At 38.2% G+C, this 72,089-nt stretch overlaps 1 long non-coding RNA gene across 1 annotated transcript; it reads left to right on the top strand.

Annotated features, from left to right (window-relative positions):
- Nucleotides 1-23,812: 23,812 nt before the first annotated feature.
- Nucleotides 23,813-64,304, top strand: LOC103106451 (uncharacterized). The gene is made up of 3 exons (XR_464834.2): nt 23,813-23,894; nt 31,590-31,693; nt 63,472-64,304. It is a non-coding gene; the product is annotated as an uncharacterized LOC103106451 (long non-coding RNA).
- The last annotated feature ends 7,785 nt before the right edge of the window (nt 64,305-72,089 follow it).

Raw genomic sequence — 72,089 nt, 5'->3', positions numbered from 1 at the left:
TATTCATCCATATCACTTAGATTGCCATATTTATTGCCATATAATTGGGCAAAATAGTTTTTAATGATTGCCTTATTTTCCTCTTCATTAGAGGTGAGGCCTCCCTTTTCATCTTGGATACTGTCAATTTGGTTTTCTTCTTTCCTTTTTTAATTAGATTGACCAGTACTTTGTCTATTTTATATATTTTTCAAAGTACTAGCTTCTAATATTATTTTTTAATTCAATGGTTTGTTCACTTTTGATTTTATTAATTTCGCCTTTAATTTTTAGGATCTCTAATTTAGTTTTCTTCTGGGGATTTTTAATTTGTTCACTTTCAAGTTTTTGATTTGCATGTCCAATTTATTGACCTCTGCCCTCCGTAATTTGTTAATATATGAACTCAAGGATATAAATTTCCTTCTCAGAACTACTTTGGCTATATCCCATAGATTTTGAAAGGATTTCTCATCATTGTCATTTTCTTCAATGAAATTATTAAGTGTTTCTATGATTTGTTCTTTAACTAAACAGTTTTGGAAAATCATGTCACTTAATTTCCAATTAATTTTTGATTTGGCTCTTCATGTACCCTTACTAATTACTATTTTTTATTGCATTATGATCTGAAAGGGTTGCACTTATTATTTCTACTTTTTTGCACTTGTTTGCCATGTTTTTATGCCCTAGTATATGGTCAGTCTTTGTGAATGTACCATATACTGCTGAAAAGAAGGTGTCCCTATTTATTTTTCTCCATATATCTATTAACTCTAATTTTTCTAAGATTTCATTCACATCTCTTACCTCTTTCTTATTTATTTTTTGGTTTGATTTTTTTTCTAGATTTGATATAGGAAAGTCCAGGTGTTCCACTGGTATAGTTTTACTAGCCATTTCTTCCTTCAACTCCACTAGTTTCTCCTTTAGAAATTTGGATGCTATACCATTTGGTCTATACACATTAAGTACTGATATTTCCTCATTGTCTATATTGCCTTTTATCAAGATGTATCCCTATCTCTTTTAATCAGATCTCTTTTTTCTTTGACTTTGTCAGATATCATGATTGCAACTCCTGCCTTCTTTTTCTCAGTTGAGGCCCAATAGATTTTGCTCCAACCTTTAATTTTAGCTCTGTGAGTGTGTCTACCCACCTCAGATGTGTTTCTTGTTGATAACATATGGTAGGATTTTGATTTCTAATCCACTCTGCTATTTGCTTTCATTTTATGGGTGGGTTCATCCCATTTATGTTCAAAGTTATGATGACCACTTGTGTATTCTCCAACATTTTGATATCCTCTCCTAGTTCTGCCCTTTCTTCTTTTGCTATATTCTCTTAAACCAGTGGTTTGCTTTTAATCAGTCCCCCTGATCCCCACCCTTATTATGCTTCCCTTTCTGCCCCCTCCCTTTTTGTTTCCTTCTTATTTTTTAGGTTCTGTTTAGTTCCCTCTCCCCTCCCTCCCTTTTTATACTCCCCATCCCACTCCCCTTCTTGGTTTTCCCTTCTCACTTTCCTTGTAGGGTAAGATAAATTTCAATACCCCAATGGATCTAGATGCTCTTCTCTCTCAGAATTTATTTCCCTAAGAATAAGGATTAAGTATTACCTATTAGCCCTCTCTTCCTCTCCTTCTTATAATAACATTCTTCCCCTCCTCTTCCCATGTGCCTCTTTGTGTGATATCAATTATCCTATTTATCTTATTCCTTCAAGTTTCTCTTGGGGTCATCTTCTATTCCCCCCTCCCTTTTTCTTTTTTTGCATATCATTGTATACCACTCATTACCCCAGTCTCTACCTGTGAATGATTCTTCTAATTACTATAATAGTGAATATAATTTTTGAGATTTACAAATAACACTTTCCATATATTAATATAAACAATTTCATCTTATTGAAGCCCTTAAAGAAGAAAATTTAAGTGAAAAACATTTTTCCCTTTCCCTTCTCCTTCTTATTTACTTTTTCATGTTTCTCTAGATTTTTGTGTTTGGATATCAAACTTGCCACTTAGTTCTGGTCTTTTCTTTACAAGTACTTGGAAAACTTCTATTTCATTGAATGTCTATACTTTCCCCTGGAAGTATATAGTCACTTTTGATGGGTAGGTGATCCTTGATTGAAGACACAATTCTCTTGCCTTTCTCAAGATCATAGTCCAAGACTGGAGGTCCTTTAGTGTGGAAGCTGCCAGATCTTGTGTAATCTTGATTGGTGCTCCTTGATATCTGAATTGTCTCTTTTTGGCTATTTGTAAAATTTTCTCCTTAGCTTAGAAGCTCTTGAATTTGGCAATTACATTCCTGGGAGTTACCTTTTGAGGATTTAGTGTAGAGGGTATTCTATGAACTCTTTCAATATCTATTTTGCCTCCTTGTTCAAGAACATCAGGGCAGTTTTCTTGGATAACTTCTTGTAGTATGATGTCAAGATTTCTGTTTATTTCTGGATTTTCAGGTAGATCAATGATTCTCAGATTGTCTCTTTGAGACTGATTTTCCTGATCTATCATCTTGTCAGTGAGATATTTTATGTTTTCTTGTATTTTGTCAGTCTTTTGATTTTGCTTTATTAATTCTTGCTGTTTTGCAAGATCATTGGCTTCCAATTGCCTGATTCTTGTCTTTAAGGACTGGTTTTCTGCTATAATCTTTTGATTTTCATTTTTGGTTTGGTCTATCTTGCTTTTTGTGGCTTCCAGCTGTTTCTCCAATTGGGAGTTCCTGTCCTTAAAACTGTTATTTTCTTTTTGAATTTTTTCCAACTTTTCTTGCTAAAACCCTTCCATATTTTCTAAAAGCTCAGATTTAAATTCTTTAAGAGCTTGAGCCCAATTTCCATTTTTTGGGGAAAGTTTGGGTGCATTTATTTGTATGTCCTCTTCTGCTATTTCCTCTGTAATCTGAACTTTTCCTCCATAAAAATTATCAATGGTCAATGCCTTCTTCTTGTTTTTCTTGGTGTTGGGAAGTTGTTTTTGCTGAGTGTTGTTTGCTATCACTATGGTGTTTTTTTCCTTTCCTTTCCAGTCAGAAGTCTGAGTAAGGAGGGCAGGTTCTCTGTGTATGGAGCTAAGGAACAAAGTTTTTGCCTGTGGCCATCTCTTCAATCTCTGCAACTTCTAATGTTTATTGCCCTTCTCTGTGCTATCTCCCCATGGACACCCAAGGTCTGTGCTCTTCAACCTGCTGGGGTCTCAGGTCTAGCTGTTCTCTTTGGTGGTCTTAGTCAGCTGCCAAGGACCTAGAAGTGCCCTTTGCTCGCTCTAGAGGTGCCCCTCACTCACTCACCGATTTTAGCATGTGCTGGCTTTGACTCTGGCTCTGTGGGGTGTGTGGGATGGTTGATCAGTTTGTATTTTGGTGGAATCCATTTCACCCCCTTATCATGTGGAAATGCCCAAATTCCATGTACCTTCAATGCTGTACCCTACTGTAGAGTCCCTTCATTCATATGAATTTGGGTTTTTTTTTTTTGCCTTTTGAGGTAGTCTATATTGCTAGGTGGTGAGAAGAGGAAGAGTCCTAGGTCTACACTGCTGCCATGTTTACCTGGAAGTCCCCTCACATTGCTTTCTGATTATGGAAAAGCTCAGACTCAAAGGGATGAATTATTCTGGAGGTAGAGCTGTGAGACTTTTCCTTGAAAGCTTTCTACTCCATGGACATTTCCTCCAATATTTCTGAAGATTGACATGATGTTTCCTTTGAGAGCAAAGGAGTATTTTGGAAGGAAGAAACTTTGGGAGGATTAGTTTCTCTCTCCACTGTATTCTGTAGTTCATAATTATTTCCTGACAAATTGGAGCAGCTACAGAATGGTATGATTGAGTGAAGGGAATGTTCTGTTATAGGAGAGAAGTGAGAAAAATAAGCTTTCTTTGAAAAGAGGACCAGATAACTTCCTAGGATTCCTTCATGGAATTAACTTAAGAGACTCCACAGTCTGGGTAATGACCCAGAAGTCTGTGAATCCTTGAATTGTAGGACTTGTCTTTGCTGATTATCAATTCAGGTCAAGAAAGAGTATTTTGCCCTAGGGTGGAGTATTATACAATAGACTTGGAGCATCTTAGATCTTTTTACCTTCTCTTATAAACATATGGAAGAAGCTTGTCAAAATCAGGCAGTGGCTCATCAGTATTTCATGTTTTTGTGTCCTTGGAACCCACCTAGTCCTCTAGATTTTAAGAATCATAAGAATTATCAGGTTTTTAGAGTGGGAAAGGACCCCAGATGTTATCTAGGCCAGTGATTCTTATTGTTTTTTGCTGTTCTGGGTCCCTTTGGGAATTTGGTAGGTGAATCAGTGGATAGAATGTCAGGCCTGGAGTCAGGAAGATCTGAATTGAAATATGATCTCAAACACTAGCTGTGTGACTCTGGGCAAGTCTCTTAACCCTGTTTGCCTCAGTTCCTCATCTATAAAAGGAACTGGAGAAAGAAATAGCAAACCACTCCTGTATCTTTGCTGAGAAAGCCCCACATGAAGTCACAAAGAGTTAGGTACAACTGAAATGACTGAACAATAGCAATGCCTCCTTACTTAGAATAATGTTTTTAAATGCATAAAAGAAAACACAAAGGACTAGAAAGCAAAAGTTAGGAAAAATAAAAATATATTAAAAAATCCAAATTCAGAGACCCCTGAATCTTTCCATAGATCTTGTGTTAAAAACCTCTGATTTAGTCTAACTTCCTCTTTTTACAAAGGAGGCTCAGAGAGGGAAAATTACTTGTCCAGAGTCACAGAGATGGTGAATGAATGGCAGAATCAGGAAAGGTTACATTTATTTTACAAACAATATCTATTTGATCCTTGTGGATACCCTTTGAGTCATGTAGGGAAGACACCATCGCCCCCATTTTATGTGCCCAAAATCTTATGGTTAGTAAGAAGAAGAACCAGAGATTATGGGTTTGGAGTCCTGAATCCTGTGACACTAGATTCAGTGCTCTGGGAAAGGAATACTTTGTGCCCAAAGTCAAACTAAGCCAGGAATATGACAACATGCCATGGAAAATTATAGCTAGATGTTTTTATTGCACTTTCCAAAGATTATCTCATTTGATCCTCAAAACATCCTACAGATGAGGAAACTAAAGCAAAATTAAAATGACTTACCCAGGGTCACTAGTAAGTGTCTGAGGCTAGATTTGAACAAACGTCCATCCAAGATGCCAGGTCTACTGTTCTATTTTCTGTGCCAGTTACACAAAGTTTTATATTGTTTTAGATTAGGTTGGATTTCAGTTTGAATCTCCTCTTGTTTGTTAAGGGTGAAATTAGGGTTGTTGTTGACTGAATATATTATATTAGTGGTTGCCAGGGATTTAAATTCAATCCCAATAAAATACTCAAGTCAGTTTGGGATTTTTATGGTGGTTTAATTACAATAGAAGGAAGAAATTAAGAAGGAGAAGAGGGTAAGGGTAGGAGATTTTCTCTGGCCTGGAGTAAGTCAAAGGGAGTTCAGAGGCCTTAGCCAGGGGTCTTCTCAGAAGATTAAATCTAGCTTGACTTCCAGCCAGGAGGCCTTCTCTGAGATGAGTGGCCCCCTAGGAGGATAGTGCTTTTCAGGAGGTCAAGGAAAGGAAGAATCAGCCTTACCACTCACCAAGGTTGCTCAGGGAAGATGCCTCACCTAAATGCTCCTCCAGAGCCCAAAACCCTCAAGCATGCCAAATGCTGCCCAGAGTTTCCAAAGCTGCAGAGAGCTCCCAATGCTGTTAAGAGGTCCCAGTACCACTGAGAGAGTGATCACAGGAAGTGCCGCGAAATATATAGGCAGTTCTTTACATCACTTCCTGCATCTCACATGTACCAATGGTAGCTTAAGCTTGGCTTAGTACAGCCCAGGGAGTCAGTCATTTGTTTCTGATTTGTCACTTGCTAGCACATGCTAGTCATAGGACATCCTCTTATACAGTTAATCCTTGAGTGGGGGTGTATACATTACTTGGTTGCTAGAATTCTAAAGACTAAGCAGGGTGGAGTAAATCTAAAATTCACAGGTTCTAAGATCTAGGATTCCTTACATTAAAAAAAAAAAGAAATTAGAGTAAAAATTAGAGTAATCCTTCACTGCTCAGAGGAAGATTTAGTACTAATAAGAATTTTTTTTTTAAGTTTCAGGTTTAAGGGAATCAAGCCATTCTTTGCCAGATCTATGGCCACCCCCTTCTGTAACACAAATTCCTGAATATTGTGAAGAGAACAGGCCATTTCCTTTTTTTAACACTTTCTGAAGTAAACCAAAAAGGAGGTGGTTTAAAACAGAGACATGTTGTTGTCCAGCTTAGCAGAGTGCACATTCAAGGAGATAATAAAATAACGCTAAACATCAGCTAACCAATGTGTTTTAAGATCACTCACATGCTGTTCTAATCTCATCCTTTGGCCTTCACAGAGCTTTATTTTTAGAAGCTTTTCCCGAAGCAGAAATTTACAAATATTACATTTCAATCTTTGATGGGCTTTGTTGAGTTTGTCCTTCACCTCATTAGTGCAAGGTCAGAAATGGCGCCTGGGACAGATGTCCAAGGTTTTTGTTGCTGCCCTGTGACAGCTTGTTGTAAACATAGCAGAACATTCCTTAACAATAACTTTGGGGAGGGGGGAGGAAGGAGGGACACCATGGGATTGGAGCTTATATTTTCATTGTCAAGACTCATATTTTAAACCCTTTTTTGTAACCATATCCTGCTGTATGATGTCATCTTTAAAACAAAGGAAAATTATTCTTTTGAATTAAGTTAAGGACCACGCGTGGCCCTAATGTTGGAGTAAATGGTTAGCTTCCCCAAATTCTTCAGGATTCTCAAGATTGGGTTGCCCAGCAACATTTGATAAATAGTGCCTTTTTTTCCTCTCTCCAATTCACTTCCATGGAAAATATATAAATAAAAAGTTAACGTCCTGCTCTTATTTCTTTATTGCTAAGTGTACTGACTACTTTGAAATTCCTAGCACTGGAAAATTAAGATTTCAGAAGAATCCTTAGATTCTGAAGACACAACTTGGAAATTTAATTTGAAGACAGGGGAAATGGTGAAGATGCTTATCAACTATTTAAGAGAATTCCAGGTATAAAGAGATTTGCTATCCACATGGCTTCAGGTCTTATAATTTAACTTTATAACAGCCACTCTTTTGCCATGCTATAGGTACACTAATAACCACCTCACACAAGTATAACCCAGCAACTGAAGCATTATTAAGAAGAGCAAGGAGTGATAAAGTAACATAGCTAGAGGATTTTGACTCCATTGCTGACTTGTTTTGTTATTGATGGGAATGGGCTGACTTGGTCAGATAATTTTTGTGGTCTATCTCAGGTTCTTTACCTATAAGATGAATATTTAATTTTCAAATTATTTTTATTATTTATTTATGTATTCATAATTTACAATTTTATCAATTTTTTGCTTTATTTTATTATTTTAATTATTAATAACCACATGCCTGTCACTTTATCGTTATTCACATCAATAAAAAGTTAAAAGTATTGTCTAATTAGGCCTATAGATCTTTTAAAACCAGGAGAACCCATTTAACTTCTTTTAAGGTCAAAGATTTAGAACTGGAAGGGATCATCTAGTCTAAGCTCCTCATTTTACAGATGAAAAAGGAGGATAAGAGAGGTTAAGTAATTTATAGGTCATAGATATACAGTTGATATAGAGAGTTTAGAGGTCAGAGTCTAACTCCTCGTTTTACAAATAGAAACTGAATTCTGGAGAGATTAAACTACTTGACCAAGGACACAAATTCATAAGTGGCAGAGCTCAGATTCGATAGGTCATCTGAATCTAAATCCAAATCTGGTTCTACTCTACGATGCTACCTGTCTCTTCTTTCTTATTCCAAAAGGTCAACCCTCTCAGTAGAACACCTCCATGTGAGATCTCTTACACCATTCCTAAACATTAATATTCTGCTTAAGTCTCTGAGATTACCTTTGAGAGGCAGAATGGCATTATGTGCCTCAGCTTCCTCATCTGTAAAATCATAGTGTTGGACTAGATGGTCTCTAAAGTCCCTACCAGGTTGAAATTTATGATTCTATAACACAGTGTCTAATTAAATGAAATCCCTTTGTCCCACTGCCAATGCCACATCAGATTCTTAAAAGAAATTAAATTAATTTGTTTGTTACATTACAGTTTCCAGGTATTTTCCCCCTCCCCTCCCCTTTATTCACTAGAGAAGACATCGTTTGACAAAAGATATAAATATGTATAAAACTAGGTCTTGCTGGTTTCTATTTATCAGTTCTTTCTCTGGAGGTGGATATATACAAGTTATTATTCAAATGATATTTTTGTTGCTGTATATGTTTTCTTGGTTCTTTTCTAAAATATATTTGCTCTCCACTATAGCTGTGAAGACTTGCTATCATAGAGATAGGTTGCATGCATTTTTCTCTCTGAACCCCTGTTCCCATTTATGTAAGTCCTATTTTTTTTCCCTCAGCCTTTTTCTAGTCCAGTCCTCCCTTCCCTAAACTCATAACTTGGTACCTTTTTGAATTCCTTTGTTATTAATAAAATCCTTTTCCTCTTTATTCCTCTTTCTTTATAGCACTATTGACTCATTTTAACTGAAACTGATCTTTTTCCCTGAGGTCATCACATCACTGTGAGTTCTTCCTATTGTATGCCATTCCTCCTTGATATTATTTACTATATTAAAGAAAGGTTAATTTATTTTTATGCTTTTAATTTTTCTTCTAACAGCAGTGGGCACTGTTTTGTCAAAAGTTTTTTGTCTTCTATTGAAATAATTATGTAATTTTTATTGTTAATATCATTTATAGGACTAATTATGTTTAACATTTTCCTAATATTGAAATAAACCTGCATTTCGGGTATAAATACAACCTCCTCAGAATGGAAAATCTTTCAAATATCTTACTATAGTATTTTGCTAGTATTTTATTTATCACATCTATATTGGTATTCATTAGGGATATTAGTCTATAGTTTTCTTTCTCTGATTTATTTTTCCCTAGCTTAAGTACACAACCTTATTTGTATCAAAACAAAAGGATTTTGGTAGGGCCTTTTTCAATTTCTTACAATCAATTAATATAATATTGACAATGTTTATTGAATATTTGATAGAATTCAAATAGAATATCTGGCAGAATAGAGTTCTTTAATATTTGATAGAAATCTAGTTTTGGACTTTTTTCTTTTGAAGTTCATTTATGTCTTGTTTAATTTCATTTTCCCCTTAAATTGGATTATTTAAATGGTCTTTTTCTTGTTCAATGAATCTGGATATTCATATACTTAGATGGACCAATAATCTCATCAATTTCAGTTTCCTTCAATGGTGCAAACCACAAGTTGTCATTAACTGTCCATTTCAGACAGTTCTCATGTCCTTCCAAAAAGGTCTAACAGTCTGAAGAAGGCCTTTCTCACTTTGTTACAACATTGCAAAGGTACTAGTGGACCATTCTGGCTGTTTATCAAAAGCCATTTGATCAGACTATCTTCTTTGTCTGCCATAATATTCCTCAATGACATCTTTGTTTTTTGGAGATTTGTTGACTCCATGTTAGAGCTTGTTCACATTTGTAATATTTATTGGGAAAAGATGGGGAGGATGTGAAAAATGGGGGATAATGTGAGGTTTGTAGCAGGGTATGGAGGAGTTGGAGGGAGAGAGGGAATATTGCTTGGTGAGGCAAAGGAGAAAGATGTCCCCTGCCGAGAGGAAGCAGCAGGGGTCCGATAAGGACTGTTTGTCATTGAATGACTGAACTGATGTTCAGCTCCCTCTATGCCCCAGAAAAGATAGTCCACTTTTCTGACTGCGAATTCAAATAATATAAAGTTTAATAACCAGTTTGGATTGGAGAGGTATTAGGAAAGAGGCGAGGGATGACCCTTAATAAGGTTGGAGTTTTTCTCCAGCTTCAGAGTTGAGGCCAGGCCCCACTGGCTGGTGGAGGGTTTCACCCCCTCCTGTCTACTCTATATCTGTGCTAGCTTTGTCAAATTCAGAATCTTAGCAGTAGACAGAAAACAAACAAGAACAGTTCTAACTTTCAGAAGTGATTCGGCCTGACTTTTTGGGCTGAACCAAGAAGAGGTACACCACTCCAGCCTGGGCTGAACAAGCTCCTCCCTCCTCCAACACCAGGAAGGAAGTGATAGTCACAAGACCAACTGCTACTCCCAGTTGCCCCTTCTCCCACCAACTATCAGTCTTGTTTCCTTTTCACACACTCCACCATACACCTTTCTATTGCCCTCCCTGTAATGCTGTTTTTGGAGGCATTTTGTGAGTCTTAGTGCCATATGATGGATGAATATTTAGTCAGTTCAGCTGAATATTTTATAATTTCAAAAATACTTACCCATTTTAATAAAATTATCAGTTTTGTTGACATATAATTGTGCAAATAGTTCCTAACATTTTCTCTTCAATTGTTTTGAATTTTTCTTTTTCATTTTTAATGTTGACAATTTGGTTTTTCTTTTCTTTTTAAATATATTAGCCAATAGTTTATCTATTTTATTAGCTTCTCCCAAAAAACTTGCTACTAGTTTTATTTATAAATTCAATGGTTTCTTTTTTTTTTGGTTTTAAATTTTGTTGATCTCTTCTTTAATTTTTACAATGCCCATTTTTGTGTTTAGTTGGGATTATTTCATTTGTTGCTTTCCCCCTACTTAGTTGCATGCATCTCAAAAATATTTTGTTATGTTGTGTCCTTATTGTCACTTTCTTGATGAAATTATCTATTTCTTTGATTTCTTCCTTGATGCATCAGTTTCTTTATTTTTCTTAAACACAGAACATTTTAACTTACAAAATAAAGGACACAGAAGCATTTGCATCTGAGGGCTAACATTCTTTCCCTCCTTTCTTTGGTAGGCCATTCTCCCTTTGGAATTTATGACATATGGTACTTTCCTGTATTTGTTTCCAGTAAGGGAGTAAACCAGCATTTGTTCCTTCACATTCCAGTACTCCATTGGTCTTTTGCCTGTAGCTTTCCTTGGTATTTGTTTCCTGCCAGGACCTCACCATCTCTAGGTCTGGCTCTCAAACCACTGAGCCACTCAGCTGCCCCTCATGATTGTAAATATTTGACAAGAATTTGGTAGCAAAACCTTTAGTTCTTGGATCTTCATTAATTGTAGCTGCTAAGGAAGCAGGGGCTACAGGATTTATAGAACATGTAGAAGTAATTGCTAAGCCATATGTCCACAAGGAATGGCTTTCTGTGTGGTGTCATCTAGGATTGGAAGCAGGATCATTGGTCTAGTAGACATCACTATTACAAATGCCCAGGGCTCAGAATCCTGGACTATCCCCACAGTCAGTTGAGGGAGAAGTGCTAGTTAAGGTAGTGGCAATGGTTTGACTCACTTGATGCACTTCTATTTCCTTCAAGGTCCCTTGTCCCTTCAGATAGGTTGGCTTGCCTTTCCTGTAGGTGATGGTAGTTTGGTAATTGATAGGGAGAGCTGAATTCTACACAAGAGAAGTACATTGGTGTGCTTGTTTTACCAGGAAGGATTGTATTCAGTCTTGTAGGGTAACTTTTTCTTGGTTATAAGACTTAATTTTTCACCTCTGGGGATAGGATCTTCCAAGATTTTCCCTCCTTTAAAGTAGTTGCTATCAAGACTTGTGTGATACTGTCTGTTTTTCTTTATACTATAAAAATCTTTCTTTCTGTCTCCTACAGTATTTGAGCTAGAAGCTCTAGGTTTTGATTGTGATTTTCTGGGAATTTTCATTTTGGAGTTTCTTTTGGCAGGTGACTGATGGATTCTTTCAATTTTTACTTTGCTCTCTGGTTCTGCTATATCTTGGTAGGTTTTATTTAGGTTCCACAGAATACATTTTCCAGATATTTTGGTGGTCATGATTGAGAGGGAGTAGAGTGATTCTTAAAAATATCTCCCTTTGGCACAATGCAATGTCCCTGAACAATCTGCAGGGATCTAGGAGAAAAAACACTATCCACAAGCAGAGGACAAACTGTGGGAGTAAAAACACCAAGGAAAAGCAACTGCTTGACTACAGGGGTTGAGGGGATATGACTGAGAAGAGACTCCAAATGAACACTCTAATGCAAATACCAACAACATGGAATTGGATTCGAATCAAGAATACTTGTGATACCCAGTGGAATCGCGCATCAGCTATGGGATAGGTGCACAGGGTGGGGTTGGGGGGGTAGGAGGGGTGGAGAAAATGATCTTTGTCTCCAATGAATAATGCTCGGAAATGACCAAATAAAATAATGTTATAAAAAAAATCTCCCTTTGACCTGTTTTCCAAGTTAGGTATTTTTGCTGATAGATACTTTACATTTTCTTCTCCTTTAAACATCTTTCAATTGAGTTCTAATATACCTTATCTCAGTGGAGTAACTGATTTCTGTTTGGTCCATTTTATTTTCAGGGATTCTTTACTGTACAGTTTCTTATATTTTCCTAAGCTATTTATGCTTCTAAATCATTCCTTCTTAGCTTTTATTTAATTTATAGTTTTTAATAAAAATTTCTTGCTTTATTTCTTTCAAGTATGCTCATAATTCTTGTGGCCAAGTCATTCCCCCTCTGCCCGTCTTTAAGACTCTGTTTAAGGTCTTGTGGCATCAATTCTCTTCTTTGGGGTTTAAGGAAGGATGCCATTCTCTGTGGTATCTTAACCTATGATTTTTTTTCACATTATTCAGTTTCTTCTTATATTACCTCATTTCTCCAGCCTTGATTCTTGATTTGATACTTTGTGCCAGGGATAGTCTACTCTTTCCTATACTTTTTTGATGGGATGGTAGGCATTATTTGGTTTTGAATTTGATTTCCTGGGCTCCTACTCCTGAATTCTACTTCCTTTGATGTATCTGCACTTAGATCAAAGGCATATTTCATAGACTAGAGGGGGGAAGAGACTGAAGAAATCATTTAGTCAACTCATTTTATTCTACATATTAGGACATCAAGTCTCAGAGAAGTAAAGGAACTTGACCAAAGTTCCATGGTGAATTAATGGTACTAGAATAGGACTAGAATCCAGGGCTCCTGTTTACTAGCCGAGTCCTTCTTTATTACATTGATAGGGACATGAAGTCCTTATCTGATTAGCAATGCTTCTCCAGAGTCTTCTGGAAAGGTTTGGGGATATCTTTCAATCTCATATACTTGTGACTGGCAGAATACATGCCACTGAATCTATCTCTGACTTCCTGCTGAAAGCACAAAACCAGTATTGTAAGATTTAAATTAATGTCCAACACTCCAATTATTAATTTTATAAGGTTTATTAATAATCACTTGAAGTAGAAGAAAAAAAAAGGAAATAGAAGTATAAAAACTTAATTATCTAACAAAAATAAACCCACATGATTAAGTTCTCCTGGCTCTCAAAAAGCCCGTGTCCATAGCTGCCTGCAATCACAAGAAGAGAGAGCGAGAGGTAATGCTACACAAAATTTATATCCCGCCTACATCAGCCTATCAACCAAGAGAAGGAGAGTGGGGTTCTGGGAATTATAATTCTGGGGTTCAGATTCCAATTACCAACCCCAACTGTGATTCCCTTGGAAAATAAGCATGTAGAAATCTCCCAGATTTATATGCCTAGTTTCCCAATGGAATCAGCATGCTTAAACAATTTACATCTCTAAAGATCTTCAACTAGAGGTACATACAATATTGTACTTTCTAAGGGGAAATTGCAATCATTTGGGGATAAGAGGCAAATAAAAGAAAGAGAACAAAACCAATGATTGCTAGGCACATTGACAAAAAGCCAATTAGGGGGCCATCCTCTTTGGCATAAGAGTTTACATTCAGAGTGAATGTGTTCAATCCCCACAGTTCAATTTCACCACATCCCAAAGTTCATTCTGGATATTTTGGTGTAGTGTGTGGTTTCTGTAGGCTTTTTTATGGCTCCTTCTCCAAACAGTTCACTTTCCTGATTCAGGGCAGTAGCACGTTTTTATCCTAAAATTACTCTCAAACAAGAAATTTTTTTATAAATCTAGAATTACATTCTGATCATACAGTATAAAAAAGCAACAATGACTTGCTAGAAGTTTAGAAGAAACTTCTGAGCTTTATCGCTTTCTCTTTATATCTCTTAGGACATTCTGCATTTCAGTGTTTGGTATGGGGAAGGGAACTTCTGAGTGAAAAATGGTGGTGGTGGGTGAGTGAGGGACAAACACATTTTCAAATGCATCAGCATTTCAACCTGGCAACTTGCCAGGTGCCAAACAAATACTGGTTTTCTCCAGGGGTCTGTTTGACATGTAGCTTCTCACATGTTTACCCCTTAAGGTGAGAGCTAATATTAAGCTGATTATTTTTTGCCCTTTGTAATTTTCTGGAAGCAGATGGCAAACATTTATTATGAGAACAAAGAAGGACATTCCATACTGTCAAAGGGTATATAATACTGTAGGACAAATAATCTGACTCCCTATCTTCTATTGAAAAGCATTTAATATGTCCTCACAGTCTGTGGAATTAAGTCCAAACTCTTTAGCCTGGAATTTAAGGACTTCCGTGATCCAGTTCCAGCTTGCTTTCCCTTGCCTCCAACCACTTCCTTATATGAATTACAAAATCCAGAAAGACTGATCAATTCACTATTATTTCTGGGTCTTTGTTTATACAATTCCTGATCTCTAGACTATACTTCCTTCTTCTGCCCATTTAAAAAAATCTTATAGTAGGCAGCAAGGTGTTGGTCTTGGGGTCTTAGAGAGTGTCAATCTGGCCTTAAACATATACTTGCTGTGTGATCCTGGGCAAACCACTTAGTTTCCTTAACTGTAAATGAAGGTAATAAAAGTTCCTTCCTCTCAGTGTTGTCATGACAATCAAAAGATAATATTTGTAAAGTACTTAGCACACTGATTAGCACATAGTATGTGCTTTAATGAATGCTTCTTTCCTTCCTTCCCCTTTCCTCCTTCCTTCTTTTCCTCCTTCCTTCCTTCTTTTCCTCCTTCTTTTCCTCCTTCCTCTCTTCCTCCCTCCCTCCCTTCCTCTCTCCTTCCCTCCTTCCCTCCCTCCTTTCCTTAGGAAGAACTTGAATCCAGGTCTTCTTGGCCCTTTACCATTTTGCAATGCTTCCTTCCTTCCTTCCTTCCTTCCTTCCTTCCTTCCTTCCTTCCTTCCTTCCTTCCTTCCTTCCTTCCTTCCTTCCTTCCTTCCTTCCTTCCTTCCTTCCTTCCTTCCTTCCTTCCTTCCTTCCTTCCTTCCTTCCTTCCTTCCTTCCTTCCTTCCTTCCTTCCTCAGCAATGGTAGTAGTCTTGTTTTAGGAAACTAGACCTGCTAATTTGGAGAAAGGTTGAAATGAATGACCCAGCCCATAGAGTATATGTCCATCCATGTGAGAGCTATGAGGCATTACAATATAGATATGTCTACCCTAAGAGAGAGGCTTTACATATACAGGTAAGAATGGCATAATGGTAAAGGACCAAGAAGACCTGGATTCAAGTTCTTCCTAAGAAGAAAGATGGGTTGTTTAATTCTGGTCAAATTACTTGAACTCTGTGAATTCAATAACTTTCTAAGACTATACCAACTTCACTGATAGAGTTTCCTTATCCAGAAGTTTTCTATACCGATGAAACCATATGCCCAGGACCTATCTCTAGCCTATATACATACATATAGATATATAAACATATGTATATTTATACATATGCATACATACATATAGATATAGATAGATAGATAGATAGGTAGGTAGGTGATAGATAGTCTGTATTGAGGTGCCTCTACTTATTTTTTCACTTATGTGGAAATCTCAGAGTCCTAGAACATGATGTTCTGGGAGAGCTAAAACATTAATTTTGAGACTTTCTATAGGAAGTCAGATTGGCTTTCCATCTCCATGATTGAGAGGACATTGAAAGTAGCCCTTCTTTTCTCCTATGCTATTTCACTTGTTAATCTTGTCAGTTCCCATGGATTTAAATGACATCTGTATGCTGATGATTCTCATGTCTATCTATTCTTCCCTAACCTCTCTGCTGACATTCAGTCTTGCATCTCCAGTTGCCTTTCAGACATCTCAAATTGGTTGTCCATTAGACATCTTAAACTCAACATGTCCAAAACTCAGTTTATCCTTTATTGTAAACTGCTCTTCCCCTACAACCTTTTCTATTATTGTCAAGAGCACCATGATTCTTCCAGTCCTCCAGAATTCTAACCTAGATATCATCCGTGATTCCTCATTATCTCTCAACACCCACAACCAATTTGTTGCCAAGGTCTCATGATTTCCTTTGCAATATTTCTTGATTAAACTCCCTTCTTTCTCTGATTTTGCTATGACCCTCGTGAAGGCCCTCATCATCATCATCAACATGCTTAGGCTATTGCAATAACTGCCTGTTGTCTTTCCCCATTTCAATCCATTCTCTATTCAACCACCAAAATGATTTTCCTAAAGCTCAGGATTGACTGTGTTATCCTTATCCCTACCCCCAACTCCTGGAGCTCCTTATCACCTCCAGGATCAAATAGAAAATCCTGTTTGTTATTCAAAGCCCTCCATAAACTACACTCTCTTTCCCCTTTACTTTTGCATTCTTCTTAGATCTTATTCCCTGACATACACTCTTTGATCCAGTGACACTAGCTTTCCGGCTGTCTCACAAAGAACACATTCCATCCCTTACCTCCAGGCACTTGCACTGACTGTTTGTAAAGTCCTCTTCCTCATCTCTGCCTTTTGATTTCCTTGGCTTCCTCCAAGTGCCAACTAAAATCCCTCCTTCTATATGAAGCCTTTCCCCAATCCCTCTTAATTCTAGAACCTCCCCTCTGTTAATTATTTCCTGTTTATCCTGCGTTTAGCTTGTTTGTACATATTTGTTTGATGGTTGTCTTTCCATTAGACAGTGGCATCCTTGGAGGATCACTTTGGGTTGCAAAAATGGCCAGAATTACATATCAGATGTTTCTATCTTTCATGGAATGACAGATGACAAATTCTCCATATTCCAAGTACAGACTTCACAATATCCTGGAGAATTCAATTAGTAAATTCCCTTGGGACCAGCACATTATATAAATCAAAACAATAACTATAAGCTCCTAAGTATAACACAAGTCTACAGAAGCTTAAAAACAATATTTAAAAAAAATAGATGCTTTTCTACCACATATTCATAATTTTCAAGTTGCATGAACTGAAATGCCTTCAAAATAAAGAGCAAGCAGAAGAAGTCAAGATTATGTGGGAAGGAGACGAGGTACATGTCATCCCTATTGTGCTGTCTGCTACTAGAGACGTACCAAGGATTCTTGTAGTGAGCCTCAACATCCTAATACTTTTTATTCAAATACAAAAATCAATTATTTCATGCATCTGTGCAAATGTCTGTAGAACATTATATATGAGGGAGTCATAGAAGGAAGGTGATCACCTTGTCTGAGATTCTTTTTATATGTACAAGATGAGATGAATGCTAAATAACGATATAGTGACAGTTATAATTATATCAAATTACAATATGTAATGAATCATATACAACAATTATTATAACAAATTATAATAATTATAGCACTTTTATTATTGAAAAATCTTTTCTGTACTCAAGGCTTTGTCATATACTACAAATATATAAAATAGATAAAAGTAAAACAAAAATGCTAGAGGGTTTGATGTCCATGTGGAAAACTGTGCTGTACTTAACCAACACAACAATGGGAAGAATATTTGAAATATAATATCACATCTTTCAGAGATTAAGTTAGATAGTTAAAATCTATTATGGTTTTGCCTATCCTTAAACCCACTATCATCTTTCCTTGAATACAAGGGAATATACTTTCCAAGTCAGAGGGAGTCATGGGCCAATGTGGAATTTGATTTGCTTTACTATGTATATTTGCTGCAATGGCTTTTGAAAAAATGTTTTTCAAAAATTTTTTTGGAGGGAGGGAACAATAAAAGAAATAGAAACGGTGAAGGATAGGATTGCCACTGAACTTCCCCCCTCCAAAAAAAAAAAAGAAAGAAAGAGATTAAATGTCAACAAAGCATTTTTTGTTTTTTTACAAATGCACAGATAATGACAGAAGGAAGACCAGGAGGAATCACAGGCAAACAGAATAGATTTGAAATTTGTATGTTGAATTGGTTATATACTTAAGAAAATTAAGCTGTACATAACAGAAATTTGAAGTTCCTTGTAAAATAGTCTTTTTATATCCTGCTATGAATATGAAAATTCTCATGTGATATTTGATGAGTTCAAAATAAACATTTTAATAATAGGGAAAAAACTCTCCAAAGTGATTGTATCAAAGTACTTTATTAATTATTCCAAGCACATGGATGACAGTAAGTTATATTGATTTACCCAAAATGCATCAAATAGGTCCTTTATCTCATTTAAAGTTTCCCAATGGAGTAAAAATATCATTTGGATTCCATAATTTTCAAGTTTTTAATATACCAAAGACAGATAGAAACTGAAGGCTTTGAGTCTGAATCTGCAGGCCAAACTAAAGCAATGGACAAGAACAATGCTTATAAATATCTTGGTCTCTTCCAGGAAAGAAATATCAAGCATAAAGCAGCAAGGAGAAAGTCACATCCATAAATGTCGAGACTTTGGCATCTTGAACTCAAAGCTTTAATGAAAACATCTAGACTAATTCACATCTATATATACCTTTGTAAGAATTAAAACATTTTGCACTTGATTCAACAAGAGCTTTCCAACAAGAATCACTATAATAATAATGAAATAGAAGGCTCATCACCTCAAGGCAGCTACAGAAAGGCTAACTCCTTATCAAAAGGGAGGAATAAAATGATAGGCATTTTCAAAATAGATGAAAAGGATTTTAAAAACTGATAGAAATTCTCAGGGAACAAATTGACATACTTTTATAAAACAATAGTAAAGACACGCACCACTGGGTTTGTTGAATGTAACCAAAAGTCATCTGTCTCTAGATGGTGCCTATGAAATGGCTGAGATTCTCGAGTAGAATCAAAAGGTCAGAACTCCACAAATGAATTCACATGGATTCAAACTGTCTTCCAAGAATATAGAACTGAGTCATTCGGATTTGTTTATAGAAATGGAGGAGTTTATGATGGTGATAGAGGAATAAGTCACTGCCAACAGAAATTACTGAAGATGATCTTTAATGGGCTCAGATGTGTTGATTGATTTATACTACACAAGAAAAATAGAAAGTGTGCAACATATTGGAGAATGCAAAAAAAAGAAAGCCAATCAATTCTTCAGAATTATATGCCAGAAACGTGTACTTTATAAACAAAGAGGATTAATCCATGAATTACAAACAGATTCCCAAGTATTCTTGAGAATATGACAAATTATGAGAACCGGACGATTATTATAGGCAATATCATTGCTCACAACCACCTGGATACTATATTGATCATAAAAACATTAGAATAATATATATATATATATATATATATTTAAACCCTTACCTTCCATCTTGGAATCAATACTGTGTACTGGTTCTAAGTGTAACAGTTAAAATTAGTTCAAACTGTTATGATTAAAATTTGGGGGAAACTGAGGCAGGTAAAAATTAGTTTCTGTCAAGGAGTTTTATGAGATTTATTAAAGGTTAAGGATTAAAGAAAATACAGAATAAGAAAGCATGTGTCTAGGCCCAGAGAGGCCCATTCAATTTCACTTACATCATGAGAGATGCATCTGCTGGGAAGCGGAAGTAGGAAAGACCTTCAGTAGGCGGGGAACTCCTTTAAATAATAATTTGTGATCTCGCCCAGGTGAGAATTCAGTGTGATTACAAAGCATTCTGGGAAGTGAGCAAGACTTCTGGGGACTAGAGTCCTGGGTTCAAGTCTCCATTTTTTACATAATACAGAAGAGTGGTAAAGGCTAGGCTATGGGGGTTAAGTGACTTGCCCAGGGTCACACATCTGGGAAGTGTCTGAGGCTAGATTTGAACCTAGAATAATATCTTTAATAGAAGTCACCCTTCTTCCTGTTTACAATCTCCAAACCATGTGGAATGAAAAGTTTTCTAAATATAGAGTTCAAGTAGTAGAAAAGGGAAGGGAAGAGGACATTTATTTAGTGCCTACTTAAGTACTTTCTACTTAAGTACTACTCACTTGAGTAATTACTATTTAAGTACTACTTACTTAAGTGCCAGGCACTGTGTTAAGCATTTTACAAATTTTATCTCATTTGATCCTCACAATGACCCTGGGAAGTATATCCCATTATTGTAAATCTTGAAATCTCTCAGACTTGTGAATGTTAAAAATTTCCCCATCAGGGAATTCTTAATTGGAACAAATTCCCTACTGAGAAACATTTCCCATTTTGATGTGAGAACTCACCAGGATCAGAAATGGGAGGACCTCTACTCCACCGGTACTTAAGACTGCTTTAGGGGAGAAAACTCATTGCTAAACAAAGAAAGTACTTGGATCCATGCTTATGGTGAGGCAGGGAGTTCTTTGAGCCAGGCCTGTTTTTAGAATTAATACAATGGGATGCTAGGTACCTAAAAGGGTCGGGCAAGTTTTCTCTTGATGAGATTAGTTGACTCAGCTGTGTTTTCTCTCATTCAGACTTACTGAGGATCTTGGTCGACACAGCAGCAATTTTTTCTGATTCAGACTTACTGAGGAGATTGGTCGACTTAGCAGGAATTCAGATGGGCAGTCCTTTGGAAAGCATCTACAGTGATTGGTAGATGTAGGGACTTAGGGGAGGTGACATGGAAGAAAAACCCCTTTGTAAGAAAAAGCAGAATCTCTTGAAGGGAGAGAAATCCTTTTGGATAAATCCTTTTGGAGAAAGCCTTTTGGAGGATCTCTGATGAGGATCTCTTGGGAAGAATCTCTTGAGAGAGGCTTTTTGGAATAGTCTCTGGCTTGAAGGCTCTCTGGTGAAGTTAGCTGAGATGGAGCTGGCCTGGTGTCACTAAAATCCTTGTTTAGTCAGACCTTGTGGTGAGTGTTAAAAAACTGACTGATCCCTCTCAGGCTCAGGTTTTGGCCATATTGACTTGAGGCCCTTCATACTTATTCCTTTCTTACTCTCTCTCTCTTTCTTTGGTTACTCATTGTATTGCTAATTAAAATCTCTATAAAACACAATTGACTTGGGTATTTGAATAATTGGGAATATTTCCCTGGCGACCACCTTATATTTGATTTAAAAACCAAGATACTGTAGTGAAACATATTTCTGCGGTCAAATTTACTCACCCTCTCTTATATCTATCACAATTTATATCTTCCACCATTTTAACTCACTACAGTTTAAGACCTCAACCATTTTAAATCTCACATATTATCTCCCACTTCACACTTGAAGAAACTGAGACAAATAGAGGCTAAGTATCTTGCCCCAAGGATCATTCAGCTAATAAATGTCAAAAACCAGATTTGAAATCATGTTTTTATGGTCCCTAGATCCAATACTTTATCTAATATGCTGCTTAGAAGTACATATTATACACATTGTCCTAATGGCTATTGGAGTTGTTCCAAAGATGCTTTCAGTGAGTCTGGAGAAGATTAATTGAAATCTCAAAAGCTTTATACATTTACAAAAGGCTATCATTTTATTTACCTGCACAATAGTTTGTTGTCTGCTGAAGTCACAGGATATCAACTTGCCCCAGAAAGGGCTTTATCTGAATGTCATTGAAAAAAAGCTAGGAAACAACTATTGCATCTATTAATAAACAACACAAAGATAAGCAGAATCCAATAAAATAATAATTATTCAAATGTATATACTTTAATGTTCAGAAATCACTTCATAGACTTTATTTCATTTGAATTTCACAACAGTCCTTTGTGAAGTGCTATTATTCTTTTTATGGATAATGCTCAGTGATTTTTTTAAACCCTTACCTTCCATCTTAGAATCATTATAAAGTATTGGCTTCAAGGCAGAAGAGTGGTAAGGGCTAGGCAATTGGGGTTAAGTGACTTGCCCAGGGTCACACAGCTGGGAAGTATCTGAGGCCAGATTTGAACCTAGGACCTCCTATCTTTAAGCCTGGCTCTCAATCCACTGAGCTGTCCAGTTGCCCCCTCATTACAACTATTGCTGTTGAAACAACTGACTGTCCTCTGAGCTGTCCTAAGCCAAGCTTGAGCCACCATTGGTACATGTGAGACACAGGAAGTGATGTAGAGAACTGCCTCACAGATCCAGTAAGAAGTATTAGGGACATACTGTCTTCCTAACCACTAGGTTTCCTTTTGTAGAAAGGCCAGAGATGGGCAGAATGGAAACATTAGGGAGAAGCTCTTTGAGGAACCTCATTTGACATCAAAAACTGGATTCTGAGAGACCAAAAAAAAAAGGGAATAACTGTAGATCTCTGAATAACTTTTTGTAGTAACCTTGCCATCCTAGACCTTCTGAAGAAGACATCACCCACAACCTCCTGTCTCTATGCCACCTACCTGCCCCTCAGTGATTTTTAAATTATTTCCCCAGAGTCATACAGTAAATATCTGAAACAGGATTTGAACCCAGTTCTTCCTGAGTATAAGTCCAGCTCACCTTCTCCAACCTTAACATTCTGTGATATACTATATCATTAGTTTCTTTGAATTATATTTCACTTAAATATTCCTTGGTTATAAATCAGCCCTTCAGTCCCTCTGTGCCCTTAACTGCCCATCTTATTTGTTTTTCTTCTTTGGAGGGGCTCTCATAGTTTATTTATTTCCATATTTAATGGAAAAACAAAGTCCAAGGCGTAATATCTTAAATGAAAGTTAATAAGCCACCAGTACCAATGTATAGGGACCATGGGAAAAGGCTTTAGAAATTATTTCCACTCTGCCTCACTCTACTGATGGGGAAACAGAGACCCAAAGATTAAAAATGATTTGCATTAAGGTAGCACGTGTCTTCTGAGTCCACAGATCATGAGTGTCCTTCTTATTGCCCCATGTTGCCTTGAAGAAAACACGAAGACTTCTAAGAGTCTTAACGAAAGTCCTTTTCCTAATAGCATTATTGTTGTTCATTCCTATTCCTCTAGGCCATGGGGATTATTCTGAGATTCCATTTTTTCTCTCCTGTTTATTTAGCAGATCCAGGGCAGAGATGATTTATCTAAATTAATCTGTTGATCATAAATCTAACTCATGCTGCCTGCAGCTCTGTCCTACTTAGCATGAATTCTGCTCAGATGTGTTTTTAGCAGATGTATCAAGTACCAAGAGGAAAACATGTGGACTGGGTAAAGCACAGCTAATGAATGTTCACTATTCCTTTTCCGGGAGGGGAGAGGGCAAGATTCCTGCCTTGTCCCAAATTCCATTAGAGAGTCATGATGGGAGATTATATAGCACATGGTTACACAGGAACACAATTAGCTTTATGGATACAATTAATTAATCAATAAACATTTATTAAGTACCTTTTATATGCCTGGCACTGTGCTGTATGCTAGGGATCAAAGACAAAAGAAACTGTGCCTACCCTTAAGGAACTTACATTTTATTGAAGGAGGCAATGTGTACAGCAAGTATGTATATATTGTAAGGAGAAAAGTTTTTTTTTTTAATTAAAGGTTAGACTGGATCATTCAAGAATAGGGTTGTGATTTTTAGATTTTCTCCATTTTGCTTAATCTAGTACCCAGGAATGTACACACCTACACTACAATGGCATGTGCTAGCAAGTGACAAATCATAAACAACTGACTGTCCTCTGGGCTGTCCTAAGCCAAGCTTGAGCCACCATTGGTACATGTGAGACACAGGAAGTGATGTAGAGAATTGCCTTTGGAGTTCTTGTGACTTCCTGTGGGGAGGCTGGGTGCCAGTTGACCCTGGAACTTGAGCCTGGAGGAGCTCCCTCAGATGGCTTCCTTGACACGGTCATGTGGTGAGTGATAAGACTGACTCCCCTTTCCCTTGGCTCTCTGGGGAGGCTCCCTTGGCCAAGGCCTTGAATTTCTGCCTGGCTCAGTCTGAGTTAGAGCAGTTTAACTCTTTTTCTTCTCTCTCTCTCTCTCTCTCTCTCTCTCTCTCTCCCCCCCTCTTTCTCTCTCTCTCTCTCTCCCCCCCTCTTTCTCTCTCTCTCTCTCTCTCCCCCTCTTTCTTAATTTCTTCCTCCTATTGTAAATAAATCACCATAAAATTCAATTCTGACTTGAGTACTTCATTGGGATTTAAGAAATCAAAATCCGTGGTGACCAATTAAAATTATATTCAGTCTCAACCAAAACTTTACCCTTTACAGGGTTGCCAGAAATTTTATGAAATTCCAAAGAAATTTATTTACAAAATATAGAGAGATTGAAGTAAGAAACCAGAGAGAGGATAGGGTAAGATATCTAGCCTACACACTAAGTATTTTGCTTTAGCCCCTGGCTCAACCCAGGAAGGAGAGTTTAGTCCTTAGCTGGAAAGGCCTCAACTTTTGAGCCAAGGACCTGAGGATGAAGGGAGCCTCTCTCAAGAGGATAGGTCTCTTCTGAGGCTAGTCTCTTCAGAAAATCCAGGAGAGGAGTCAGCTCTTTTCACTCACTACATGTCAGTCCAAAGGGAGAGATTTAAGAACAGACTTACCAGGAAAGGTCTCAGGTCTAGTCAGCAAATTCTTCATTAACCTCCAATTCAAACTCAGAACTCCAGAAGAATTCTAAGTTGTTTCCGAAGATCTCTCTGAAGATCTCTCACAGGAAGTTGTAACTCCCTTTTAAAGACAATTTATTTTGTGTCACTTCCTGTGTCTTCCTTCATTTTTGAGTCTACCAATTACAGTTGAAGTTTTGCTTAGGACTGCCCAGAGGGCAGTCAGTTTGATTCTGATTTGTCACCCACTATTGCACACATGGGTCACAGACCTCCCCCACTCAATGATTAAGTGGGATATTTACACTTTTGGTGATTAAATCTAAAAACAGGCGGTTAATTTAATCTTCACAAATTGGGAGAGTTAATTTCATTTTCACAATCAGGGGAGAGTTAATTTAATTTTTACAATATGTATGTAGATGGAATAGGGGACTGGCCTCCTCTCCTCCAAAGGCAACATGAAAGTGAAAGAGATGTCAAAAATAATGGCGGACTGACCAATGAATCAGTCTAGCCCTGAGGACCATGTGCAGTGGGTGTGGCCAAGTCTCCTATGGAGACTTTGAATTCTATAACTGGTTCTGATCAGCTAACAATATGGTGATTAGGAGTCTTTATTGATTGATTGAAGACATTTAGCTTGAAATCAAGATGCATTCAAAAGGCACTGATTGGGGGGCAGCTGGGTGACTCAGTGGATTGAGAATCAGGCCCGAGAGGGGAGGTCCTGGGTTCAAATGTAGCCTCAGACACTTCCTATCTATGTAACACTGGGCAAGTTACTTAATCTCCATTGACTAGCCCTTACTGCTCTTCTGCCTGGGAACCAATACACAATATTGATTCCAAATTGGAAGGTAAAGGTTTATTCTCCCCCCCCCCCCATCACTAATTAACTTGTTCCCTCTTTTTGACTGATTTCTTCCTTCTATTGGTATTGTGGTGAGGAAAGAGAGATAGCTTTGTAAAGGGAAAGTCTTTTGGCTTTCCCCATCTGAAGCTGTCATGTGACCTGTGATTTTTTTTTCCTCCACTTTTGTTCTTTCATTTTGCATGAATTAGACCTGATGACTTTGTAGTTCTGAAAGATCCAGAGAGGGAGATACCAGAGGATCTGAGAACGAAGTCCTATTTAAGGTTTTCAGCCAACTCATTTAGCTTAGCGGTCCTAAGAAAGGAGGAAGAGTCTTTGAGATCTAGCCCAACAATGAGGCAAGAACTCATCCAGTATCACTGATATTTGTTATTGCTGCTCAACCTTTTCTGTCATGCCCTACTCTTTGTAACTCCATTTGGGATTTTCTTGGCCAGAGTGGCTTGCTATGTCTTTCTCCAGTTCATTTTATAGATGAGAAAACAGAGACAGGCAGAATTAAATGACTTGCTCATGATCCCACAGCTAGGATGTGTTTGAGGCCATATTTTAACTCACATACTTGGTTGATATTTACACTGTGCAAAAATCCTGTTACCCTGGGCAAATAATCCAAGAATTACCAAATATCATATTGTGACCAAGTCTATTTAGAAATTGAATTAAATCTAAATCCTTTTCCTCCAAAGTAGTATGGGAAGGTGGTATTTGTACTAATATTGAAGTCTACAAAGTAAGTAACACTTTGTGAAAGTTAATTGATATTAAATGCTTAAATGGAATGAAAGTTCTAGTTACTGGTGTATAAGGAAGACCTCACCAGAAAAGGGACACTAGTCAATAGCAATAGAAAAAAATACTCCAACCTCTTAACGCTTGTGGGGAAGATGTAGTCAAGAGCGAGTCTAGAGAGTACTCATTATATATATATATATATATATATATATATATATATATATAATATAAAGTCGATATGTACTAGCAGTTGGAGGAATCAGGAAAGAATCCATATGGAATATACTGAATATTGAAGAAAGAGAGAGATTCCATTAGTTAGAGGTGAGAAGGGACTACATTCCAGGAATGAAGGCTTTTACAAAGGCAAGAAAACAAGAGATCCTAGGATTATAGTTTTGCAGCTGGATAGGATTGAAGAAACCTGCTTGGGAAATTTCTTCATTTTATAGATGAGGAAACTGAGGCCCACAAAGGTGGAATGACTTGTCCAAGTGAGCATCATAGGCAGAATTTGAACCCAAGTCCTCTGACTCCAGAAACAGTACCCTTTCCACTATACCACATTACATCTCATGTAGGATGGATGATATGTGAGGATACTTGAAGGGTTGTCATATAGGAAAGGAATTATGTTTATTCTGTTTGACTCCATAAAGAAGAGTTAGAATCAACACTTGCTCAGAATTCTACTGTGTGAGTTCAGACCCCACAGCAAGCTGCTGAATAGGGAAGGTAGGTCAAGTTTCATTTTCTTCTGTGTGATAAAGTGGAACTTTAGGTAAGATAAAAGTACTGGATGTTGTCCACTCACTTTTAGTTGTATTTGACTCTTTGTTGTTTTTTGAAACTTTATTTTATTTTATTGATTAATTAAGAGAATTCCCCCATGGTTACATGATTCATATTCTTCCCCTCCTCCCCCGTAGCCAATGCACAATTCCATTGGGTTTTACATGTGTCATTGATCAAGATATATTTCCATATTATTAATAATTACACTAGGGTGATTATTTAGAGTCTACATCCCCAATCATATCCCCATCGACCCACGTGATCAAGCAGCTGTTTTTCTGCTCCCACAGTTCTTTCTCTGGATGTGGATAGCATTTGTGTTTGACTCTTTGTGACCCAATTTAGGGTTCTCTTGGCAAAGATTCTAGAGTGGTTTGCCATTTTCTTCTCCAACTTATTTTACAGCTGAAGAAACTGAGGCAAACAGGGATAAGTGACTTGCTTAAGGTCACACAGCTAGAATTCAGGAAGATGAGTCTTTTTGACTCTAGTCACTGCCCACCTTGCTGCCCTGAAAAAAAATTCTAGACTAGGAATGAAAACACTTGGGTTTGGGTCCTAGAGCTACCCCATACTTGCCTGTAACCTTGAGTAAATCATTCAGTCCTCAGACCTGGGAATCCAGTATTCTTTTGTTGAATCTATGAACATTGGTACAGCAGTACTTAAATATTCCTTCTCCTACATTTCCTCCTTTCCCTAGAGGATGGAGATGGGTAGTTGAAGTGGGAAGGGGATGGCTTTGACTCTCATTCGTTCATATTATTCGTTCATATTATGCAACAACAATACAGCACTTGTAGGGTTTACAAAGGACTTCATTCCCTAATAGCACTTTGAAGTGGGAGCTTTCTGACTCCTGTTTGATAGATGAGGAAGCACATTCAGAGGGGGAAAAGACTTTGCTCATTGTTATAGCTGTTGAGGTATTCTGATTTGTCCCAGTGTCTTTCTATAGTTTTCACATCCATTTTTGATTTGTTGATGGAGAAGATACCCTGTTTTACTGGTGTGAAAGTAAAGTACCGTTTCAGGTTTGCCATTGTGGATAGTCCTGGCTTCTTTGGAAGCCTGTATTGACAGAGGATGTGGTGAGTGGTGGAACAACATGTCTCAAATTAAAAACAGTTGAAAAGCTCACCCATCTAAACCTAGTCTGCACTGTGATTCCCCCCACCCCCCCCATAGATATGACTTCAAACATGCAGAGACAGGTCCTTATTGAATCAAATAACTTAAACAGCAGAATGAATAATATTTGGAATTTAACCTAACATTTTTGTTTCCTTTAAAAGGATTTGCTTCACTGCTGACAGCCAGAAAGATGGACATAATGAGCCAGATTCTCCAAGCTGCTCCTTAATAGTAGGGCTGGGTTTATATGACTGATTCCATGACTGAAGTAGAATATTCCTCATGGGACCATATTAATCACAAACACAAATGGAGAAACTTCTGTAGGATCTTAGACTTGAAAGGAATCCCCAGTATGTCTAATCTAAATCCCTACCTGAAGTGTAAATGTCTTCTGCAATATTCCAGACATTGAAACATCAAGCCTCCACTTGAAGGCTTCCAGAGATGGGAAATTTCATACCCACTGGGACAGCTTGTTTCATTTGAGGACAGTTGTAACTGTTAAGAAAGTTTTTTCTTTTTCTTTTTAGTTCAGAAAAATCTGATTTCCCCCCAATTATATGTAAAAACAATTTTTAACATTCATTTTCTAACATCTTGAGTTCAAAATCCTCCCCTTTCTTCCCCCTTTCCTGAGGCAATAAGTAATTTTATACAGCTTATACATGTGTTATACTAAACATATCTCCATATTCATCATTTTTGGGGGGGAGGTAAGAAATGTGTCCAAAAAATCCCAGGAAGGAAATAAAATAAAAGTGGTATATTTTGTTCTGTGTTCAGATTCTATCAGTTCTTTCAGGAAGTTTTTCCTTGAATAGAACTGAAATCCTCCTTTTGCTAAATCATCCTCATTGGTTCTAATGTTACCTTCTAGAACAGAAGAGAAGTCTAATTACTCTTCTATATGTAACTGAAAAAATTAGTTAATTAAGTAATGAAAAAGTAAATCCAGCTTGTTCAAAACTTAAAAAAAAAAAGAAACCTCAAATCTTCATACTAGGTTCAAGTTCTTTGTATTGGCTTAGAAGTGCATCAATCCTTCCTGGATTGGTTTCTTTCTTTCTTTTTTTTACCCGTGTGCTCTTCTGGCACAATTCAGGCTTAGCTTTGTGCTTCTTTGGCCCTGTGCAATGACTCTTTTTGTATTATCTTGTCCTGGAATCAGACAGAATTAGTGGCATCATTTTTATAGTCTCAAGCTTTTGCGGCATGCATTGACATTAAAGCAAATGTATTTTAAACTTATATTATTGCAAAATCAATAAAAGTTTAAAAAATATCAATACTGGTGACGTGCTTCAAATATAAAAAGGAGAGAAAAAATAAAAGACTGAAATAGTATATTGCACATGCAAGATAATATTATAATAAAAGAGTTTTAAAATTCAAAAATATAGCTTATAATCATTGACACATTGTGTCAGCTAAGGAAATATAGAATACAAGGTTTCTCACCAAAAATGAGATCCATTTCCTCTTCATACCTGGCCATGATCCACTGTGAATATAAGCAAATGAATTACACAAAGTAACAGGTTTTTTTTTTTTAAATTAAGAACAGTAGTACAAATATATAGGTATCAATATCCCCAAAATTCTAAATAGCTCAATTAATTACAATAGCAAACAAAAACCACTATTATTTTTCACATAAGTTGCTATATGGCATTTTTAAAAAGCCTATGAACTGATGTATATTTGTCACACTTTTCACAAATGTAGCAAATCTTTCAAGTGTGGCAAATACATTTTTAAACAAAGTAAAACTTATTTGGGTCTAGAACATCATCAAGAAATCTAGATATCATTAAAAATGTGGCAGAGGAGTCTAGGAAAAACTCAAACCTCTGTACTGTTGATGTTGGGTAAAGTGAGCTGAAGAGTTATAAATGAGAGACGCTCCTCTTTGGGGAGTCATCCAGAGGGGTAACATGCACTGGGATTAACTTCCTAGCTCCTTTGGTATGAGACTGTGATGTCCCATCCATTCACATTTTTATAAATGTGGGAGGTGGGGATTATAATTGTATTTCACTTCAGCTACTAAAATGGACCTTACCTCCTATTAGGGGCAGGCAAAATAACCAGAGTTTGTTTAAAAAATTTCTAAAAATCATGTCTAAAGAACCCTTAAAATCAATTTGATATATTTAGCTCATTAAATTTTCTGAAGGTTGTTATGCAATTGTAATCAGTTTGATGAAATCCATCTATCCTCTATGTGACAATTTACTAAGTCAAAAATAGAAAAAGCTGTTTTTATATATGGGCTTATTTGTTCAGTATAGTTATAGGGGAAAAGCATCAAAATATAACAGTAGTTAAAACCAGAACATTAAAATGATTCAGTGTAATAGAATAGTATTGAATGCATTAATATGTGAATTTAAAACCAACAAAATTAAATCTTAAACAAAACAATCAGCAAAATACAATAAAATACAGAGATTTTTATAAAACATTGGAGTCTGAAAAGTCTTAAAAATATAACCTCCAGTTTCTTTAAAGTTCCTTGGCATTTTTAAAAATTATCCATTTAGATGCCTATTGTCAGAAGGCAGAAGATTGGTAAGGGGTAGGCAATGAGGTTCAAGTGACCTGCCCAAGATCACACAGCCAGGAAGTGTCCGAGGCCAGATTCTAACCCAGGACCTCCTGTCTCTAGGCCTGGCTCTCAATCCACTGAGCCACTGATCCACTGAGTTGCTCCCTCATAGTGAGGGTGGGTTTTAGGAATCTCAAATTGGGCCAAAGAGTTGGAGGGAGCTGAATTTCTCCCCTGAATCTCAGGTGAGATAAGTAAAAGAATCAGTGCACTCAAAAGATATTCTGTGAAATATGCCATGCTTGTAACTTCCTGTTTGGAAAAGTCTCTTCCTTCTCCTCTTTCTCTCCACCCCCCACCCCAATGGTCCCTTGCCCCCTGCCACATGGAGGTTAATTGTAGCCTAAGGAAAGATCACCCCCATTTTTACCAGCTGGTGTTTGATTCCAAAGACATAGCAGCTACCAGCAGCCTGGGTCCTGGGGATGGGCCTGGGGCAATGAGCCATCTGGGTTGGAGGCCAGAGTTGCTGGGGCCAGGGCTGGGGCTGGGGCTGGGAGAGCAATCTGGAATCAAGAGCAGGCAGCAGGAATAAGTTGGTCAAGAGGCTTCTCTGAAAATCCTTGGAGAAACGTGGCTTAAAAAAAATCTAGGCAGTAGCTATTAAAAGCTGAACTTAGTCATAGTAGAGAAAAGATTTAGGAAAGTTAAGAAGATTGAGGGTATTTCATCACAACCGACATGGTCAGCCAAACTGTAAAATTAATTTTAGTCTCTAGTAATAGAAATATTATATTTTATGATGTTTATTAAAGATTATTAGTAATCAAGGATACAAAATAATAACCACATGCCTAGGACTGATTAGCCCATTCACATTTTACTCACTACATGTTGCAATTGCCGAGTAGAGGAAGAGAGAGCCGAGTGTGAGCATAGAAGAGGAAGCAGAGCTCTTCAGAGGCAGAGAGCCCGTTAAACACCAAATTGTGATCTTGCCCAGGTGGAGACTCAGGTGAGATTATAGGGAATTCTGGGAAGTACCAAGGGCTTCTGGGGATTGAAGTCCAGGGTTCAAATCTTCTTTTTACATTGGGAATGATACAAGGGTTAGCTGAGTGTATTAGTTATCATTTCCCTGGCATGGCTTTGCCAATGGGAGCACCTACATAGCAGTGTTCCACTACCTGGTTTCTCTGGATGTCCATATGGAGTCTTCCAATAGTTTGTGCCTTCCTTAGCTTTCAGAGATGCTACACATTTCTGGTCCTCTCAAAGTCCCTGTTATAATATTGATTATTTCCATTGGCAGCTCTCCCTTCTTGTGTTTCTCCAGAGCAATTCAGGAGAAGGATCTTATGGTCCAAAGGTTTGGGGAAGGTTTGGCTATGTTTGGAGAACTCTGAATAATTAATTTTGATTAGACTAGGATACTTGTAAGAAAATAATGCTATCTTTCTTGTTCCTTTTGCCATCTGCAATATTTGACCTATAAGGTATATTTTCTTTAGTTCTCCACAGTTCCCAACAGACTATGGCCATTCTCTTTCCTGTGAGAGCAGCTCTATATTTCTAGATTCCCTGGAACAGCTGTATTCTAGCTCAAAATTCCTACTTCAAGGAACAATTTAATAAGGGAGAGAGCATGCAAACAATTATATACAAAGCAAACTATAAAGGGGTTGGCTGGGTGGCTTAGTGGATTGAGAGCCAGACTTAGAGATGAGAGGTCTTGGGTTCAAATTTGGCCTCAGACACTTCCTAATTTTATGACCCTGGGCAAGTCACAATTCCCATTGACTAGCTTTTACTGATGTTCTGCTTGAAACAATACACAGTACTGATTCTAAGATGGAAGGTAAGGATTAAAAAAAAGCAAGTTATATATATAGGATAATTAGGAAATAATTAACAAACTGAAGACACTAGAATAAAGAGGAATTAAGGGAGATTTCCTGTAAAAGAAAAATGGGATTTTAATTGGATCTTAAAGGAAGTCAGCAGATAGGGTTGAAGAAGGAATAACTTGGGACAAGTTATTTTATTTATATATTTATTTATATATTTATATATTATTTATCCCATCTTGGCCCTCATTTTCCCAATTTACAAATGAATTAGCAAGTTGGGATGACCTCTATGATTCTAAATCTCTTTGATTCTATTCTTATTTTCTATTTTTCACTGCACACTGATAATATTTCCAGTACATTATGACTATTGTATGTTATGGACTAACATTAGAACCTAACCACAATCCATAACATAATTTTTTAAAGATGCAAACTAAATTCTAAAATTAGAATAAGCTGCCTTAAGAAGATATGGAATCATCTTCACTTTATGCCTTCAATAAAGGCTGTATGACCAATTTTGAGGTATGTTGTAAGGAATGAATTTGTGTTTAGGTATGTTGTAATAATTAGGTAGTTGTAATAATTAAAATAGTGGAAGACATAAACTGTGGCAGTTAAAAGAGTGTTTTGGCTTAAATTGTGACTGCAGAAAATATGGTTTCAAGACAGTATCTTGTTTTAAATCAAATATAAGGTGGTCGCCAGGGAAAAATTCCCAATTATTAAATATACCCAAGTCAGTTTGGTTTTATAGAGATTTTAATTCATACAAATGAGGTATTAAAGAAAGGGAGAGAGAGAGAAAAGGAAATAATGAGAAAAAGATAGATCGGCCCAGGCCAGCCCAGGCCAGCCCAGGCCCAAGCCCTAAGAGAGAGAGAGAGATCAGTCAGTCTTTTATCCACTCACCACAAGATTTATCCAAGCAAGGATTCTAGTGTTCAGAGAGAGACCAGTTCAGCTTTGGCCAGCTGCCATCTCCAGAGAGAGTTCCTTTGACACTCTCCTTCAAGGCAGCTTTTCCTCGCCTTTTAAAGGGAATTTTCTCCTATGTCACCTCCCCTAAGTTCTCACATCTACCAATCACAGTAGATGTTTTCCAAAGGACAGACCATTCTTAATTCACACCTAAGAAGGCTAAACTTTTGAGTAATTCACGCCTGAGTAAGTTCTCACCTCTTTACTCCTTGTAACTTCACAAGTTGCCTGACCTTTATAGGTATCTAGCACCCTTTTGTATTAGATCTAAAAACAGGCACAGCTTAAGAACTTTTGCCTTACTATAAGTATGGATTTAAGTACTTTTCATTGTTCAGCAAGGAGTTTCTTCCCCTAAAGCAGGCTTAAGTAGGGGTGGAGTAGAGGTCTCACATTCCTGATCTAAGTCCCTTCATTGTGTGAATCTTGAAATTTCTCAGACTTGTGAATGTTAAAAGATTCTCAGACTCTACCTTAGAATATTTGGTTAAGACCATTCCCCATTTTAAACAATGACGGTACTTGATCAGGAATGTGAGAACTCTGACCTTATTCCACACATACTTAAACATACTTTAGGGGAAGATAAAGTTGTAAACGCTTTTCTGAACAATGAAAAGTACTTAAACCCATACTTATAATAAGGGAAAAAGTTCTTAAGCTAAGTACCTATAAAGGTCAAGCAACTTGTGAATTTACAAGGAACAAAGAGCTGAGAAACTTACTCAGAGCTTTCCTGGTGTGAATTACTCAAAAAATCCACACCTTCTTAGGTGTGGACTAAGAATGGTCTGTCCTTTGAAAAATGTCTACTGTGATTGGTAGATGCAAGAACTTAGGGGAGGTGACATAGGAGAAAATGCCCTTTAAAAGGAGACGAAAAGCTCTCTCAGGGCTCAGTCAGCTGGGAAAGGCTGCCTTGAAGGGTCTCTCTCGAGACTCTCTTGGAGACATTTCAGATTCAGGATTGAGCTGGTGAAGTCAGCCGAGATGGAGCTGGCCTGGTGTCACTAGATTCCTTGCTTGGACAGATCTTGTGGTGAGTGATAAAGGACTGACTGATCTTTTCTTTTAGGACTTAGGCCTGGGTTGGCCAGGACTGGCCAGGGCCGGCTTATCCCTTTCTCATTATTCCCTCTTTTTCTCTCTTTCTCTTTTTCTTTAATTCCTCATTTGTATTAATTAAAATCTCTATAAAACCCAGTTGGCTTGGGTATATTCATAATTGGGAATATTTCCCTGGCAACCACCTTATATATATTGATTTAAAAACAAGACACTGTAGTGAAAACATATTTTCTGCAGTCACAATTTACTCATCCACTCTTATATCTACTACAATTTAAGTCTTCAACTATTTTAACTCTTACAGTTTATGTCTCCCACTCTTTTAAATGCCACAATTGTTTAAATGGGGAATGGTCTTAACCAAACCTTATGAAGTAGGGTCTGAGAATTTTTAAGGTTCACATAGTGAAGCAGTGGATCTCAGTGGATAGAGTATTGGGCCTGCAGTCAGAAAGACCTAATTTCAAATTTGCCTCCAGACACCGACACTTAAAATCAAAGAAGAGTTAGGCCTGCTATCTGGGCAAGATGAGATGATAAATAAACAACTATTTCTTTATTTCTGTTTTCTTTTTCAAGGAGAATGATCTTTGGATAGGTAAGGATAGCACAGAAGTGGCTCTGGGCATGTGAAAAAGACTCATTTTTTCAACACAAAATTTCCCCATGTTCGATGGCTATGATTATGAATCTTGGAATGCCATGTTCTTTGGGGACTTAATATTGCATGTGATTGAAAGGACAATGGAGAAATGTATGGTGGGCACAAGCAAGCTTCAGTATATTTTCAGTGATGCACTATTCTTGAGAAGTGGTATAAGGTATGTAATTAATGGAAATCTATGTTCAGAAAAGGAAGTACCCTGATTATGTGCTGCAAGTGAGAGACAACAGATGCACAACCTCAGTGTTCCATTTTTTACCTTTGACTTGTGAAAAGCCCTAGAGGAAGGCTTCAGCATATTGTGGATGCTCTGTAAGAGACCTGTGGAGAATGGACAAAAATCACACAGGAAAAGAAGTAGTGGGTGGGTTGAAATCTACACTGATAGAAGCAATTCCCATATTGAAGTGTTTAGCATCTCATTGAAGTATGGAAATATGTCTTAGACTTTACTGAAAAGCAGGGAACCCTTTCTAATAACACGTGGAAATGCCCGTTATGGAGACTCAGTACTAATTTCCAAGTGTGCAAAATGATAGTTCATAGAATTGCTGAGCTAAAAATTAAAACAAATTTGAGGTACCATCTCACATATATCAAATTGGCCAATATGGCTGTAAGGAAAATGGAAAATGTTAGAGAGGATGTAGCAAAGGTGGGACATTAATGCATTGCTGGTGGAGTTGTGAACTGATTCAACCATTCTGGAGGGTGATTTGGAGTTATACCCAAAGGGCCATAAAACAATGCATACCTTTTGATCCAGTAATACCACTACTAGATCTGCATTTCAAATAGTTAAAAAAAAGTGGAAAGGATCTGCTTGTACAAAAATATTTATAATTGCTTTTTTTTTTTGGTGGCAAAGAATTGGAAACTGCATGGATATCCATCAATTGGGGAATGGCTGAATAAATCGTGGTCTAGAATTGTGATGGAATACTATTGTACTGTAAGGAATGATGAAGAGGATGATTTCAGAAAGAGCTGGAAAGGCCCATGTGAACTGATGCAGAGTGAAATCATCAGAAACAGGAGAACATTGTATATAGTAACAGCAATATTGTGGAATGATCAACTATGATAGACTTAGCTACTCTCTACAATACAATGATCCAGGACAATTCTGAGGGACTTAAGACAAAGAATGCTGTCTGCACCTCCAGAGAAAGACTGTTGGAGTAGGAATGCAGATGAAAGCACCTGATTTTTCACTTGTTTATTTGGGTATAGGTTTTGGTTTTATAATATTATCCACTTATAAAAATAAACAATATGGAAATATATTTTGTGTGATAATACATTTACAACCCAGATTGAATTCTTGCCAGCTTCAAGAGTGGGGAGAGAACGAGGGAAGTTTACAATTTGGATCATATTGCTTTGGAAAACTTATGTGGAAATTTGTTATTACATGTAATTGGTAAGAAAAAAGAATTGTGGAGCTAAAAAGGGACCTCCAAGATCATCTAATGTAGCCTATTCTGAAGCATGAATTTTGTTTATATTATCTCCAACAAGGGGTTATTCAGTAATCTACAGAAGACTTTAAGTAATAGGGAATTCATCTATTCCAATTTTGAAGAAATTTTGAAGAGTTAAGTGACTTGATCAGGATAATGCTGCCAAAGAATATTTGAGGCTCAAATTGAACTCAAGTCTTTCTGACTCCAGGATTAGTGCTTTATCTGCTGTCTCAGACTAGAGAAAGACAATTACCTCTCCCTTTTCCCTCCACTCCCCAAACCAGTAGAGAGTTAGAACCTGTAGATTTTTAGAATGATTAAGTCTCATTCTTGTTCTTTCTATACTGCACTCCATGTGCAGTGAAAGGCATTCCTTGGCCAGCATATGGAATCAGGGAAGGGAGGGACAGGAGCATGAAGGCTATTTCCATCACATGCTTTTAGTTGTTTTCTTGAGGCTGAACCATTTGAGGCCCCCCTCTCCATTTTTTTTTTGTGGGAGGAAAACTTCGTAACAGCAAAGATATTTCTGTGCTTTCATCATTCAAAGGAAATTCTTGTATTTGGCCATAATCAACACTGGGTGAGGTAATTTATCCCAGTGTTTCATTTGTAAAAATCGGTAATTCTTCAGTAAGACCTTCAACATATCCATCAAAGATGTCCACTCAGAGCTGCCCTTCATGCTAAGCCAGGCTCAAATGAGCATGGCTGGTTGCTTCCTACCATCCAACTGTGTGTCACCCTTTACCACAAAACTGTGCTGAAAGATGATTGTGTAATGAGAAAGGAGTTGAAGGAGAAGGGTTACTTTCTCCCACAACCACAGCTTCATTTGTTGCTTTGTATGCAAAAATTCTTGCCCAGAATAAAGAGTGTTCTGGCCAATCAAGACTCTAGTTAAGAGGCCTAATAGTGGGAAAAACAATTTAGTCCACATTTCAGGAATAGTAGTGTTTCTTTCCTCAGCACTAAAGCTGTAGGTATCTAGTGTGGCCAGAGAAAGGCAAGGGCCAAATTCAAACCATTTGGAAAAGAAATAAGGACTGGGTCCAATAACTTGGAGAAAAGAAAGAGAGCAGTCATTAATGAAAAAACAGCAAGATGTGAAGACTTGTTCAGCCTTCCAGATGTCCTACCATATACCTAGAGTAGTTAAAATAATTTTTCTCCAGTGTGTGCTGGCTAGGGATACTACACCTTAATTATCACCATAAACATTATTAAAATAAACAATCTAATAGAGAAATATTTCTGAATTTTAGCTGATTTGAGAAAAAAAAGGCTTAAATCTTTGTATTCACTGCCAAATTTGGTATCCCTCCATTTGGTGGATCTGATTCATTCTGCTTTCCTTCCTTTAGCTTTTCTTTAGCTCTCCACCAAGAGTTGGCAATTCCACAGTGATCTGAAGTTGATGCCATGACCTTCCCCTGGGTTAAAGAAGTATAATCATAGACCTTGCACAAATAGATAAATATGTATATTTCCAAATTCCACTGTCACTGACTCAGTGTGTGGTCTTGGGGAAGAAAGTTGAGGACATTTAATTTCTTAATGAAGACATTTAATCCTCATTGCTTCATAGGAATGTTCTCTAAATGAAATGACTTTTAATGAGGGAGGGCGGTGAAACAAATGCTCCTCTCATGACCTGGGTATCCTCAGTCACGAGCTGCATCATAGTGTTCTGAAATCAATTTTCCACTCAAATTCCATTGCTATTTGGCCAGTGGACATTTCACATTTGCTTGTCTGCTTATTCCACAATAACTTTCAAGGGGGCTGTCTTATCTTGATAACATTTCAAATACTACTAAAGGATATCAAAATATAGCTTGAACCTGATTTATGGTTCAATCTACTTAATGGGAACACAACAGTAGCTGATTTTAAATTTGAAATGGGCAAATAGCTTATGAATCTTAAAAGGTTTCCTAGAAATTTGTTCATTGAGCTAGTTACATATGACATCCACAAACCATTAATTTTTCATTTAGAGTCAAAGGAGTGGCAGTGTTAATGGCAGGATTGAGCAACCCTTTAACCCTTCAAGTACTCTTTGGTATCACTGTGATATAGGTACTGCTTCTATTGATTCAGTTTGTGGTAGTGAGATGGTGCAGTGGATAGAGCGCTGGTCCTGGAGTCAATCAATCCACCAACCAATCAACATTTATTAACTACTTACTACATGGCAGGCACTGGGCTAAGTACTGGGGATCAGAAAAGAGGCAAAAAAAGTGGTCCCTGCCTTCAAGGAGCTCAAAATCAAATGGCAAATCAATCAATTAATCAATTAAAATTTATTAATCACCTACTATATGCCAGATACTATGCTAATAGCACTGGAGATATGAAAAGAGACAAAAGACGGTTCTGCTCTCAAAGAGCTTATAACATAAACAGGGAGACAACATACAAATATATATATATATATATATGTATATATATATATATAGAAAGCAAGCTACGTACAGAGGGAAGGCACTAGAATTAAGAAGGGTTGGGGGCAGTTTCCTTTAGAAGGTGGGATTTTAGTTGGTACTTAAAGGAAACCAGGGAGGTCAGTCATCAGAGAGGAGGGAGGAGAATATTCCAGATAGGAAGATATGAGTTTGAATTCAGCCTTGAGGCTGAATACTTGCTAGCTAGGTGACCTTGGGCAAACTACTTAATATTATCATGTTGCCTCAGTTTCCTCAGCGGTAAAATGTGGATAATAATAATACTACCTCCTAGGTTGTTGGGAGGCTCAAATGAGACAATAAATGTAAAGTGCTTGGCTTATGATATTATATAAATGTTATTGATGATGATGATGATGATGAGAAGGAAGAGGAGAAGAAGAAGGAGGAGGGGGAGGAGGAAGGGAAGGAGAAAGAGGAGGAGATGGAGAAGAAAGAGGAGGAGGAATCTGTATTTGAGAGTAGACAGAAGGGGTTGTAGAATAGTCTGAGATGTTAAGTCCAGAAGATACAGAAAGTGACAGGGAGTGGAGGTTTGCTAAATATTTGCAAATGAATCCAGGCAGAGTATCAGACAATGAGAGGAGATCTGCTGATAAAGCTGGTTGGGAAGAGGTTGCCTGGATTCACCTCAGGATCTCCATGCCTTGACAGTAGTAAGCTACGTACCCCCAAATGGCTATTTGGCATCCCTTTGTTAGTCAGAGCAGTAGGGGTCCAGGCTGGCAATCCCAGTGATGTGGGACCCTTAAGGGGACCTCTTCATTATAGATTATCATTGACTTATTTTGCAGAATACTTAGGTCCATCTTGGATCTGTTCATAGCTGTGAATCAACTAAAATTTTGATTGCATCAATGGATGATTTCTGGTGTGAAAAGAGATGAGGTGTTTTTGTTGTTGTTGTTGTTGTTGAGGAACAGGAAGCAAAGGATTGGTTGGTTCATACTGTAAATGTATCTGTGTCATTCCTAGAATTGTAGAGCTGTATTCTACATCCCTTGGTATTAACTAAATATGAGACTTTCTTTCTCAAGAGAACACATAATTCTTTTTTTTTCCTTTCAACCTTGGAATTATTTCTACTTCCATTCAACAATGACTTGCCCTGAAACTAGGTGAATAATTTCCACAATGATAATAACATTGCAGAGAAAACAACTTTGAAAGACTTTAGAATTCTGATTACTGAAATGACAAACCACAAATCCAAAAGACTGAAGACTAAACACATCATCCACCTAAAGCTAAAATGTACAGTAAAACCTATATTTTGCAGCAGGGCTAATGTGGGAATTTTTAAAATTTGAAATACATGTTTATGATGAAGGTTTTTGTTTTTCATTTTGTTGTTATTGTTGTTCAGTTGTGGGGGAGGGGAGAGTGGGAGTGACATAAATGCATGTAGAAAATAAATACATTTATTTAATTTTATTTTTTAGTATTTTAAAATACCTTCTGTCTTAGGCAGAAGAGCACTAAGGGCTAAGTAATGGGGGTTAAATGACTTGGTCAGGGTTACACAGTTAAGAAGTGTTTGAAGTCATATTTGAACCCAGGACCTCTCACTTCTAGGTCTGGCTCTCAATCTACTGAGCCACCTAGTTGCCCTAATAAATACATTTATAAAAAAAGTTGGATTACTCTGAGTACTTTGAGGAAGGGGTTATCATTTTCATGTCTATTCATATCTAATAGTCTTATTTCTAGCCAGTCATTTTTTTCTGCTCTCTGAGCCTTAAACTTGGATTCACCTTTTCTTCTCTTTGAAATATATGACCATTATCCAAAAATAAGGTATCAGGGGCAAGTTTTCTTAGTCTGCCATGCTAAATGTTCCTGGTATCCTTTGGCACTTTTGCAAGTTCATTCACTTTTGTGGAGATAACACCAAATCAAGCAGTTTTGTGATTTTGTTCTTCAGTTCTCCTTACTTGCTTTGTATCTTTAAGAACCCATCAATTATCCAGTATCTTGTGGCTATTAAGGGCTTCAAAATGGAGGCTTTCTTTGGGCATGAAAAAAAAAAACCAGAAAACTTCCCAAACAAAAATCAATGTGATCCAAAGTATCAAATACCATTATTACCCTCTTTGGCATAACTGCTACTGAATAAAGCAATCTTGGATCCATTCTTATCCACAGACTTCCTATCTTCCTCCCACAGAACGATTGTCTTTGAGTCTGTTTATTACCAGGGCAGAAACATGGCCAAAATACAGTCTAATCTTCACCCTGCCTCCACTGAAATTCTTATCCATGTCCTAATCGCTTCCTGTCTTTGACTACAATATCTCTTTTATGGTCTTCTTCAAATTCTTACTCTAAACTTCAAACAGGGCAGAATTCTGGCCAGCATAAGCTGTCACTCCAGAAAGTAATAGGATAAGATTCCCACCACTAACATTGGCATCTTACCCAACTTCACTTTTTAACTCTAAATTATTCTTGCATTACAGATGTCTCTTGACTTGTTCCACTTTATTTTTCTGCCTTTTGGCTAATTGCTTGATTTAGTCATACTACTCTTCAAGTATTGACGCATGAGGCCCGAGTCTTGGAATTATAGAATTTTTAAAGGTGGAAGAGACTTTGGAAATCACTAAAGCTAAACTTTGACATTTCACAGATGAGGAAGAGTAAGGCCACCAAAAGTCCTCATGACTATAACACACTAAAAGACCTATGGCTTGCCCAAGGTCATATAAGTTGTTAGTAGTAGAACCATGTACTTGAATTCAGAGTTATTCATGCTTTATCCTCAATCAAACAATCAACACAATTTATTAATGTGCCAGACACTGTGCTAGACAATGGGGATACAAAAATGAAACAGTCCCTTGTCTTCAAAGAGTCTACATTTTGTAGGGGGAAATAAAACATACATTTATAAGTATATGCAAAATATAGAAGAAATGTATGAGTTGGGGGGTTGGGGTTGGGTTGAGAGGTACTAGCAATTGGATCAAGTATCAGGACAAGGCTCAAATAGGAGGCTAAAAATTCTAAGATGGGGAGAGAAGGAGTTAATTTAATTCATGTGGTACCACCAGTCCAAAGACATGGAGGTAGGAAAGTGCTATATGTGAAAAACAAGAGAAGACCAGGTTGTTTAGACTTGAGTGTGGGGAGAGGACTGATGGCTGGAAAGGTAGGTTGGAATCAGGTTGTGAAGGGCTTTAAGTGACCAACAGAGATGTTTGTATTTGATCTTAGTGGTAATAAGGAGTAAAAAAAATGATAGAAGTTAAGTCTTATTATATTAGTTTAGAGATAAGAAGTAGAGAAGCTGGCTTGAGAAAGAATTGGAGTTTCAAAAAGAGCTGAGACAGAGTGTCAGTTTCAAATCTAATAGTTTTTTCTGTGGCAGTTGGCAGAGTTAGAGACTCTCTCTCAGAGTGCTGGGAGCAGGTAACATCTTCTTTTCTCTCTCTCTCACTGTCTGAGGTAGAAGGAAAGGAGGGAAAGACCTGAAGGAGCCAAGTGTTTTCCTTTTCCAACTTGAGAAACACTAGTGATTATTTATTGCTGTTTTTATAAATTGGTTTATCTCTTAGAAGACCAAAGAAAGACTTGATCTTTGGTTTGGACTCTGAGTCTGCTAAGGTTCAGAGTCCTAACTTGATTCTTGCTGAGGCTCAGCCAGCTAGCCTTTGTTATTTTTGTAACTTGGAGACAAAGTTAAGAATTATAGGATAATAGTGTTAGTTTATTTAGAATAGTCAAAATTTGGGTTAGTCAGATCAGGAAGGATCAGTGTAGCCTGTGGAAACAGGAGAATTGGTTCCTTGCGGAACCAGGGAGTTTTATTTGGGTGAAATTAGAATCCCTTAGAGTTTGGACATACTTTTTTATCCTTACATTTTCAATAAATATTTTACTTTTTACAACAGGAGTCTCCTTACTGTCCTTGTGCCTGGCCTTGAAGAGAAGTTCACTTATGAGCTTCACTGATAAAAACTAAAGATACTTTATAAAGCACAGCAAGCAGAGTACCTAAATCAGTTTATAATCAATAATGCATTGCTTTATTATTTTTACAGTCTGCCTATTAGTTTTATAGTTTTGGCTAGTTATATAGGATAAAGAACTAAATGTATGGGGTATTCAGGAAGACTAGTACTGAGTTTTCCAATCCCTGTTTTGGTTTCCACTTACCCCCCAGCTCTCACCTGTGGCTCCAAGAAGCTATATAGCATGCAGAGTGGTGATAGTCTTAGTAGATAGTCTTAGTAGGCAGGTTAAATAAGGTTGAAGGCAGCTAACAACTACAAACATGTTGGTGAGTTAGGAATATGTCTACACTAAAAAGATGGAGACTTCCCCCAAGGGGCACATGAGAACAATTTGTTCCAAGCCCATGAAAGCAGTGGAAGTAGGCACTATGGAGCACTCAGAGCTCCACCAGAGACATCAGAGAAACCTAGTTCATCCACTTCATCCCAAGCCATGAATAGTCATCTTGACTTTTGTCTTTCCATTGGATTTCGGTGCCCACAACTTTATGCAACTCTGCCTCACTTAAAACCAATTTATGTGCCAGACAAAAGATACCACTCTGTGATACTATTTTGGTCTTCTTCAGCAAGAACAACAACCAATAGGGAACTAATGGAACTTATTGAACAAGGGATTGACAGTCAGACCTAAACTTAAGGAAAATAAGTTTGATGATTGTGTGGAGGGTACACTGGAGAAAGGAGAGTCTTAATGTAGGGAACTCATTTAGGAGGCTAGGACAATAATTCAGGTGAGAAATAATGAGAATCTGAACTAAGGTGGTGGTCTTGTGAGTGGATAGAAATGAATGGATGGGATATTGTTGAGGTAGAATACACAGGACTTTGCAAGTGATTGGCTATGTGGGGTGAGAGAGAGTAAGGAATCAAGGTAACTCCAAACATGCTGCTTCTTTACGATGCAGGTTTAATTATTCTTTCACTTTTTTGTGAGCCTGATGTAGGGCATGAGAAGGGAATTACCATGAACTCATAAATTTCCTCCATTGACTTTTGCAAAAGGTAGTGATGGAGCTTGAGCTTAAGTAGAACAGATCTCTTCTGAGAAGACCCCCTTGGCCCATAAAACTACATCATTCACCTCCTCCTTATGTCTGATGAGACCCCTTGAGAGAGGTAATTCTCTGGAAAATTTGTATCAAGATATGTGACTAATATTGGATTCTTACCTAAAAACAGACTTTGATGGTGGAATAAATAGAGAGAAGATACCTTTCTCATTTTTCCTAGGAACAGCCCTAAATGTCCATGGGGCATGGGGGAGATTGAGGGCCACTTTGTCCTTTTGTAAAGAGGCATAGGAATTCCACTTATTTCACAGTTCACTTATTCAAGACAGTTCTGGTTGGAGCTGTGGTCCAAAACAGAAAAGACAGATCCAAGACACATGCTATAGTTTATAGCAATTGGCTCCTAGCTAAGGTATAGAATAGGATACAGTTACTATGGTTTAGCCAGGAGGCCTTCAATAGCAGTAGTTTTTAAGGAGCTTTCATAGTAGATAAAGGCAAATGGAAAATATCCAGGCTTGATTTTAGGTGACAAATGAGAGGAAGTGATTTATATTCTTGACACTTTTCTAGAAACTAAAGTAGTTGCTATGTTTTCTGTAAAGCCTACACTTGGATACTCAGCTCTATGATCTCACTGGTACAGATATTGTTAGGTCACATTGCCGCTCATCCGTACTTTCTCTTCCTTGTCCATGTCTTTTTGCAAACATTTCATCCAAAAGGCATTTAATAAAAATTTAAGACACCAATGGATCAGTCCTTTGGCTTTCTGTTGGGGCACTCTTGCTACATAACTGATTCATTTCCTTTTTATGTGTATGTGCCCTTGATGAAGTTTTAAAGACACTTCTTGGATAGATTGACAATGATATATAGATAGGGCATTTATTAAATGCTTACTATTTGCCAGTCACTGTTCTAAGCACTGGAGATACAAACACAAACAAAATAGTCTTGCCCTCCAGGGATTTGCATTCTAATGGGGGAAGACAACACATAAAAAGGGGTTTGAAAGTGATGGAGGGGAGAAGCTGAGTTCAAATCTTGCCTAGCTGTGTGATTCTGTGTAAGTCACTTAACCTCCATTTGCCTAGCCCTTGTCCTTCTGTTTTAGAATTGTTACTAAGACAGAAAGGAAGGGTTTAAAATAAAAAGAATTTGATGAGGATGGCATGTTTTGGAGAGAGCGTAGAAAGAAGATAAAGAAACTAGATCTTGGAAAGATAAAGTGAAAGTTCACCTATAAATCCAAGAAAAAAATAAAAACTCTGAGGTTCCCCTAGTATTTCTCTAGTCTGCCAGAGTACCCATTTACCACAACTAGAAATAGTTACACAAATTATCTAATCTATTACAGAACGTTCCAGGGAGAGAGTCCAAATTTTCTTGAAAAATCTATCTTCCATTTAGTGCCTTCACTTGTTTTCCCATTGTTTTGTCAAATACGAAGCTACTATAATCTTTTAGTACTGTTTGTTGTATGTCTGTTCAGTTCCATTGAATTATCTTTCTATTTTTTAGTCAATATCAAATAGTTTTTATAATTACTGCTTTATAATACAATTTAAAATTTGGTACTGTTAGACCTCCTTCCTTTACATTTTTTTCATTAATTCTTTTGCTATTCTTGATCTTTTGTCCTTCCAAATAAATTTTCTTTTAGCTTAATAAGATATTTGATGATTTGATTGGGATGACTTTGAGTAAGTAGATTAGTTTAGGTAAGATTGTCATATTAATTATATTGGCTCTCCCCTTCCATGAACAGTTAATATATCTCCAGTTTAGATCTGACTTTATTTGTGTAAAAGGTGAAAATTAATTGTGAAAAATAATTATGCTCATGTAGTTTGTGGGTTTGTTTTGGCACATATACTCCCAGGTATGTTATTCTATCTGTGGTTATTTTAAATGGAGTGTTTCTATCTCTTCTTGCAGGACTTTGTTAGTAACCCAACTTTGTTAGTAACAGAAATGCTGATGACTTATGTGGGTTTATTTATATTCTGCTACTTACTAAAATCATTGATAGTTCCAACTAACTTTTTAGTTGAATCTCTAGGATTTTCCACATACACCATCATATCATCTGCAAACAGATAATTTTATTATGATTTTGTCCATCCTGATTCCTTCAATTACTTTTTCTTTTCTTATTGCCATTGCTAGCATTTTTAATACAAAACTAAATAATATTGGTGACAGCGAACATCCTCATTTCACTCCTGATCTTACTGAGAAGGTTTCTATCTCATCCCTGTTACAAATGGGCAATGGCTTCGACAGGCTGGCTAAACCTTGTGAGAGTAGCCATCGGGTCATAGACCCCTGGTGAACCAGGGCCTTGCTCACCTAGCATGTGAAGACTGCTTCAGCGGAACAGACGGAAGAAACCAATAAGAAGGTTCAATGGCTGAGATGGTGATGCAGCAAAGCATTGTGGAGTGCTTAGGGCGTGTTGGAGCAGAAAAGACAACATGGTCATCCAATGCAGCTGAGGAAGTCTCCAGGTGTAACGACTTTTTATGTCACTGAACCCAGGCTTCCAATGCCAAGAGAGTGGGACTGTCTCTGTGCATCGACTTTTCCACTTAAATCTCCTTCACGCACAAGTGTCTTTGTGCACACTCATCTATCATAGATGAAAATGCACAAAGACAATCATCATCCTCGGTTACCGAGAGACTATTACTACTATATGCTATGTGAATCTTAAAAACTACTCAGACTGTACTTTAGAAGATTTGATTTAGCTATTTCCTTATTGTAACAATGGAGATACTTGGTCTAACAAGAATCAGGAATGTCTTGGGAACTTTACATTACTCCACCCATACTTAGACATGAAGATAAAGTTGTAAACTCCTGATTGAACAATGAAAGTACTTAACTCATACCTTATAGTGAAGCTAGAACTTAAACTAAGTCTATTTTTAGATCTAATACAAAAGGGTGTTAAGTACCTATAAAGGTTAAATTAATCACAAAAAGGTCAAGTAACTCACAAAAGGCAAGCTTAACAAAGAAGTGTGAAGTACCTCAGAAGATATAATCTAACCAGAGAAGGTGAGAACTAAAGAGTAGTGAGAACTAAGAATGGGCAGTCCTGGAAAAAAGCACCTACTATGATTGGTAGATGTAAAAATTTAGGGGAGGTGACATAAGAGAAAATTCTCTTTAAAAGAAGGCTTAAAGTCAGTTCAAGAGATTATTCTGAACTCAGTTCAGGAGACTACATTCAGTGGAGGGCTGGAACCCAGCTTGAAGATGGTCTCATGGTGAGTGATAAGACTGAGTCCCTTACCCTTAGGCTCAGGAAGGCCATTTTGGCCAAGGCCTTTAACTACTGCCTGGCTCAGCCTGAGCCAGAGCAGTTTAAATTAATTCTCTCTCTCTCTCTCTCTCTCTCTCTCTCTCTCTCTCTCTCTCTCTTAATTCCTTCTCTCTATATTAGTTAAAATCTCCATAATTCTCAGCTGACTTGGGTATTTTATTATTTGGGAATTTTCCCTGGCTACCAATCATTTAGATTTAAGTCAAAACACTAAAATTTTCTTTACAGATATATACTTCAGTGGTTCCCTGCCCCTCTGGAATCATATACAAAATCCTCTGTTGTTTTTTTTTTAAACCCTTATCTTCCATCTTGGTTCCAAGGCAAAAGAGTGGTAAAGGCTAGGCAATGGGGGTCAAGTGACTTGCCTAGGGTCACACAGCTGGGAAGTGTCTGAGGTCAGATTTGAACCCAGGACCTCCCATCTGTAGGCCTGGCTCTCAATTCACTGAGCTACCCAGCTGCCCCCAATCCTCTGGTTTTTAAGACTTTTCTCCACCTGAAACCTTACTACCTTTTCAGTTTTACATTGAATTCTTATCCAGACATTCTACAATTCAACCATTATGTCCTATTTCTCTTTCAATTGGCCAATCAATCAATAAACATTTATTAAGCACCTTCTATGTGCCAGTCATTCCCGTTTCCATGTGTTGGATTGGTTATTCCCTATATCTGAAATGCTCTCCCTTCTACTCTCTGACTCTTAGTAACTATGGCTTCCTATAAGAATTATCCCAAGTAGCTCCTCTTTCAGGAAGCCTTTCCTGGACTCTAGCGACTAGCATCATTTCCTTTAAGGTTACTTTCTGTCTATTCTGTATTTATCTAGTGTATTTATATTGTAATATCTTTTCCTCCATTACAACATGAGCTCCTTAGGATTGAGGACTGTTGGTTTTTTTGGTTTTGTTTTTTGCTTTTTTCTTTATATCCTCAGCTCTTAGCATAAGACCCAGCAATACATAATAAGCATTTAACAAATAGTTATAAAGAGATTATTTTATGATTCAAATCCATATAGAACAACTAAGGAATTTTTTTTGGGGGGAGGCATTTTATTTGTGAGAGACAAAGCTGTGGGCTAAGTAAATTGGTCAGTCAGTGAGCTAGCAAGTATTTATTAAATGCTTACTAAGTGCCAGGCACTGTGCCAAGTTCTGGGAAGACAAAGAAAGGTAAACAATCCTGCCCTTGAGGAGCTCACAGTCTAAGGAAAGAGACAAACAATTTTACCTATAAATAACTAGAGAAATGCAAAATAGACACAGAGGAAATTGGAGGTCATCATAGAGGGGAAACAGCAGCATTAAGAGAAACCCCCAGGGGGCAGTTGGGTAGCTCAGTGGATTGAGAGCCAGGTCTAGAGACAGGAGATCCTGGGTTCAAATGTGGCCTCAGACACTTAGTAAGTCACTTAACCCCCATTGCCTAGCCCTTACCACTCTTCTGCCTTGGAACCAATACTATGTATTGGTTCTAAGACAGAAGGTAAGGTGTAAAAAACAAACAAACAAACAAACAAATAAATAAATAAATAAAAAGAAACACTTAAAGGCTTCTTGTAGAAGATGAGATTTCAGCCCAATGCTGAAGGAAGTTAGTTAGGGAAGCCAAGAGGCAGAGGTGAATAGGGAGACTTTCAGGCATGATGTACAGTTAGTGAAGATGCACTGTGTGTTGAGAGATGGAATTTCTTGTAGGAGGAATATTAAGGGGGTTAGTGTGAGTAGATTGTAGAGTATTTGGGGGGGTGGAAATTGCCAACCCTGTTTGCCTCAGTTTCCTCAATTGTAAAGTGAGCTGGAGAAGGAAATGGCAAACCACTCTAGTATCCTTTCCAAGAAAAGCCCAAATGGGTCACAAAGAGTCACACATGACAGAAACGACTGAATGACATCATTAGGTCCTCACAACAATCCTGTGGAAATTAAATGACCTATGCACCATTATTAATCCCATTTTTCAGATGAATAAATTGAGGTTTAGCGAGCCAAAGGCATACCTGGCATTTGAACTCAAATCTTCTTCCCTCTAAATCCAGCACTCTATCCACTATGGCACTTGGCTGCCAAAGATCTGTGTTCTATTGTATTTTTATCTTAAAAAGTATTTTCCATTTACATTTTTATCTGGGTTAGGCCACACTCAGGAGTGTTACAGTAAGGCTGTATCTGACTCCTTTGACACAGTTTAGATGTCGTCTTAGAAACCTTTCCAAAATCTCACAGTTGTTAGCTTGATCTCCCTATTGAAATCAGTTTATATTACTTTATCTTTCTTTATTTGTGAATGCTATATTACATAGTAGATTATAAACTACTTGAAGGTAGAATTTTATTTTTTTTCTTTATTCTCCACATCTATCCTCAGCTGGGGATGATAGCACTGGGGATGTAATAGGGGCTTCGTAAATGCTGCTGAATTTAATTCCACTGAATCGAATGGATGGGTGCATGTAAGCATACCTATTCAGAGCCAGGAGATGGTAAAGTGAAATCCTATGTGACATTTGCATCCTTCAGTGCTTCCAAGGGCCCTGACTTCATCCCCTCCGGTGCTCCAACTATTGGCACACATCACAGTTCCTTTAGTCCTTAGCACAATGTCTTCATGAACTACTAGGACAGAATACATAATGTGTATTACATTCAGAAACATGCAATCCTTGGGAAACTTCCATTTTAACAATTCCAAGCTTTTCCCTAAAATGAAGGGTCATTTTAAAATTTAATAATATTTTTATTCCAATTACATGCAAAATCAATTTTCAATATTCTTTTTAAAACAATTTTGAGTTACAAATTCCTTCCCCTTCCACCTTCCTCAGGCAGTAAGCAATCTGTTGTAGACTTTTCATGTGAAATCATGTAAAACATTTTTCCATATTAGTCATTTTGTGGATGAGATCTCAGACAAGAAAATGAAGGAAGAAAGTGAAATAGAGTATGTTTTGGTCTGTAGTTAGATTCAGTCAGCTCTTTCTCTGGAGGCAGATGGTATTTTCATTGTGAGTTTTTGGGATTGTCTTGGATTACTGTGTTGCTGAGAATAGTCAGGTCATTCACAGTAGTTCATCATATATTTTTAAAATTAAAAAAATTTTTATTGATGAATTAATTTAGGCTATTTTTCCATGGTTACATGATTCATGTTCTTTCCCTCTTCCCTCCCCTCTCCTGGAGCCAGTGAGCAATTCCATTGGGTTTTACATGTATCATTGTTCAAAATCTACTTCCATATCATTAATATTTGCATCAGAGTGATCATTCAAAGTCAACATCCCCAAATGTTGCTGTTATTATGTACACTGTTCTGGTTCCGCTTGCTTCATTTTGCATTAGTTCATGTAACTTTTCCTAGGTTTTTTTGAAATCAACTTGCTTGCCATTTCTTACAGCATATAATAGTATTCCATTACGATCACACCCTACAAATTATTCAGATGAGCCATATTTTAATAGCAGCATTCTTTTGATGTTCTGGTAAGGATATTGGTTATGGAACAAGACAGTTCTAATTTTCTGTAAATTCACATTCATGTTCTGATCACTGAAAAGTGATGCTGAGGATCTTTGATTGATTTATTCAGGAGAAGCTTTATAGTCAGCTAGTAGAGAGAGCACTGGACTTGGAATCAGAAAGACCTGCGTTTAACTTCAGCTTTAGGCACTTCCTTCTTTTGTGACTCTGGGTAAGTCACTCAACCTCTTAGTCTTAATTTCCTCATTTGTAAAATGGAGATAATTAAAGGCCCTGTTTCATCATCATAAAATAGGGATGCAGGAAGAGCACCTGCCTCCCAGGGTTGTTGTGAGGATCAAATGAGATTCATAAAGCAATTTGCAAACCTTAAAGCAATATAAAAATGTTAACTATTATTATAATCAGTCAACAAGCACTTTTTAATTACTTACAATGTGCCAATAAGAGTGTTAAGTACTGGGGATACAAAAAAGTTCTAAGATAATCCCTTCTCTTGAGTATTTCACATTTTAACTATGAGATCACAGGAAAACAACTCTTTTCATGTAAGATACTATTCTAATAAGGGAAGTCCAGTCCACATTCTGGGGTGGACACCCCACTAACTCACCAATGGGCATGAGGCCAGTTGGTTACCCTCAACCTGGTTTAGCTGTTCCTGCTGAGATGGTTTACTGGGATGTGGCCGCTGAGCATGCTATAGGTTCTTGGAGCCACAGGTGAGAGCTGGGTAGACACCAAAGGAGACAAGCAGCCTTCATACCAGAGATGCTGGTCTTCTCTGAACCCCTGTACACCCCAGAGGAGAGGTGGCAGCAGCTGTGTGAGTAGGGTGAAGGGGATATACATTTAAGGTGTTGTGGAGAGAGAAACAACAATATTTGACAATATCAGATACAAGAAATTAAGGATGGTATGAGGTAATCAGAGAAATGTATGACCAGAGGAAAAAACAATGGACCAATCATTTAGAGTGAGGGATGATCAATGGATAGCCCCCATGTTGCTTTGGTAGCTAGGCAATGTGAGGCACCCAGTGTGTAGAATCCACCTCCTCCAGGGAATTTGTAGAAGGACCAGGATAAAGAGTCAGACAAAGTGGAGAGGAATAAATGGGTTGTGATTTACCTTGTTGTAAGGCGTGTTCATAGTCAGTCAGAACACAGAATCTACTTAACCAATTGGAGGCTCAATTTCTTCTTCTCTAACATGGGAATTGTACCTATTTCATGGTGTGGTGAGAATTAAATGACATAAAATAAGTGAAATGCTACTGTAAACCCCTCTCTAAATGCCAGCTATTCTTTAAATATTCATGCCTGTTTTCTTACTAGTCCCTAACAATAATCTGAGATTAGAAAGGAAGATGGAGGAAACTAAGATACAGAAACATTAAGCGACTTGTCTGCTGTGTTCTGCATTCAAACTCATGTCTCTAGTCTTCTAGATCGGAACTCTTTCCTTTTCCTCCCACAACCATAGAAGGGAAAGTCTCTGGGACATTTCATCATCCCTTCAGGCTGTACCAGTTGCAAGATCTGTTTGGCTAATTCAGTCTACAGCCCACATGGTCCATTTAATCTTAAACATAGAGATTATCCATCCTTGAGGTAGCATTTTGGACAGTTGGGAATGAGTCTGAGTGATCTCAACAGTAACCCAAGGGAGGCTGTGCAGGTTCTACTCTTGCCCACCAAGCAGCTCCTGCCCCCAAAGCCTCCTCATATCTCTTAGAGGCCACTTGGTGGCACCAGAACTGTAGATGCACTCTAAGTCCTCCTGGCTCTTTCAAGCAGCCACTCTGATGAGGAGAGGAGGGGTGGTTGGGAGGCAGTGAGGAGGGTAGATCTTTAAAGGTGGGATGCTGCACTTTGCTTCTAAGGACTAGAGATACTTTTTACAGATGCCATACAGATACCAGGGACACTTTTATGTGTGTGCATGAGGAAGAGAGAGAGAGCAACACACACACACACACACACACACAGAAAGTGAGAGAGAGAGAGAGAGAGAGAGAGAGAGAGAGAGAGAGAGAGAGAGACAGAGACAGAGACAGAGACAGACAGAGACAGAGAGACAGAGAGAGACAGAGAGAGACAGAGAGAGACAGAGACAGAGACAGAGACAGAGAGACAGAGAGACAGGGAGAGACAGAGAGAGAGAGGGAGAGACAGAGACAGAGAGAGAGAATGAGAGAGAGACAGAGAGAGACAGAGAGACAGAGAGACAGAGAGTCAGAGAGAGACAGAGAGACAGAGAGAGACAGAGACAGAGAGAAAGACAGAGAGAAAGACAAAGAAAGACAGAGAGGGAGAGAGACAGAGACAGAGAGAGACAAAGAAAGCCAGAGAAAGACGGAGAGATACAGAGAAAGAGAGAGACAGAGACAGAGATAGAGAGCCATAGTCAGAGACAGAGAGAGACAGACAGATAGAGACAGAGATGGAGAAAAAGAGAGGTGGAGGCAGAGAGGCAGACAGAGGCAGAGATAGATATAGAGAGAGACAGAGGCAGAGGCAGAGATAGAAACAGACAGACAGAGACAGGCAGAGATAGAGATAAGGAGTCAGAAACAGAGAGACAGAAAGACAGAGATAGACAGAGACAAAGACGCAAAGAGACCCAGAGAAAGAGAAGAGTGCCTGTGCAGGCTATCAGTAGTACTTCTACAAGAAGTCTTGGTACATTTGTGGAAACATTGACTTTGAGACTCAGTGAAAGCGATCTGATCACCTTGCACCAGTCCTTATGAGGACAGGCTTGCAAGGACCACTTCCCACCGTCTTTGGGTTTGGAGTCTCATGCTAGGAATGCTGGACACACCACTTCCTGTTTTGGGTTACTTTCTAGAGAATTCTTTCAAGAGAAGAATATGGGAATGGAAGCCCAGAGTTAATTCCCCTGGGGCAGAGGTGGGGCACATGGGTGGGCCTGTTTGGAGAGACCTGAATTACTATTTGAGGTGGCTATATGGAGGATTAAAGTTTCTTTCTCACATTCTTTTCTTTTTCTTTAGATTGGTAATAGTGATGGTGGTTGGTGATAGGGGTGTGTGTGTGAGACAGAGAGAGAGACAGAGAGAGCCAGAGCCAGAGAGAGAGCCAGAGAGGCAAAAATAGAGACAGAGACAAACAGACAGATAGGAGGGAGACAGAGAGAGAGAGACAGAGACAGAGACAGAGACAGAGACGGAGACAGAGACAGAGAGAGAGAGAGAGAGAGAGAGAGAGAGAGAGAGAGAGAGAGAGAGAGAGAGGGAGGGAGAAACTTAGCATTTATTTTTAAAGTGTAAAAAAGGGGGAAAGAGTGATCTGTCTTTCCCCTTTTCTCCCCTTTGTCACCTTCCAAACACCCTGACTGGTCTTTTATGTACACAGTTGCTCAACAGACACCAAGAATGTTTTTTGTTCCAGGGGTCTGAGGCCAAATATTAGTTTAGTTAGGGTGAGAAACGTGGTCTTTGCCACATTCATTTCCATTGCAATAAATCTATTTGTGCACACATGGGGGACACAGAGAGAGCAAAGTCGTTTGCTCCCCAGTCCTTGTACATAGCTTTATAGTCCATAGGGCTGATTATGGCACTGCTGAGAAATGCTGGGCTGGAGAAGTCCAGGACTCACTCTGGCTGGGTCTTTCTAACCATTTGTCAAGTTAGCAAACAGGGTAGGACAATCGAGGGGAAGGTATTTTTTAATTTTGCTTGTTGGGTTGAAGAAATTCAAATGCAATTTTGGCTTTCAAATAACATACTCAAGGCCTTATATTACATCAGCCTAAAAAACCCATCGTCTTCTCCCTTTTCCCCACCCCTTAGAAAGATGACTTCATTGGACCAGTGACAGTGCTAACTGTACCTTGCTATTTCCATTGTCCTCAGTTGACTCCTAGTTTCTGCCTGGTCTGTGCTCTTTAGTAAGACTGGACTCAGTTCATTGAGCCCTCTTCAGAGCTGAGGCTACCCTTATTGTCCCGCTGAGACCACTCCCCTTTGTAAAGGTTCTTCTTGCCCTTGACAATTCCCCAATTGTCACCCCTGCTGCATGGATAAAACTCAGTTGTTAGAATCTACCCCAATGATCCCAGTGGATTACACCACAAGTATACCACAGATCAAATCATAGCCATTCTCTCTCTTATTATAACAGTTCCAACTAGTAAAAAAACCTAATACAAAATGGTCAGTCTATTAGGTGAATATGAGTTCTTTCCTGCCCCTGGGTTAAGGAAAAGGCATCGCCACTCTACAGCAAAAGACCCAACATGGGCTGATTTAAAAGCAAATGGTTCTGAAATAGACAATCTGGATCATTTTGCACATTTGCTGGCAGAGCCATCCCTAGGAATTCTTATGTCTGGGTTGGAAGGATGGGGCTAAAGGGAGGGAGAGAGGCTGCTGTGGAAATCCAGAAGCTGCTGACCAAAGATCCACTCTTTCTGGGTAAGGGAACAACCTTCCAGAAGGGTACAGGAAGTCTGAAGGGAGAAGCCCTTTGGTAACAGGTCCCTGGAGGTGGTGGCCTTGCTGGTCATGGTCTGTGAGGTGCTGAAGAGTAGTCTCCTCAGGGAGGAAACCCAACAACCATCCCACATCCCCTAGCCTTTCTTGGACCGAAGCACTCTAGCAACACACTGTGCGCCGGTGATAGCTCTTCTTTCTGAGTGCGGACCCCTTCCAAAGCTGATGTGAAGACTTCCTCCCTAGTTGCTGGAGCGGGGAGATAAGGGAGAGGATACTTGTTTAATGTCTTTGAACTTTCTGAATGATGACTAACCAGTGAGCATGAGCAATGATTCTAGGATAAGTCCATCTCCTTGTATCATCACTGGATGATCTTCTCCATCACTTTAAAAAAAATGAAATATAATCCCAACTTTTCCCCCTTGGATGAAATAGGGGGATAGGGGGCATGGGTAAGCTGGTCTTTTTATTTTATTATTTTATTTTTTTAAAACTCTTACCTTCTGTCTTAAAATTAATACTGGGTATTGGTTTTAAGTCAGAAGAGTGGTAAGGGGTAGGCAATGGAGGTTAAGTGACTTGCCCAGGGTCACACAGCTGGGATGTATCCGAGGTCAGATTTGAACCCAGGACCTCCGATCTCTGGACCTGGCTCTCAATCCACTGAGCCTCCTAGATGCCCCCCAGTCTTTTTAAAGAGACAGTTTGTTCCTTATCTCTGACTCCACCGCATCCAGAGTCTACATGACAGGTATCTTGCAATCCTCAGGGAAGAATGATCCATCTTGGGCATCAGGAATTCCAGCTTAGTGTTTCCATCATTCAAAAATCATATCTTGGTCTTAGTCGATGGCTTCTAGGGCATTGCTGGTGGCCATCCTTGCATGGAGAATCCTGTCTGGCTAAGGAAATGCTTCTGAGAAACCCACTTTCCCTGCTCAGAGTCCTGTGAGATAATCTTGCCCTCCATCTCCATTGGTCTTTGCTCCATCAGTCTGTTTGCCTGTAAGTGACCTACAAGCTGAAGGCATTAATTCATTTTCCCCCTTCTCAGATGAATATCTGATTTGAAATTAGAAGGGGAAAATGATGTGCTACTTAAACCACCAGTTCCTTCTCAGTGGGAGGATGTAAAAGCTGAAGGAAGAGATAATGTTACATCCCTTGGGCATCGGCCCTTGGTGGTTGCGAGCGCATGCCTTTGATAATCAGCATCAGTATCTCTTTCATGTCACTGAACACAAATAGGACGGCATCAAAGAGTCTAATTCAGAAAAGAAATTGTTAAACAGGCCTGGCTGGGTTGAGCAACGCTGGAAATGAGGAACCCTGAAGGGGCAGGATTAGAGGGGAGGTCAGCACTCTTGGGCAAAGCAAGGGAATAAATTAATAGGCCCTCCGTGCGGCTTCGGAAGCCATGGTGGTTGTCACAGTAGACCCCATATGTCTCTCGATTTCTTTTCCTCCAGATGCTTCTCTGCTGATGAGTGCCGGGCTGGACCGCCGGGTGGTGGTGAGCTCATTGGCCCGTGCTTTGGAACTGTTGCAGAACTTGAATTACCCAGGCCCTCTGATGCCCCCCCATCCCTCCCCACTTAATCCTGACTTTTTCTTAATGTTAATCTACTAGTAGATACTTGTCCTTTTTCTGAGACACTCGGGCATCCAAGGAAAACACACGAAAGAACGAGGCTTTGTTCTTCTGCCATCAGGAGTCTGGCTTGGGGTGTGCTGCAAATACGGAATTACTTTATAATGATTCACGGTTTTCTTTGCTATAGACGTCCATGGGGCAAATAACTTCACTGAGGCTCAATTTTATATACTTATGATATAATTTCTTTCTTGTATAAAAATTGGTAAAATGTACATCTCCTGAAACCCCAAACAAACTTAAAAAAGCCAGTCTTTTTACCTGGACAGCCTTATTAATATTATTCTTATTCTTATTTTTACTAGGTGGTTTTTAGGGTGTTTTCAAAAGCAAATATGTAAACAGAGTATGGGAAGATGAAAAGATTACATATTCAATGAAAAGAAAAAGAATATGATGAAAACCTATCCAAGATTAAAAGAACTGTGGGATCTATTGTCATCTATCTGTATGCTCTTGGTCTAATTGATTAAGTTCTCTGGGCCTCAGTTTCCTCTTCTGTAAAAGAAAGGGACAAACCCAGTTCTAGTCTAAGACTAAATAGTTTAACTAGACTAGTTGCCAGCTCTCTATTCCATGATCTTTTAAATAATTTAGTTTTATAAGGGAACAAATTCATGAATATGCCTTACTATCAATTTGCTTGGACTCGGAACAAGGACAAACCTTGTTCTATACCCTTCTATTTGAATTTTTCTTTTTTTGATTAGTCTGCCAGGTAGTTTCAACTCTTCCAGCTTTTATTCACAATATTAAACATAAAGTAAGCACCACTATGGATAGAGTACTGTACTAGGCAGTGAAGAAGGACATAAAGATTAGAGAAGACATGTTTCTTTGCCTGTAGTCTAGTCTAGTAGGAGTATAAGGCATGAACATTAAGAATTAAAACAAAGATAGAATGTAAGAGTGTTATAGAGGTGCAAACCAAAACTCTAGGTGAGCCTAGTGCAAACATAGCAATATGGAAATAGGTTTTGATCAAGGACACATGTAAAACCCAGTGGAATTGTGCGTTGGCTACGGGAGGGGTTGAAAGGAGGGGAGGGAAAGAACTTGACTCTTGTAACCAAAGAAAAATATTCTAAACTGACTAAATAAGATAAAAAAAACCCTCTATGTGAGGTCCAAGGGGGAAAGTCAAGGAGGTTAGGCTGAATGGAGGTGATAGCACTTGAATTGGACTTTTTTCTCAATTTTTTCTCATTTACATGTATTTTCTCATTTTGTCTCAAATTTTCTAAAAATTTCTCAATTACTTGCAAACAAAATTTTAAACAGTTTTTAAAAGATATTGGCTTCCATATTCTCTCCTTTCTTCCCTTCCCCCTTCCTCAAGAAGGCAAATTGATGAAGATTATTTATGTGCAGTCAAGCAAAACATGCTTCCATATTAGCCATGTTGCAAAAGAAAATGCAGATAAAAAACTCCCCAAGAATAATAAAGTTTAAAAAGTGTGCTTCTCAATCTGTATTCAGACTGCATCAGTTCTTTCTCTGGATATGGGTAGCATTTTTGATCAGAAGTCCTCAGAAATTGTCTTGGGTCTTGAGTTAGACTTGAAAGGAATAGGAATTCTAGAGGTAAGGGGTGGTGGGAGAGGAGGACATTCCAGGCCCAGGCCACAACAGTTTGAGTAAAAGCAAAGAAAGAGGCCAGTCTGCAGAGGGAAGAGAAAGCAACATTTAAGTAAAGTTTTAACTATAACGGCCAACCAAGAAGCTATTTGACAATAACAGGTAAGGATGTTGGGAAGAGTGTGGAAGACAACAAAATCTGGGATTGACTAGGAAGAGTCATCTAGGAACAGGTGACCATCTGGACCTGATTTTCAGAACACCAATGACATATCATGAATGTTGAATATGGGTTATTCACACAGAAGGACTACAGTATTTTCTTTAGCTGGAGTGGAGGTCAGGGCCCTTTGGAATTTTTATTTATTCATTTTTTAAAACTGTTACCTTCCGTCTTAGAATCCATACTGTGTATTGGTTCCAAGGCAGAAGAGTGGTAAGGGCTAGGCAATGGGGGTTAAGTGACTTGCCCAAGATCACACAGCTAGGAAGTGTCTGAGCTGCCTCCACTTTGGAATTTTAAGTAGGCTTCCAGCTATGGCTTTGTATAATGTGTGACTAACAAAACCTGGACCAGCATCAGTGAAGGGTGAACCAATTCCCCGAGAAAGGACTGAATCATGATTAGCCTTACCCCAAAAATAAGGTAGAAAGATTATCCACAGCCTCCTTCCATGGCATTAGGTCAAGGTGTTCAACTGAAAGAAGGAGCATGGCATAAAGCTAGAGTGCTGTGCCTATAGCCCAGAAGCCCTGAGCTTAAATCCTGCTTTACTGTGTGATCTTAGACAAATCTCTTGACTTTTCTGGATATTTTTCTTCATCTGTAAAATGAGGATTCTAATCATAACATGTGTACCATTTGTCTTTCAGAGGATTATTGTTAAGATAAATACAATTATGTATGTAGAGTACTTTGTAAAATGTTAGTATTATTTTAGTATCTGCATACTCTATCTAACACTGATAGTAGCTTCTGCAGAAAGACCAATGTAAAGGGAAATGAAATTATAGTAGCTGGAGCAGCTCCTCAGAAACAATGTGACAAATTGGTGACGGGCTGAGGGATGTTACGGTAATTGCCACTTTACAATGAGGCTTGGTTATTATGTGCTAGAGGGCTTCGTGTGAAGTGATGTTGTCTGGGGCCGCCTTAGATCATTTGTCTGGACACTTGGACACTCCTCCAGAAAGGGACAATGCACTTCTGGTTCTCGGCTGACCCTGCTGGTGGGGACAGGGAGATCAATTAAATTCACACAAGAGCTTCATTGTAGCCTGTAGCTTGAGGCATAGAAATGCTTCTGATCATAGAAAGGAGAAAACATAGGAGAGGGAAAAGGTAAAACCTGGGGAGCCCGCAGACTCGAGCTCACTTTCCTGAACTACAAAGAATTGTTTCCACATTCAAAGCAGAGTTTTCAAAGGATGTAGAACTAGCAGGGACCTTGGAAACCTCCAAATCCAACCTCCACATTTTGTAGCCAAGAAAAGGGAAGTGCAGACAAGGAAAGGCACAGGTACAGAGGAGCAAGGCAAGATGGAAATCTAGGTCCTTTGACTTCAAAGCCAGTGCTAAGGCCATTGCCAATACCATATAAGAATTACCTTTTAGCAACCAAGCTCTGGTATATGGCAGACAATGGAGGGTTATATGCCCAGCATTGATTCTGGTTAATTAAATTGATAATTTTATCCCATGTCTTTGATATATGAAGGGTTAATGAGCCAGATCCAAGCTCCTGTAAATCAATCAATCAAATGTATTTACTGAGTAGTGTGTAGTTGGCATTGTTATAAGCAATTGAATGATAGGAAACAAATGGACGTCACCATTTCAAATATCTATAATTGGATAATAATAGTTGGCTGTTAGGTAAGGGTTTTAAAGTTTACAAAATGCTTTACAAATGTAGTCTGGGGCCCAAAGTCCAATTGGATGGGATTCTCTCTCCATTAGTGGAGATTAATGCTCTGAACCTTTCTAGGGAATGGGTGAGAGTTGGCAAGAGGAGACAGGATCTCATTTCCCTAATCACAACAGGCTCCGGTCTCCCTTTGCACCCCTTGCCCCAAGAGAAGGACAGGAATGTGGTGAGTGGCCAGATGTTTCAGAGCAGATCTCTGAGTGGCTGGTCTGGGTGGTGTCTTCCTCCAACTCCAGATCAAAAGCTTATACACTTGTGCTTGGGCAAGAGAGAATTCAAGGAACTAATGTGGCAAAATCATGGAACAAACCCTGGGATCACACCCAGTTCTCAGAATTTCCAGGGACTGCATTGGCTGGTCCTAGGTCCAAGTTTTCTTTTGGCTCTAAGATTTGAGAGAGAGGATACACGACACCAACCCAACTTCAAGTTACTGAAGGGAGAAAAGGACTCTGGGAAGAAGCCAACATGAGATGAGTTATCATTCTCCAACTTGTTTCTCAGCTTGTTGCACTAGAAACTTTGGGGGAATTTCTCATTTGGGTGAGATCTGGAACTCTTTCTCCAAGTTGAGCTGAGCTATCTTGCTCTCAGTGGGAACGCTCGTTCACTGAGTATTGTCCAAGTTGTCCTATGTATAGCTCAGAGAAGGCCAGTAGACACTCAGGTCCAAGTTCTATCAGAAGCCATACCTCTGACTTTAAATGTCCCCCCATTTCTCTTCATATCCACACTTTGACTTACTGGCTGGAGAAGAGTTTTGCTTCTTTTGAGATCATTGAATCCTTTCTTTGTTCTAGCTCATGACCAGAATTATGTGTTTTCCCATATCAGATTGTGAACCCCTTCAGGTCATCCCCCAGTGAACACTTACTAAATGTTTGTTGACTGATTATTCCAATCCACTGAAATCTACTTAAAAAAGGAAATGATGAGCAGATTGAGAGCCTGCCCAACTCAAACCCTGAAAGACACAGAAATGACCCACAGAACCCCACGAGGGCTCAGGAGATACCCATAAAAGAATGACAGACTCATCTAGACTAAAGGTTGGAAGGGACCTTAGAGGTCATAGAGTTCAATCCTTTGTCAAAGACATGAATCATCTGAAGACTTCTCAGAAAGTCGCCATCCACTTTCTATGGACGAGGAGAACGTACTGTCTCCCGAAGCAGACCATTCCATTTTGGGAAAGTCCTAGCCATAGTGGCATAGTTGAGAGTAGGCTAGCTTTATTGGCTCTGTGGCTTTGGCCAAGCCATTTAGCTACTCAGTGTTTTGGGAAAGCCTCAATTCTATACATTGAGGAGAAGACACCAATATGAATTGGCCAAGGGAGCTTTTCTCACCTGGAGCTTCCCTAAACCATGAAATCAGAAGTCCTAGCTTTATCCCTATCTAGTCAAGAGGAGACTATTATTTTGAGCTCAAAGTCTAAAATGTTTTCCAACCATTAATCATTCCTGGAGATGCATAGAACGTAGGATGAAACCAGAGGAAAACCTGTTAGAGGTTCCTAGTGGTCTGACTGGGATAGAGAATGAAAGATGAATGGAATCATTGAGTGGCTCTCCCTTTCTGAAGTTACATTTAAAATAACTAGAGCCTTCTTATTCAGCCTGTAGGTTTGTAGTGGGAAGCCTCCCAGTGCCTCCTATAGAGAGACAGCTTAGGGAAGTGGAAAGGTTGGCCCTCGAGGCAGGAATGACCCAAATTCGAATGCAGCCTTTCACACTTTCTAGTTGAGTGATCATACGTAAGCCATTTTTTTATTTCTCTGACCTTGAGTTTCTTTTCTATAAAAAAAGGAATTTTTATACCTTATCGAAGGAATACATTGGATAAATATGTAGAACATTATTTAAGTTATGGTTATTCAGAGAATAACTTTCAGATTTTTTTTAATCTTAATCAGCTGGCACCCATCACTCCCCATAAACTGTTTATTCTCTAGGCTAACTCTTCAGACTTTTGGAGTGAAGAAGACGGGATGGGCAGTGCTCACAGAAACACAGGAATCCTGGCCTAGAGAGAAGAGTGCTAGCTTGGGAATTGGAGAACCCATGTTCAAGTCTTACCCCTGATGGGTGCCACTACTTGTCTTGCATAGGTGGTAGAGTCAATAGAATTGGACCTAAGGTCAGGAAGACCTGAATCCAAACCCTGCCCCAGACAAATATTAGTTGTGTGACCCTGAGCAAGCCACATAACCTCTGCTTGCCTCAGTTTTTTCATCTTTAAGGATAATAACATTTACCTTGCAAAGATGTAATGGATACAAAATGAGATAATATTTTACAGCACTTTGCAAACTTTAAAGCATTATATAAAAATGTTGGCTACTGGCACTGCTGCCACTACTAATACTACAACAACTACAACTACAGCTATACTATTACTACTACCAGCTGTGTGACCTTGGGCACAGAATCACTCTGTGCCTCAGTTTTCTCCTCTGTAAAATGAAGGGGTTGGTTAAGATATCCTTTGAGTTCCCTTCCAACACTAGTTTTATGATTTTACGATCACCTAAATACTCCCAATTTCCTTTTTTCTAAAAGCACATGTGAGAATGTTCAAGCTTGTAGATAATTATCTTAATTTAGCTTCCCAAAGATCTTAGCAATGGTTAAGAAAAATAATTCCTTGCAAACCTCAAGAAAACATCATCTAGCATGTGATTACCCAAAGGGCAGAAAATGAAAAACCCTGCCAGAAATCCAGGTGTTTCTATCTACATAGTGTTGAGCTTCCAGATGTTTGGAGAGTTCTGGATTTTTGACTGATTATAGATCATTTTTTTTCCTTTTTCTATGCAGATATTTGGCTTTCTTTTGATGCAGTTGGAGTTGTCCATTGCCTCATTACCGCCTGTTGCCCATGAACCAGATTTTGGCAGCATGGACCCTCTTTTTCCTGCTAAGTGTTATTGTTTCAGTGAGATGGACAAGATGGATGTCCATCTGCACAGAGGGTGGGGGATCTGGGTCATGCAATAAGAATGTTAACATGCCCCAGATTGAAGTGACTTGCATCCTTCATTCCATTTCTTCCATTAATGCCTCTTCTTCAGAAAAAAAAAATAAAAAAGCAAAAAAATCTAGTCTTCCTTCCTGCGACTTAAAAGCATGTTGTCCTAGCATTCTAGGTCATTTTCCTTACTCCTGGGACAAGATCTTAAAGTTCCCACCATAGAGCTGACCAGATGAAAGGGATTTGTCCATCTCTTCCAAAGACAGGGCAGGCGAGGGCAGAAGCATAGCAACCAGCAACACAAAGAGAAAGGGAGGCTTTTGATGTCCTTCATCCCTCTGCTGGATTATAGGGTGGTGGTGTGGTCTATTTTCAACACATCTCTTGGAAACTTGATTTAATCCAGTGAATCATGTTTCCTAAGGAAAACTGACCAGAGGGCCTGTGGCTGCTGCCTCATCTCCCTTCTTGCGCATCCTTTCCTATTATGTCCACATAAAGCAAACTACTTAAAATGCTCCTAGAAAGATTTCATCTACTTCCTTCACCATTGCAGGTTCGGCTCCTGGTAATGTCCTGGAGATTTATATAGCAATCTGTGAAAATTTCAGGGTAGGCAGACAAATCTGAAGGTTGGTGCAAGATGAGTTTTGTGGGCAGTTGCTTGTAAAAAGCAGGCGAGGGGAGTCTGGAAGAAAAAGTATTCAACCGGCAGTTAGGAGATCTGCATCCCCAGCTGTGTGACAGGCTTCCTCCCTGGCCTAAATTGTTTTGGATGGGAATATATGACACCCTCTTTACTCCTAAATACCTTCTGCTTCCTCCCTTGCCTCCTTCCACTACATATCCCCTAATGCATTACAGATGTTTGCAAAAATCTGGGCCTCCCTTCCTGCTCCTCACCTTCATCAGCCTTCATCATTTCTGACCTGGGCAGGTTAGCTTGTCTTTCTTTAGACAACCCAGGGGTCCTTACTCTCAGGGGCTTTCCATTAGAGTGCCACACTTAGAGTGGGCACCTGACTTACTTGCCTTACTGTAGCTCAGATCTCCCAAGCTCAAGTCACTGATCAGCTCAATAGTAGAGATTATAGTCATGCACCATCACACTTGGCCCCAGACAACTCTTTCAGGCAGAGATTCCTAATATATTTTGTATCTTGGATCCCTTTAATAGTCTGGTGATTCCAATGGACTCAGGAACCAGTCTTGTGTCCTTAAGAACTGATTGTTAAATTTTCAGTGGGAGCAGTTACACTTCAGAAATCAGCTAATTTAACTTATTTAATAATAATTTTTATTTAATAATATTTAACTATTTCAAAAATAATAAAATAGATGGTGAAAGAAACCATAATATTCAATGATTAACAATAAGTTAAATAACAAACTCAGAAATCAGAGTTCAATTTATTGCTTTGTTAACTGCCTAGACTTGGGAAAGTGATGGGGAAAATGTTAATGCAGATGGAAATTAAAAGTATGCCATGCCTGCAATGGACACCTCAGAATAAAGTTTTTAAATGTATAAAGCAAAATATGTGGGAAACTGTTTTAAAAAAATTATGGTTATGAAAATAAATATTTTTAAATTTATAGGCTATGATTAAGAATCTCTGCTGTAAAATGATCACTTTCATAGAAATTAGATGTTCCACCTATTAAAGGTCCCCCTATACCACTGGAATTCCAGGTCTATTCCAAAAATATAAAATGTCAAACTACTTGTTCCCTGAGTGATAATGTATAGTTCAGTTTCCTCATTTGTGAATTCATGGGGTTGTAATCTATCAATAGTATGAAAAAAATAGAAATGGATCTCTGAAGCCATATATTGATTTGGAAAACCACAAATTAACATTATTTATCTTGCATTATATTATTTATTTATACATTCATTCATTTATTTATTTGGTTAAACATTTCCCAATTACATTTTTTTTAAACCCTTACCTTCCGTCTTAGAATCAATCAATACTGTGTATTGATTCTAAGGCAGAAGAGTGGTAAGGGCTAGGCAATGGAGGTCAAGTGACTTGCCCAGGGTCACATAGCTAGGAAGTGTCTGGGGTCAGATTTGAACCCAGGACCTCCCATCTCTGGGCCTGGCCCTTAATCCACTGAACTATCCAGCTGCCCCCACCCCCATTACATTTTAAAATAATAAAAAAAAACCAACTTTACCTTCTGTCTTGGAATCAATACTATGTACTAAAGAAAATAACAACTTACAAACCAGAATAGACCAAAAGATAAAAGACATACAATAATTCACTTAAGAGAAGAACTCCTTAAAAGACAGAACGGGCCAAATGGAAAAGGAGATACATGAGTTCAATGAAAAAATTCATTCCTTAAAAAATAGGATTTGTCAAGTGAAGGATATGATTCCATGAGACATCAAGAAACAATAAAACAAAATAAAAAGAATGAATAAATAGAAGATAATTTAAACTCATTGGAAAAATAGCTGACCTAGAAAATAGATTGAGGAGATATAATTTAAGAGTTAGTGGACTACCTAACCATGATAAAAAAAAGACCATAGACATAATAGTTTTCAAGAAATTTCAAGGAAAGCTGTCCTGATATCCTATAACCAGAACCTAAAATAGAAATTGAAAGAATCTCCTGATCACCTCTGAAAAAAATCTCAAAATGAAAACTCCCAGGATATTATAACCAAATTCTAGGCTTCCAGGTCAAGAGAAAAATCTTGTAAGTAGCCAGAACCCCTCCTCCCCCCAAATTCAAATATCATGGATCCACAGTCAGGATAATACATGATATATCAGTTTCTACATTAAAGGATTGGAGGGCCTGGAATACCAGAGGGCAATGAGCTAGGATTACAACCAAAAATCATCTACCCAGGAAAACTGAGTATAATTCTTTATGGGAAAAATAGATATTAAGTGAAATGGAGGATTTTTAAGCATTCTTGATGGAAAGATCAGAGCTTAATAGAAAATTTGAGTTTCAAATATAAGATTTAAGAGAAGCATAAAAGGGTAAACAGGAAAGAGGAACCATATGAGGTTCAATTAGGTTAAGCTATTTACATTTCTATATCAGAATATGAAACTTGTTACTCCAAAGAACTTGAGCAGTTAGAAGAAATATATATTTCTTCTATGTGTGTGTGTGTGTGTGTGTGTGTGTGTGTGTGTGTGTGTGTGTGTGTGTGTGTGTGTATAAAGACAGAGGTCAAGGTTGTAGGTTGAATATAATGGGATGACATTTAAAAAATAAAATTAAGGAGTGAGAAAGAAGGATAACTATGATGAGATGATAGCTAAAAAAAAATTAAGGGGTAAGAAAGTTGTGTTGAGAGAAAGTAGAAGGGAGAGGTAAAAAGAACTTGCAATATGATGCACCAGAGGGTAAAGGAGCTAGAAATTAAAGCTATCAATAGTTATATAAAAATTCTCTAAATCACTATTGATTAGAAAGATTTCAAATTAAAACAACTCTGAGGCATCACTTCACAACTTATATGATTGGTTAACATGACAGAAAAAGAAAATGACAAATGTTGGAGGGGATGTTGGAATATTGGGACACAAAAGTGCTGATTTCATTTCCAGAGCAGAAGAATGGTAAGGGTTAGGTAATTGGGGTTAAGTGACTTGCACAAGGTCACATATCTAGAAAGGACTGAGGTCACATTTGAACCCAAGACTTTCCATCCACTCTTGGCTTGGCTCTCAATTCACTAAGCCATCTAGCTGCCCCTTGATGAATTTTCTGATGGCTTTTTCAATTTTTCAGAGTGCAAGGTCCTAACTTCAATTCCATCTACATCATGTACAATCACTAAGATATATACAAAAGAGACCCATGGCAGGTAATTTGAAGATAGGGTATCCTGCACCCCCCTCAAATTGTAGCTTGCAGAAATCCTCCTCAAAAGTTGCCAGGGAATTCACATGATTATTCTTGACTGCCCTATATCTTTGACTCTAAAAGTTCATGAAGTTCTCATATCCTTTTATTTTTTAACTCTTACCTTCTATCTTAGAACCACTATGGTATATTGGTTCCAAGGTAGAAGGGCTAGGCAATGGGAGTTAAGTGACTTGCCCACAGTCACATAGCTAGGAAGTATCTGAGAACCAATTTGAACCCAGGATCTCCTATTTCTGGAAATAACTCTCAATCCACTGAGCCACCTAGCTGCCCCTAAATTCCCATATCTTTTAAAGATGAAATCCTAAGTAACCCCCATTTTGTACTGTTAAGTTGATTTTTTGAGCCCATATTCGACTATGTTCATCTCCATTTAATTTCATTTTTATTAGGTTTGTCTTAATGTTCTATCTTTTTAATCTTTTGAATCCTGGTTCTGGCATTCAGCATGGTAGTTAACTCTCCTTGCTTTGTGTCATTTATAAATTTGATAAATGTGCTGTCCATGCCCTTGTTCAAATGACTGATAAATAATATAAAAAAAATCCCTTGGGATTGGAGAATTTTTCCCAAGGTAACACAACTACTCTTCAGGTTCATATATTCATCATATCCACATGACATTTAAGGGTTAAAAAGTGCTCTGTTCATATTGGTATAGGGACAGGGAGTGATAGAAGAAGGATAGTGCTGATAGGGCAAATTCAATGTTGATTAGTTTGAGAATATGATGGTTAAGACACATCTCATTCCAGATGGCAGTAGAGAATATCCCCAACTATGGACAAATGGGCACTCCACTCATTACAGGTATCTGCTGTGACATCTTCCCTTCTCAAGCACAAATAAAACTACATGCAGCTAAAAAAAAAGGTATGTGAGATAAAGAGTAAAATCATTATTATCTGTATTTTACAGATAAGGAAATGAAGACTCAGGGGAAATCAGATGACTTGATTATGGTCACACAGTAAATTTTGGAGCCAGGACTTGAATTCAGGTCTTCAGATGGGTTCATTCCACTCTACCATCCTTCTATATCCCTTATATACCTCATATAACCCTTTTAAGTCACTAAGATCTCATTTAAGGTTTAGGTTCATGCATTTTGTTTCTGAATATAATAGTTTTATAAATATTGCAGAAGTGGGCAGCTAACTGATTCAGTGGATAGGAGTTAGAAGGACCTGAGCCCAAATACTACCTCAAATACTTACTAGCTGTGTGACCCTGAGCAAGTCATTTAATCTTGTTTATCTCCGTTTCCTCATCTATCAAATGACCCGGGGAAGGAAATGGCAAATCACTCCAGTATCTTTGTCAAGAAAACCCCAAATGGGGACACAACACAAAGAGTCAAACATGACTAAAACAATTCTGATCTTTTCTTCTTTTGGTCAAACCATGGAATCATAGATTGTTAGATTTGTGAGCAACTTTGGAGATTGTTTAGATTATACAATTAACAGGCACTTCTTCTACATGGCAGAATGCTCAGCAGAAGTGCTTGCCTTTAGGTTTAAGATGAACATATTGCCATAGCCAGAGTCTACAACTGATTCCTGGAGTGGCAATGTGACATAGCAGAAGGAATGATGGACTTGGATTCAGAAAGACTTGAATTAAAAATATTCTTGAGACACTACTTACTAGTTGTATGATCCTAGGCAATGTTTCCTCTTGTGAAAAATCAGGTGTTCACACTCTACAATTTCTAAGTCCATTCTATCAAGTCCTGTGATTTAAATGGAAAATTATAATCACAATTCAGAATAGTTTCTAAAAAAGCTCCTTCTGGTCCTATAATGTTTCTGCCATAGTTGGGTAATGGTGGTGACAGAATTCTCTAGCAGTTCTAATATAGCTTTAAAACGGTTCCAAAACAACTGAGGGGTAGTGGTTCTAGAGCAAACAGTCCAATAGCAATTTTGCTGCCACCCAAGAGTTGGAGTCTGTACACACCACCTTCTGGCAGGGGCCAGTCCTCCCAACTCCTAGCTTGATGCTTTAGGTTAGGATGTCTTCAACCTTGTGAGCTCCTATTTCAGTGGTTTCCCTGGCTTCCCACAGAAGTTCTGAGTACAGCCATTTGAAGACTCAACACCCCACATCTCCATTTACCAGTCAGGTCACTCTCTTTTATTTCACATCTACTGAGCATCTTTCCTAACACTGTATTATTTATGTTAAAGGGTGGAGGTATATCTATCCAAGTACATAAAATTGGGGGAAAGAGTATCGCCAACATGAAAATTCAATCCTCATTTTTTTTTAAAGAAACAAAACTGGGGGATGTACTTTGGAATTCCTCTGGGAGACATTCTGATGAAATATGATATATGTTATTGTGGTCCCTTTATGTTTTGCAACACACATAGAGAAAGAATATGACTACTCATGGTTGCCAAATAAAAGCATTTGGTGTAACCTTTCCTTTGGGTGGTCCTGGTGGTTTGTAATAGAGCAAATGCAACAATTGGGCAATTGCTCCTGTTGGGAAAATGCTGGAGTTGCTTTCAAATCAGAATAGTCCTTGAGCTCAGTGCTCTGCACATAGTAGGTACTTAATAAATGTTGATGAATGAATGAATTCATTCAGAATACAAAAGATTGGTTTTGTTTTGCACTACCACTCAAAGACTCAGCTCCTGTACTTGTAATTTGCCTCAGTATTTGTAGTATTCTCATTGGAGTGCTTGACACTGTAATGAAGAAGAGTGGGAATCATAAAGAGCTGGTTGTATGATTTATTTGACTCATTGTGAACAAAAGACACGGAACAAGAGTAAGTGGCAAAGCATGAGGTCTTGGGGGGTAGTCTTTTTTTAATCATGGACAATTAAAAAAATTTATTGTCATGCAAAACATGCTTTCATATTGGTTATTGTTGTAAGAGCACAGTCATACCTAACCAAAACCCCAAATAAAACCATAAATATGATGATGTGAAATATAACTCCAAAGTTCTTTCTCTGGAGGTAGATGGCATTCCCTCTTGTAAATCTTTCAGCATTATCATGGAGTGTAGTCTAAGAGAAGAATCCCCTTTAATTCTCTGGTACCTCAACAAATGTTTTCCAGTAGAAGCTTGAGTGATCACTTGTCAGGTAGGAATTGTATAAGGAATTAAATTAAGGGTTGGACTAAATATATGAGAATTCTAAGATAATACTGTGGTCTCCAACTTTAAAATGAGTACAGCCCAAATTAAAATGACTTTTAGGAGCTTTTATCTACAAAAAAAGGCAGAGAGAATGAAAGTAGAAAAATGTGAAAGAGGGTAGAGTAAGAAGTCTAGCTTATCACCCTAAATGTTTCTCTGGTCCCTGGCTCAACCCATGCAGAACTCATTAATCCCTCAGCTGAAGAACTTGATAGTGAATTAAGCAAGGGTTTAACCCACATGGCCTCCTCCAAGAAGGGGAGGTCTCTCCAGAACTAATCTCTCCAGAAGCCAGGAAAGGAGGGTCAGCTTTTTATTCACCAGGAGAAGATCCAAAGGGAGAAGATCCAGGAGAAGTCTTACCAGAAGCAGTCCAAGAGCCACAGTCCCAGTTAAAGCTCCTTCAACCCCAAAATTCAGGACAAAGACCTCTTACACAGGAAATTCATCATCTTTTATAGCCCTTTTGTTATATCACTTCCTGCCCCTTCCTCCACTTTATGGGGACCAATTGCAGTCTTTAAATTTGCTTAGCATTGCCCTCGTCCTATGAGAGTATAAACTCTTATTAAAGGATTCACAAGTTTCTGACTGAATTGAAAGGGTGGAGCTCTCTAAGTGACTTGTGAACTCCCCCCACCTAGGGGCAAGTAGGGGTGTTCAAGTTTTTGTTGATTAATTAAAAAATTGGCAAGGGGAGAATCAATCCCATCTTCCCAATTGTTTTATATCAGTAGTGTCAAACTCAAAGAGAAATAGGAGTAACTCTCTGTGGGCAATATTTTGACTTAGAAAAAACATCTTAACATTATCTATGCTCTATGGTTGGCAGCTAGGTGGCATGGTAGATAAAGAGCTGGACCTGGAGTCAGAATGGCCTGAATTCAAATTCAGCCTCAGATACTTATTAACTGTATGACCCTGGGCAAATCATTGAACCCAATTTGGCTCAGTTTCCTCATCTATAAAATGAATAAAGAAGAAATGACAAACCACTCTAGGATCTTTGTCAAGAAAACCTCAAATAGGGTCATGAAGAGTTGGACACCACCTGAACATCAACAACAAATGCTTTTTTATATTTTAATTTATTTTGTTAAATATTTCCCAATTACATTTTAATTGGGTTCAGTCTATGATTACTTTTCAGTGGCTGTTAGTAAAAGGGATTCCTTTTCAGGTAGGCATTGATTTGGATCAGTGATGCCAGACACAAATGGAAATGGGAGTCACTATCTGAAGTCTGTATATTAACTTAGAAACCTCATATTAATGTTATCTATGCTTTGTTTTATTTTACTTGATTTTGTCACATATTTACCAATTACATTTTAATTAGGTTCAGCCTCATTGTCACATATTTACCAATTACATTTTAATTAGGTTCAAGCT

Source organism: Monodelphis domestica, chromosome 3, assembly GCF_027887165.1.
Source record: "Monodelphis domestica isolate mMonDom1 chromosome 3, mMonDom1.pri, whole genome shotgun sequence".
Lineage (NCBI taxonomy): Eukaryota > Metazoa > Chordata > Mammalia > Didelphimorphia > Didelphidae > Monodelphis > Monodelphis domestica.
Note: the sequence above shows the minus strand (reverse complement) of the source record. Positions and strands in the feature narration are given on the sequence as shown.